This window comes from Bubalus bubalis, chromosome 10 (genome assembly GCF_019923935.1).
Source record: "Bubalus bubalis isolate 160015118507 breed Murrah chromosome 10, NDDB_SH_1, whole genome shotgun sequence".
NCBI lineage: Eukaryota > Metazoa > Chordata > Mammalia > Artiodactyla > Bovidae > Bubalus > Bubalus bubalis.
The window spans coordinates 54,281,962-54,354,050 of NC_059166.1; the positions used below are offsets into that span (position 1 = coordinate 54,281,962).

General features: G+C 40.9%; 1 protein-coding gene and 1 pseudogene across 1 annotated transcript; both read right to left on the reverse strand.

The window, feature by feature from the left end:
• Positions 1-13,879: 13,879 nt before the first annotated feature.
• Positions 13,880-41,685, reverse strand: MCHR2 (melanin concentrating hormone receptor 2). Its single transcript, XM_044924565.2, is given in 6 exon segments — positions 13,880-14,222; positions 17,049-17,168; positions 20,121-20,315; positions 25,255-25,465; positions 40,236-40,407; positions 41,674-41,685. Coding segments are annotated over 6 exon segments (1,053 nt in total).
• A 19,795-nt stretch (positions 41,686-61,480) lies between these two features.
• On the reverse strand, positions 61,481-64,336 carry LOC102410432 (annotated as a pseudogene).
• Between the last annotated feature and the right edge of the window lie 7,753 nt (positions 64,337-72,089).

Consider the following 72,089-nt stretch of genomic DNA (forward strand, 5'->3'; position numbering starts at 1 on the left):
TATCTGCCATGAAGTGATGGGACCGGATGCCATGATCTTCGTTTTCTGAATGTTGAACTTTAAGCCAACTTTTTTACTCTCCTCTTTTACTTTCATCAAGAGGCTCTTTAGTTCCTCTTCACTTTCTGCCATAGGGTGGTGTCATCTGCATATTTGAGGTTATTGATATTTCTCCCGGCAATCTTGATTCCAGCTTGTGCTTCTTCCAGCCCAGAGTTTCTCATGATTTACTCTGCATATAAGTTAAATAAGCAGGGTGACAAGATACAGCCTTGACGTACTCCTTTTCCTATTTGGAACCAGTCTGTTGTTCCATGTCCAGTTCTAACTGTTGCTTCCTGACCTGCATACAGGTTTCTCAAGAGGCAGGTCAGGTGGTGTGGTATGCCCATCTCTTTCAGAATTTTCCACAGTTTATTGTGATCCACACAGTCACAGACTTTGGCATAGTCAATAAAGCAGAAATAGATGTTTTTCTGGAACTCTCTTGCTTTTTCCATGATCCAGCAGATGCTGGCAATTTGATCTCTGGTTCCTCTGCCTTTTCTAAAAGCAGCTTGAACATCTGGAAGTTCACGGTTCACGTATTGCTGAAGCCTGGCTTGGAGAATTTTGAGCATTACTTTACTAGCATTACTACTTTCAAATAAAAAATTGTATTCTTGCTCCCTTTGTCTCTTCAGGTGTACTTCTTTCAGAATCTAATAGTAAACAACACCCAGAGTGCTTCACAGGACCTCATTTGCAATGACCTAGGAAACCCAACTTTGCTAATCAGCAAGAAATACCTCCTCAGGCTGGCAACTGGGTCAAAATGTTAATTACTCCTCAGTAGTCACATTTTTTTTTTTTCTTTTCTCACTTGCTCTTTCACCTTTTCAGAGACTTTAATGGAGTTTGAATTTTCCTTACTGCTGAAACTACTATGGTGTTAAAAATAAGTTAGCCCTTTGCCTGTCTCCTGGACACCTATGATCTCAGCCATCCTTGTCTTCTCTTTCCAAGTTAATTATATTCAGTGTGAGCTTGAATTTTCAAATCCATCTGTTTTCTTCATATCTGTAGACAATTTATTTATATCTACTCTTTTAAATAGAAAAGAGATGGAACAACAGTTTCCTCATACTTTCAACCTTTTGAGTTCTATGCAATAACCATTTCTTTTAGAATAAAATCAAGGGGAGAGAAATTATTTCACAGCTGCTCTGTGTCTAAGCACTAATGAAAAACTTCCCAATACAGCTAAGGTCTGTTTCTGTGATTCTCTTCTCTAGGCACCTATCACACTTTATAGTTAAGTACGTATTTATGTGTTAGCATTTTTAATGCCAGCTGGTTTATAAACATTGCAAAGGCAGGAAAATATTTTGTTTGTCAATCTATGTCTGAAACAATATATTACCTGGAATATGCTAGGTGCTCAATAAATATTTATAGAATGAAGGAAGAAAGGAAGGACTCAAGATTTATAATAAGTCTAACACTTCAGAGACTCACACTTGTTTTTATCACCAAGTACCATTTTAAACTCCAGTACTTTGGCCACCTCATGAGAAGAGTTGACTCAGTGGAAAAGACTCTGATGCTGGGAGGGATTGGGGGCAGGAGGAGAAGGGGACAACAGAGGACGAGATGGCTGGATGGCATCACTGACTCGATAGATGTGAGTTTGAGTGAACTCCAGGAGTTGGTGATGGACAGGGAGGCCTGGCGTGCTGCAATTCATGGGGTCGCAAAGAGTCGGACATGACTGAGTGACTGAACTGAACTGAACCATTTTATTAATTTTTACTTTCATGGATGCTGTTTCGGTTACCTATTGCTTCAGAACAAATTGCCCCAAAGCTAATGGTTTAAAATGTAAACAATTTGTTATTTTTCACTATTCTGTGGCTTGGCTGGGTGGTTCCTCTGTTGCCCTCTTCTGGGTCACTTACTGTAAATGCTGGACAGTCAGCTGGGCTGTCAGATCCAAGATGGTTTGGTTGTGTCTGGCAGTTGGTGTTAGCTACCAGCTGGGTTACCACAGTTCTGCTCCGGGTAGCCTCTCATCCTCCACTAGGCTAGACTGGCTCTTCTACACAGTGTCTTAGTTAATGCAGGATTCCAAGAGGGCAAATGTGGAAGCTTCAAGGCCTCTCGAGGTCTAGACTTTGGAAAACTTTTCCTCTAAGATTCAGTACAAGGATGCCCACTCTGGCCACTTCTGTTCGACTTAGTACTAAAAGTCTAATTAGGCAAGAAAAAAGAATAAAAGACACCAAATTAGAAAGGAAGAAGTAAATTTTTTTTCTCTTTGCAGATGACATGATTATATATGTATAAAATCCTAGACTCAACAAAAAACTATTAGAACTAATAAATGAATTCAGTAAAGTCTCAGGAACATACAAAATCAACACACAAAAATGAGTGAAATTTCAATGCGCTAACAACAAACTATCTGAAGAAATTAAGAAAACAATCCCATTTATAATACCAACTGAAAGAAAAAAAATAGGAATAATCTTAACCAAAGAGGTGAAAGGCTTGTATACTGTAAATTAAAAACATTGATGAAAGATATTAAATGAAACACCAATAGAAACATATCCTGGGTTCATGAATTGGAAACAGTAATATTGTTAAAATATCCATATCACCCAAAGTGATCTATACATTCAGTGCAATTCCTACCAAATCCCAATGACATTCTTTACAGAAATGGAAAAAACAACACTGAAATTCATATGGACATAGCAAAGACCCCAAATAGCTAAGGCACTCTTAAATAAGAGCAAAGCTGGTGGCATAACTACTGATTTCAAAATATATTAAAGGCTATAATATTCAAAACAATATGGTACTTGTACCAATGAAACAGAATAGAGAACCCAGAAATAAATCTATGCATTTATTGTCAACTGATTTTTGGCAAGGTGCCAAGAATACACAGTGGGAAAAGGAGGACCTCTTCAATAAATAGTATTGGAAAAGCTGGATACCTACATGCAGAAAAATGAAACTGGGCTCTTATCTCACACCATATACAAGTATCAACTCAAAATGGATTATATATTTAAATCTAATACCTGAAGCTGTAAAACTAGAAGAAGAAAACATATGGGAAAATTATCTTGACATTGGTCTTGGCATTGGTTTCATGGATATGACATCAAAAGCACAGGCAATTGATGTTTGATCAAATAAAACTGCTTCTGCAAAACAAATAAAACAAACAAAAAACCACCAAAAAAAAGCTATCAATAGAGTGAAGAAACAACCTATTAAATGAGAGAGAATATTTTCAAACCATGTATCTAATGGGAGGGTTAATGTCCAAAATATATAAGGAATTCAAATAACTCAAAACAACCTGATTAAAAAATGAACAATGACCTGAAGAGACATTTTTCCGAAGAAGACATACAAATAATTAACAGTAGAGGATAAATTGCTCAACATCATTAGTTACAGGGAAATCCAAATCAAAATGACAATGAGATATCACTTCACACCTGTTAAAATGGCTATTACCAAAAAGATAAACGATAAATGTTGGCAAGACTGTGGAGAAAAGGGAACCCTTATACACTGTTGGTGGAAATGTAAATTGGTCCAGCCATTATGGACAGTGGTATGGTGAGTCCTCAAAGTGAGATGGATGAACCTAGTGCCTCTTAATACAGAGTGAAAGAAGTCAGAAAAAGAAAAACAAGTATCATGTATTAATACATATATATGAAATCTATAAAAATGGTACTGATTAATGTAGTAGAAAGACGCTTACTCCTTGGAAGAAAAGTTATGACCAACCTAGACAGCATATTGAAAAGCAGAGACATTACTTTGCCAACAAAGGTCCGTCTAGTCAAGGCTATGGTTTTTCCTGTGGTCATGTATGGATGTGAGAGTTGGACTGTGAAGAAGGCTGAGTGCTGAAAAATTGATGTTTTTGAAGTGTGGTGTTGGAGAAGACTCTTGAGAGTCCCTTGGACTGCAAGGAGATCCAGCCAGTCCATTCTGAAGGAGATCAGCCCTGGGATTTCTTTGGAAGGAATGATGCTGAAGCTGAAACTCCAGTACTTTGGCCACCTCATGAGAAGAGTTGACTCATTGGAAAAGACTCTGATGCTGGGAGGGATTGGGGGTAGGAGGAGAAGGGGATGACAGAGGATGAGATGGCTGGATGGCATCATTGACTCGATGGACGTGTGTCTGAGTGAACTCCGGGAGTTGGTGATGGACAGGGAGGTCTGGCATGCTGCGATTCATGGGGTCGCAAAGAGTTGGACATGACTGAGCAACTGAACTGAACTGAATGTAGTAGAGAATGGACTTGTGGGCACTGTGGGGGAAGGTGAGGGCGGAATGAATTGAAAAAGTAGCATTGGCATATATACATGATCATGTGTAAAACAGATAGTGGGAAGTTGCTAAATTACACAAGGAGCCAACCTGTCACTCTGTGATGACCTAGAGGGGTGGGATGGGGAGAGGAGGGAGGCTCGGGAGGGAAGGGATATTTGTATATAATTATGGCTGATTCACATTGTATGGCAAAAACCAACACAAAATTGTAAAGCAATTTTCCACCAGTTAAAAAATAAACAAAATTTTAAAAAGAAATATAAAAAATAAAATTGTTATAAAGAAATAACAGAACTGCCACATGATCCATCAGTCCCACTTCTGAGTACATAACTGAAAAAAACGAAGTGCTCAGTATTAATTAAATTTATTTGCAAAAGATAGATACTTGCTTTGAAGTTTTTCAGGGAGGTAGCAAATGTACACAGTTTTATAAGTTAAGGAAAGCACCCCACTTTATTTAAGATGCTACAGAAGCAAATGTATTCTCAGTAGAAATCAGGCAGTATTTTAGAAAATATTTTTGCTTTTGATTAGGGGGTGACTTTATACTTTTAAATAGGATTTTGATAGAAGAGAATACCTTTAAAGCTGTATCCCAGAATTGCATTCCTAATAATAGTGTGATGAAACCCAGGGTAGCTTTTCATCCTCAAGAAACTCAAAGCTTTATTTTCAGGATGTAGTGTTAAGATTTTCAGTTGTTAAGGTAGCAAGTGCTTGTGGGTTTGTTGCTATAGAAATATAATTTATTTCAAAATTATTTACACTTTTTCCCTCAAACTTGTGCCTGAAAAAAGTAAAACATTTTATGAGGTGTTTAAATCAATTTTGATCATTTTATATGATTTATTTATGTGTTTGGATTGAGTATTTATTAGCAGTGAGGAAATCACTTGGTGGCGAATTCTTTCATTGAGTAATAGAGATGAGCACATGTAATCTGAGAAGAAAATGCATCAAATGTTGATTGTCAATCTTGTTTTTTTCCCTCAACTTTGTGATGTGCATTTCCCCATGTTAGTGTTTCTGATGGAGTGCAGTATACTAGTTATGTGAACATTTATTGTTGTATTTTGGTTTCCCAGAGGCACATCAATGGCACATTTTACAAACCCATTGAATTTTATCTCAATTTTGTTTGCTTATTTATCTACTCTTGGCTGTGCTAGGACTTCACTGCTGTGTGGGCTTTTCTCTAGCTGCAGCGAGTGGAGGTTACTCTCTAGTTGTGGTGCACATGGGTTTCAGTAGTTGTGGTGTGTGGGTTCAGTAGTTGCGGTTCCCAGTCTCTGGAGCACAGGTTCAAGAGTTGTAGCATACAGGCTCAGTTGCTCCACCACATGTGGGATTGTCCCGAACTAGGAATAGAGCCAGCGTCTCCTGTATTGTACTGTTCACCACTGAGCCACCGGGCATGCCCTTCCATGTAATTTAGAGTTGAGAAATTGCTGTAGATTGTTTTCTGGTTCACCCAAGAAGGTAGAGTTGATCTGCAGGAAACAGGAGACACTGGATATCCAGTCCTTGAGACTAGATGATGTCTTAGGCAATTAAAATTTTTTTCATTTCTTTGGAGCCCAGCATGGGGGTAAATTGTTCTGTAAATGTTGTTGTTGTTTAGTTGTCAGGTCTATTGCAACCCCATGGACTGTAGCCAACCAAATTCCTTTATACGTGAAATTTCCCAGGCAAGAATACTGGAGTGGGTTGCCATTTCCTTCTTCAGGGATCTTCCTGACCCAGGGATTGAACCTGCCTCTCCTGCATTGGCAGGAGGATTCTTTACCACTGAGCTGCTAGGGAAGCCCCTCTGTAAATGCATATGGAGTGATAAATTTGCAAACACCAGAAATCAAAATACCAATTTAGCCTACGTTTTACATGGACTATAGCTGTGTCTGAGCTAATAGCTGAAAGGGCAAATGAAACAATTTGCTGCTATCCCTTTTGGGTGAAGTCAGAAAGGAGTTATAGCTGTAGGCTTAACCTTAGGTGAGGGAGGAGGCTACCTATAGAAGGAACCAAATTCTTAGCACAGATAGGTGTCAACAAAAAATGGGATATTAAAAAAAGATATTGATTGTTAAATTTTATATTTTGCTCTGGGCTCATTCCATTGAGCTCTTTGAAGTAAATGGAAAATTAATATTTGCCTTCCTGACAAGAAGTCCAAAGCAATCAGGAAGACTTGGATATTTTTTAAAAAGTGTATAACTTCTAAAACATAATTCAATCCAGTCTTAATTTACTCACTGAAGCCTCAGCAATTTGTTAAGGCATTTGGTGTGGATTTTTTCTTACTAGTTCTAAGAAAATCTCAGGGCTGGTTTCTCTCTGCTCACATTAGGTACAGGTCTCTGGGCACACACTGCTGCTGCTGCTGCTAAGCCACTTCAGTCATGTCTGACTCTGTGCAACCCCATAGACGGCAGCCCACCAGGATCCCCCGTCCCTGGGATTCTCCAGGCAAGAACACCGGAGCGGGTTGCCATTTCCTTCTCCAATGCTTGAAAGGAAAAGTAAAAGTGAAGTCTCACAGTCATGTCCAACTCTTAGTGCCCCATGGACTGCAGCCTTCCAGGCACCTCCGTCTGTGTGATTTCCCAGGCAAGAGTACTGGAGTGCATTGGACTGTGTTAAAAATTATTTGATCTAACTAAGGTTCATTTGGTAGTCTCTAAAGTATCTTTCAGGTCCAAGGTTCCATGATCACTGTGACATCATACCTTTTAAAAGGTAGGATTACTATACAGTAATTCCTGGGACGGCAAATGTAATGCAAGTGCCTAGATTTCTGAGAATCTGGTGTGATGAATGCCTTCAGACAATTAGCCATATTCTATACAGTCAGCAAAAACAAGACCGGGAGCTGACTGTGGCTCAGATCATGAACTCCTTATTGCCAAATTCAGACTTAAATTGAAGAAAGTAGGGAAAACCACTAGACTATTCAGGTATGACCTAAATCAAATCCCTTATGATTATACAGTGGAAGTGAGAAATAGATTTAAAGGACTAGATATGATTGACAGAGTGCCTGATGAACTATGGATGGAGGTTCATGACATTGTACAGAAGACAGGGATCAAGACCATCTCCATGGAAAAGAAATGCAAAAAAGCAAGATGGCTGTCTGAGGAGGCCTTACAAATAGCTGTGAAAAGAAGAGAAGCGAAAAGCAAAGGAGAAAAGGAAAGATATAAGCATCTGAATGCAGAGTTCCAAAGAATAGCAAGAAGAGATAAGAAAGCCTTCCTCAGTGATCAATGCAAAGAAATAGAGGAAAACAACAGAATGGGAAAGACTAGAGATCTCAATAAAATTAGAGATACCAAGGGAACATTTCATGCAAAGATGGGCTCAATAAAGGACAGAAATGGTATGGACCTAACAGAAGCAGAAGATATTAAGAAGAGGTGGCAAGAATACACAGGAGAACTGTACAAAAAAGATCTTAACGACCCAGATAATCACGATGGTGTGATCACTGACCTAGAGCCAGACATCCTGGAATGTGAAGTCATTTGGGCCTTAGAAAGCATCACTACGAACATAGCCAGTGGAGGTGATGGAATTCCAGTTGAGCTATTTCAAATCCTGAAAGATGAGGGTGTGAAAGTGCTGCACTCAGTATGCCAGCAAATTTGGAAAACTCAGCAGTGGCCACAGGACTGGATAAGTTCAGTTTTCATTCCAATCACAAAGAAAGGCAATGCCAAAGAATGCTCAAACTACCACACAATTGTACTCATCTCACACGCTAGTAAAGTAATGCTCAAAATTCTCCAAGCCAGGCTTCAGCAATAGGTGAACGATGAACTTCCAGATGTTCAAGCTGGTTTTAGAAAAGTCAGAGGAACCAGAGATCAAATTGCCAACATCCGCTGGATCATGAAAAAAGCAAGAGAGTTCCAGAAAAACATCTATTTCTGCTTTATTGACTATGCCAAAGCCTTTGACTGTGTGGATCACAATAAACTGTGAAAGATTTTGAAAGAGAAGGGCATACCAGACCACCTGACTTGTCTCTTGAGAAATCTATATGTAGGTCAGGAAGCAATAGTTAGAACTGGACATGGAACAACAGACGGTTCCAAATAGGAAAAGGAGTACGTCAAGGCTGTATTTTGTCACCCTGCTTATTTAACTTATATGCAGAGTATATCATGAGAAACGCTGGACTGGAAGAAGCACAAGCTGGAATCAAGATTGCTGGGAGAAATATCAATAACCTCAAATATGCAGATGACACCACCCTTATGGCAGAAAGTGAAGAGGAACTCAAAAGCCTCTTGATGAAAGTGAAAGAGGAGAGTGAAAAAGTTGGCTTAAAGCTCAACATTCAGAAAACGAAGATCATGGCATCCAGTCCCATCACTTCATGGGAAATAGATGGCGAAACAGTGGAAACTGTGTTAGACTTTATTTTTGGGGGCTCCAAAATCACTGCAGATGGTGACTGCAGCCATGAAATTAAAAGATGCTTACTCCTTAGAAGAAAAGTTATGACCAACCTAGATAGCATATTCAAAAGCAGAGACATTACTTTGCCAACAAAGGTCCATCTAGTGAAGGCTATGGTTTTTCCAGTGGTCATGTATAGATATGAAAGTTGGACTGTGAAGAAAGCTGAGCGCTGAAGAATTGATGCTTTCGAAGTGTGGTGTTGGAGAAGACTCTTGAGAGTCCCTTGGACTGTGAGGAGGTCCAACCAGTCCATCCTAAAGGAGATCAGTCCTGGGTGTTCATTGGAAGGACTGATGCTAAAGCTGAAACTCGAATACTTTGGCCATCTGATACAAAGAGTTGACTCATTGGAAAAGACCCTGATGCAGGGAGGGATTGGGGGCAGGAGGAAAAGGGGTCGACAGAAGATGAGATGGCTGGATGATGGCATCACCGACTCGATGGACATGAGTCTGAGTGAACTCTGGGAGTTGGTGATGGACAGGGAGGCCTGGCATGCTGCAATTCACGGAGTCCCAAAGAGTTGGACACGACTGAGCGACTAAACTGAGCTGAACTGATAAAATATTTTACTAATTATTAAATCTTTACTAATTCTTCATTGTTCAGGAGAAACTATGTTAAGGAAATAAGAAATATTTTTACATAAGAAAATATTAAGTATAGAAGCGACAAACTACAAATAAATTAATATGTAAGCAATTTTTATTCACTGATTTGTATTAATCAAAATTTAAATGAGTCACCTAAAATTGAATAAGTATGGAGGAGGGACACAGTTATGAGTTTACATAATGACAAATACCTAAATATTAATTAGATAAATGAAACCAATCATTGATTTCTCTTACAAGTAAACATGTATACATATCATGAACACGAATACAAAATACACAGAAAAATCTCTGTCAGACCAACTCTGCCAATCTGCATGTATATGTTTATGCATAGAAAAACTATATAAAGGCAGAAAAATAAATTTAATTGTCACGCTTTTTCTTTTATACTTTGATTAAGTGCTAACTTTTTTTATATAACTCTTAATATATTAAATTAAAATAATTCACTGACCACTTTATATACTGGACTTATGTGAGGCATATTGGAAATATTATTAGAAAAATGTCTGTTGGTTTAAAGCCATTTACAGAATCATATATTTTCCATATTAAAAAGACAATGGAGGTAAACTCTTCCATTGCTTTTCAATTATCAAATAATAACTTCTTCTTAATTGAATAACTTATTCTTCTAATAGAATAACTTCTAATTATCAAATAATAATGGTGACAGACCCTGTTTATTTATAAGACCCATTGTGTTGGGTCTTCACATGTCAGGGTTATTCACTGAACCCTGATTGCTTAGAGAATCGAGAATGAAGGTTCCAGGAATTGTAGCCACAGCCCAGCTTTTGATGGGAACTATAAAAGAACACCCAGCCTCTGTGTGTGGCTCTCTGGATCTCAGTTACAGAACTGAAATATTTCAGATATGACCTGTCTCGTTTGTAGTTCTCACGCTGTTTATACAACCTTTCATCCAGATATGCATTTGGATATTATCTTGTTCCAAAATGGTCTCTAAAAGATCTAGAACCAAGTACAAAGTCATCTGTCTTGATAAGTGAGATATAAAAGTGGAGATCAGGTTATTAAAAATCTGGTTTCCATGACTCTTTTATATAAAGGTCTGATTATTATTAAAAATCAGCATCAGTTTTAAATGGCCATGGAGCAAGCAGTTTTAACTATTTAGACAAAGGAGGTGGGCTTACAGATTCGGTCCCAAATAAAATAAAATATTTACCTTTGTTGAGAGTGTTGGCTTTAAAAGCATTTTTTCTTACTATATCAAAGGGCATATTTTATACAAATCAGAAAAGGAAAATACAGACATAATGAACATCTATGAGATTAAAAGCTCATTACCTTCTGCAGTCTTGACCAAATATACACTCTAACCTAAAGAGAATGTGCCTGAGTGGGCTTCATATCCTGAAAAGTGAAAGTGAAAGTCACTCAGTTGTGACGGACTCTTTGCAATCCCATGGACTGTAGCCTGCCAGGCTCCTGTCTCCATGGAATTCTCCAGGCAAAAATACTGGAGTGGGCTGCCGTTCCTTTCTCCAGGGGATTTTCCTGACCTAGGAATCAAACTGGGGTCTCCTGCATTGCAGGAAGATTCTTTACTGTCTGAGCCGCTGCTGCTGCTAAGCCGCTTCAGTCGTGTCGGACTCTGTGCGACCCCATAGACGGCAGCCCACTAGGCTCCCCCATCCCTGGGATTCTCCAGGCAAGAATACTGGAGTGGGTTGCCATTTCCTTCTCCAATGCATGCAAGTGAAAAGTGAAAGTGAAGTCCTCAGTCATGCCCGACTCTTTGCGACCCCATGGACTGCAGCCCACCAGGCTCCTCTGTCCATGGGATTTTCCAGGCAAGAGTACTGGAGTGGGGTGCCATTGCCTTCTCCGTCTGAGCCACTACGGAAGCCCAAATATAATGCAGATGCTGGTTTCTATCACTTGTAGATAAGAGAACAGAGCTAAATGCAAAATAATATGCATAAACTTATTTCTTTAAGAATATGAACTCATTTCTTTCAGACTTAGTTCTTTTCCTGTAGGGGTGTAGGAGAAAGCAAAAAACCCAACAACAATAAAACCCAATTATTGGCTCTCTTCAAGATGATGGGTACAGGTTGCCAAGGGGTGCAGTAAGAAGAAACAGGTAGACCTGGATGTCAGTCTAGCTCTCATGTGCTGTGCAGTGTTACAGCCACTGCTTAACCTTTCTGAGCCTGAGTAAACTGAGGTAATACTTAACCTCCCAGGTGTGTCACATGTAATCTTACACGTTAGGGTTTCCTAGGTGGCACTAGTGGTAAAGACCCTTCCTGTCGATGCAGAAGATACAAGAGATGTGGGTTTGATCCCTGGGTTGGGAAGATTCCCTAGAGGAAGGGGCTGCAACCTGCCCCAGTATTCTTGCCTGGAGGATCCCATGGACAGAGGAGCTTGGCAGGCTATAGTTCACAGGGTCACAAAGAGTTGGATACAATTGAAGTGACTTAGCACAGATGTAATCTTACTTGTTATATGTGTTCATTACATGCTTATGGTCATGCTAACAGATAGGGCTAATTACTGAAGGCATTAGATTAGACCACATGAAATTGGCATTTTTATAGATTTAAAAAATGGCCAAATTTCAGGTTTCATTGTAAGGTGCTCCCCTCTTAGGAACCTCAAGGGCACTGTTACAGTGAGGCCATAGTGTACATGGCACGGTCAATTTCCTTGGTGAGTTTTCACCTGATGATCAGGGATGTCCATATCCATCAGTGACAAGTTTATAAGATACTGGAAATAACATTCACAGGCATGGAACTCTGGTCTCTTTGACTATCACACTTCCTAATGTCTACACAGACAATTATTTTATGTGTCACTAAGGTTAGTATATTAAACTCACTGCATTTGAGTCGTTACAGCACTGTTTCTGAGTCGCAGGGACACAAGAATCATGGACCGCAAGCACACTGTTTAACCTGCTCTTTCTAATAATACCAATAACATAGGCAAGCCTGTCTAGACTCAATTATGTAAAGTTTTAAAAAAAATAAAAAAAAATTTTAATTGGAGAATAATTGCTTTACAATATTGTGTTGGCTTCTGCCATACAACAACATGAATCAGCCACAAGTACACATATGTCCCTTCCCTCCTGAACCTCTCCTTCCACCCGCATCCCCATCCCACCCCTCTAGGTTGTCACAGAGCAGCAGGTTGAGCTCCCTGTGCCCATACAGCTGCTGCTGCTAAGTCACTTCAGTCGTGTCTGACTCTGAGCGACCCCATAGACGGCAACCCACCAGGCTCCCCTGTCCCTGGGATTCTCCAGGCAAGAATGCTGGAGTAGGTTGCCATTTCCTTCTCCAATGCATGAAAGTGAAAAGTGAAAGTGAAGTCACTCAGTCATGTCCAACTCTTTGCAAACCCACAGATTGCAGCCCACCAGGCTCCTCTGCCCATGGGATTTTCTAGGCAAGAGTACTGGAGTGGGGTGCCATTGCCTTCTCCATGCCCATACAGCAGCTTTCCACTAGCTAGCTATTTTACACACAGTAGTATACATATGTCAGTGCTACTCTCTCAATTCGTCCTACCCTCTCCTTCCCTGGCTGTATCCAAAGTCTGTATTTTACATCTGTGTCTCTACTCCTGCTGTGCAAATAGGTTCAACAGTACCTTAAAAAAAAACTAGGAATAAAACTACCATATGACCCAGCAATCTCACTACTGGGCATATGCCCTAAGAAAACCATAACTGAAACATGTGTCTTACATGTATGCCAGTGTTCATAAAGGTTTGTCTAGTCAAGGCTATGGTTTTTCCTGTGGTCATGTATGGATGTGAGAGTTGGACTGTGAAGAAGGCTGAGTGCTGAAGGATTGATGCCTTTGAACTGTGGTGTTGGAGAAGACTCTTGAGCGTCCCTTGGACTGCAAGGAGATCCAACCAGTCCATTCTAAAGGAGATCAGCCCTGGGATTTCTTTGGAAGGAATGATGCTAAAGCTGAAACTCCAGTACTTTGGCCACCTAATGCGAAGAGTTGACTCATTGGAAAAGACTCTGATGCTGGGAGGGATTGGGGGCAAGAGGAGAAGGGGATGACAGAGGATGAAATGGCTGGATGGCATCACTGACTTGATGGTCTTGAGTCTGAGTGAACTCCAGGAGTTGGTGATGGACAGGGAGGCCTGGCATGCTGCGATTCATGGGGTCGCAAAGAGTCGGACAGGACTGAGAGACTGATCTGGTCTGATCTGAGGACATAGAAGCAAGCGAGATGTTCATCAGCCGATGAATGGATAAAGAAGTTGTGGTACACAGATACAATGGAATATTACTCAGTCATAAAAATGATGCATTTGAGTCAGTTCTAGTGAGGTGGATGAAGCTGGAGTCTGTTATACAGAGTGAAGTAAGTCAGAAAGATAAAAGCAAGTTTTGTATATTAACACATATATACAGAATCTAAAAAAATGGTACTGTCTAGACTTTTATGATCCATGTCCTCTCCTCAAAGCTCTGTTTCAAAATGTTTTCCATATTGTTGATTTCCTTCTCAGTCACTCTCCTTTGCACTTGAGATAGGCGTTTCCGGAAATTTGCACTCAGCAAGAGGTAGAGAAAAGGATTGATGCTACTGCTGGCATAGCTGAGACAAATGGAGGGGTAATATCTCAGACAGAAAGCCAGTGAGGGCTGCTCCACCTGTTAAGGTCACCAGTTGCATCACGTGATGGGGGCAGCACTCAGGATAAAGATCGCCACCAGCACCAGCACCATCGTGGTCAGCTTCGTCACTCTCTGCCTTGGAACACTGGGATTGTAGCTGTAGAGGAAAAGTTTGGAAAGACAGAACATAACCATAGAAATTATGGGCAATGATTTCCCAGAACTCTTTGGCCAGTCCATAATAGCTCTGCAGTGAAATGCAAAGCTCATTTTTCTTCCTACTTATTCAGAATGCTGTAAAAATACCCTTTTTCATCCCATTAAAAATTTCCCTGATTTTCCAAAGCTGGAGAATTTTGAGAAACAAAATAAATAACATAGGATTTAATTATAATCCAAAGTATCAAATAAAGATGTATGAATCTACATTCATATAAATAATTGAATAATATGTGGGAGAAGAGACAAATCTTCTTTACAGAAAAATTCCAAATAATATATATAGATATTCCCCTTTCCAGGAGTTCAATGTTAATTCTCACCCTCCTTCTTTTCCCTTAGAGGGTAGACTATACTTAATGACTCATTTTCAAATAATAGAATAGAGGAAGAGATAAATACTAATTTTGTATCAGAGAAGCCTGGCAAATACTACCTTAACCAGGTGATCAAGATTAACATCAACAGAGCTGTCGTGTAGTTATCACATACCCCCTGACATGTTGTGAGGAGACTTCTAAAATACCTAACTAAAGTCTAATCGTGATACACTATCAGTCAAACCCAGATTGGGAGACATTCTACAGGATACCTACTCAAGTGCTTACTTAATATTATCAAGGTTATGAAAAACAAGGAAAGACCAGAGGAGACAACTAAATGCAGTGTGATCTCCTGGATTGAGTCTTAGAGCAGAAAGAGGACTTTAATGGTAAAACTGCTGCAGTTTAATACAGAGTAGAGTTTAGTTAATAATAACATACCAATGGGAGAAAGCAATGGCAACCCACTCCAGTACTCTTGCCTGGAAAATCCCATGGACGGAGGAGACTGGTAGGCTGCAGTCCATGGGGTCGCTAAGAGTTGGGCACGACTGAGCGACTTCACTTTCACTTTTCACTTTCATGCATTGGAGAAGAAAATGGCAACCCACTCCAGTGTTCTTGCCTGGAGAATCCCAGGGACGGGGGAGCCTGGTGGGCTGCTGTCTATGGGGTCGTACAGAGTCCGACACTACTGAAGTGACTTAGCAGCATCAGCAACATACCAAGGCAATTTTCTTTGTTTTGACAAATGAATCATGGTAAGATGTTAAAGGGGAAACTGGGTGAGGAATATATGGAAACTCTCTACTATTTTTGCAACTTGTCTGTAAATTTAACTTTATTCTAAAATTTAAAAATACTTGAAATTTCCAAATTTTGTCCTGTTCTGTCATATTTAGACATTTCATAGAGATTTCTCTGGGACATGACTGAAACAGATGAATAAGCCTGGAGAATATTATAAAATAAAAGTATGGTAGCTAAAAGTCATTCTAAGATAGTGATTCTTCTGCAGCTCATCAGAGTAGGCACCATTATTCCTCTAACTTATTGCATCTGAAGGATAACTGGACAGTATGAACTTTGTTTCATAAGATGCTCTTAACATTTCTGAGAAAAGTGTTAGGAGCAAAGTGATCTGATTTGGAGAACTGTTTTAAAAGAGCTTGAGTATCCTCTCCAGCTGTCAATGTCGTAATATTCCATATGCTTCCATTTCAACCTTTTCACCAACTCAGCTCCCCATGATATATTTAGAAACTATTTTTTTTCCCTGTAACTGTGGCTGCTTCCTGTTCCCATTCTAAATAGTCTACTTTTAAAATAATATAATATATCCAAAGAATTTAAAGAAGTCAATAAAAATGTCATGGGCCAATAGACCACCTAAACCTCTGGTACCAGGTTCTGCCACAAATTTTGACTAATGGTGGTAAAATTGTTCACATATTCTTTTTTTTTTCTTTTCACATATTCTTTTTTTTTAAAAAAAAAATCTTCACCATGTTATGTATCATGTATGGGGAAACCCAGCAACTTGTCTTTTCAAAAGAAATACAATGATATATTCTAAAGACAAATTTTAATAATGATCTTTAACCTAACATATAATCACTGACTCATTTGAACAACTTGATATATACAATTTCAGTGGAAAATAATTTAGATTTATTCATGTAGCTTTAGAGATAAGTTTATTTAAAGGTGGACTTCCCTAGTGGCTTAGTGGTAAAGAATTCACCTGCCAATTCAGGAGATGTGGGTTTGATTCCTGGGTTGGGACGGTCTCCTGGAGAAGGAAATGACAACCTACTCCAGTATTCTTGCCTGGAAAATTTCATGGACAGAAGGAGCCTGGTGGGCTATAGTCCATGGGGTCACAAAAGAGCCAGACACAACTTAGTTGCTAAATCACAAACAACAACAAATATTTAAAGATCCTTCCTAAGTTATTGTCTTTAGGTAAGTTTTTGGCTTTATTTAGTCCTAATTGACTTTATTCTAAGTATTCAAATATTAATGAAATCCTGCTTCTCTACACTAAAAACATCACAAAAATGAAAAGGCTATAAATTATACACAATATCTAGGATCTTTACATATGTACACAACTCTGTAAAATGTACAAATAAAACATTTAAATAACAGTGCTGATGACATACATTTTTATGAAACCATTACATCATTAATTTCAATATTTATCACTGAGAGACCCTCAAGTCTCAGAACATGACTTATTTTCATGACTGAAAATAAGTCTTCAGAATATGACTTATTTTCTGCTTCAGAACATGACTTATTTTCTGAAAATGCCTTATATAGACATTAATGCCCATATGTCTGAGCTTGGCATGTTTCAAGTGACTGTTGTTTAAGTTTCTTTTGTAGATATCTTAGATTTCTGAATTGTTCTTTTAGCAAATAAGACATACACTTACCATCTGGCATCCTTATTCTGTTGATATAGGTCCCAAGTATAGCATAAAATTAAAATATAGCATATCAAAACCAAGGGCAAAGGGAAAAAGAAACTTGTTATCATCAAATACAGAGTATACCTATAAAATGAGAGAGAGGACATGACTGTTACATTCACAATGCTAGAACTGACTTTCACAGTTTATGATTCTCTGATTTTTCAGGGCCCAGAATAACGGTGCTTGGAGCAAACGTTAAGGATCTCTGGGTCCTTTCACATCCAGAGGTGTGAAGTTATGCTTTTCATTATTCACAGACAACGACTCTTCCCTCGCCAGCCCTTCTCAGCAGCCAACGCTACTGAGTACAGAACAAGTGAGCGTGCTTATTATTGTTATTATATTTAGTGTTATTAACAACAAGAGGCCATAAGTGGCATTTGTTCTGTAGCAGGTGCTGTGCTGGGTGCTTTACTTATTTTAACCCACTGAATCTGTGCACCCCATGAATGCAATGCCAGTAACATCTTCATGTTGCAGAAGAGGAAACTAAGACACAGGTTACTAGCTGAGTAAATTAGGTGGCTTGCCTAAGGTTACTCACACAGTAAGTGGCAGAGGTGAGATTTGAACCCAGTGGTAACTGAGGCTCCAGATGGCCTCTCAATGTGCACTCAGGAGGTGGGTGTGCATGCTTATTTGCTCAGTCTTTCTTACTCTTGTGACAGCATGAACTGTAGCCGCCAGGCTCCTCTGTCCATGGGATTCTCCAGTCAAGATTACTGGAGTCGGGTACCATTCCCTTCTCCAGGGGAATCTTCTCTACCCAAGGATTGAACCCAGGTCTCCTGCAGATTCTTTATCTTCTGAGCCACCAGGGAAGCCCCAGGAGGACCTGTTGTCAAATCAGCTATTATTTCCCTATTCTCCACCAGGGAAAGCTCTTGCTTGCGCCACTCCGTTTCTGCATAGACACCAGGGGTCCTTCCTGGCAGAACTCTGGTGTCCTGTGCTGTATGCTGTGCTTGGTTGCTCACTCATGTCCAGCTCTTTGTGACCTCATGGATTGTAGCCCTCCAGGCTCCTCTGTCCATACTCCAGGCAAGAATACTGGAGTGGGTTGCCATGCCCTCCTCCAGGGGATCTTCACAACCCAGAGATCAAACTCAGGTCTCCCACATTACAGGCAGATTCTTTACCGTCTGAGCCACCAGGGAAGCCCAAGAACACTGGGAGTGGATAACCTATTCTTTCTCCAGGGGATCTTCCCGAGCCAGGAATTGAATCCTTCTGCATTGCAGGCGGATTCTTTACCAGCTGAGCTACCAGGGAGGCTCTGGAAGAAGGCAACCCGGATTGGGTGGGTGTGGACAGGGTGGCAGAGAAAGAGCTCTGGGACCACAGGGCTTCTGAACATAGCACACTAGTCCCAGCCTTTTGTTCATCTTGAGGACTTAATTCTGAGAGAAACAGTAGAGTCTGAAACCTCAGAATGTCCCTTACCATAACCAACATTAAGGAGCAGAAACAGCTGTAGGTGCAAAATAGTTAGTCTTTGTTTATTTGACACAGGCTGAAGTCTTGTAGTTGTATGGTGAGCTTCAGGTCTTGCCCTCCTTTTAGACAGGTGGGGCCCAGGTTAATCTCTCAGCCCACCATGATTAAACATCACTTTACCTTGAGATGGGCTGATGCTTCTGTCTGTGAGTGGAGCCAGTGCTGGTCTGAGAAATAGCAAATAAATAATCATGGTATTAATTTTACTGTTGCATTCCTCTAGAAATTTCTTGCTGCTGGATTCTTGGCCTTGTCAGGCCTCTGGCTCCATCCCTCTTGGGCTGTGTCTATGTGATGCAGAAATGATTTCTCTATTTGACAAGTGGTGGTATGGGAAAAAGGAATCTGCCAGACCGACTTGCCATAATGTATGTAAAAAGCACCAGCACAATACCTGGCTCTTGGCAGGAGATCGAAACATTTAATTAGGGATTACAAATGCTCTGTTGAAAGTTTCAACTAGAAAAATTTTGACCTGGGTTCGATCCCTGGTCCAGGGAAATCCCACATACTTTGAAGCAACTAAGCCTGCTAGCCTCAACTACTGAGCCCTTGTGCGTCTAGAGCCCATGCTCCTCAGTGAGAAACCACCGCAATGAGAAGCCTGTGCACCGCACCTAGAGAGTAGCCCCAACTCTCCAACTGAAGAAAGCCCGTGTGCAGCAATGAAGACCGAGCACAGCCAAAAATAAATACATGAATCAACAAAAAATTAAATCATAAGAAGTGCCTGTGTTGGTTGCTGTATTGGTTTCCTAGAACTTCCTGTAACAAATTACCACACACTGGATGGCTTAAAAGGACAGAAATTTGTCTCTCAGTTCTAGAAGCTGGAAGTCTTAAATCAAGGTGTTGGCAGAGTTGTTCCTTTTTGAGGTTTTGAGCATGTGATCTCCCAGCCTCCCTGGAGTTTTATGGTCATGCCTGGTGTTCCTTGCTTACAGACACATCACTCCGATCCCTTCCTCTGTCTTCACCTGCATGCTCTCTGTGTCTCTGTAAATCTTTCTCTCCTTATCAGGCCTCAGTCATTGTATTTAGGGCCCACCCTAATCCAGTAAGACGTCATCTCAAATTGATCATATCTGCAAAGACCCCATTTCTATGTAAGATCATATCCACAAGTGCTGAGAATTGGGACTCAGATAGATCTTTTCCAGGGACCCAACCAAACTCCAGCTGCACGTTGACAAGGATTGAATCTCAGAACTCTAGACCCTTTTGTGATGTCCACCTGTCCCTTGATTGCTATGTTCCCACTGAAACTGGCCTCCATGGATCTTTAAGATGCATATTTAAATATAGTTGCACCCATTGAGGTTACATGATTAAGTGCAAAATTTTTTTCTAAAGGTTACCCTATCCTTAAAAATCAAACTATCGACTTGATGGTGGGAAGCAGAGAACTTAAGTGGAGAGACGGGCCCGGAGAGGCTCCCTAAGGACACTCCGTGTGGCTGCTCACGTGTTCACAAGGAGGATGAAGCACTTCACAACTTAATTCAACTCTATTTTTCTTAAGTTTTAACAACCTACCAAAGTACATCATGAGGGGATGTTAAATCAAAAGCACAACTCTCAGCGCTGTCTTTAAATTTGATGACCTTCGAGTAGACCCAGACAGGCAACACCAGAATGAAGGAAGCTGCCCAGAGGCCCAGATTGATGCAGATTGTCTTGTACCTGGTTCTCCAGCTTGTCAGTTGAAATGGCTGGACGAGAGCCAAGAACCTGCAAAGCCAGTGGAGAAGGGTTTGGGAACAATCAATAAAAGCACTGAGCTCCAAGGATGAAAGGTTCATGACAAGAGTAAATTATTAGTATTATGATCCTCCCTGAAGCACACCTCTATCAGGGTGAAAGTTATATTTTTAAAGAGCTGGCTGGTACTTGTAGAGAAAACAATTCTTGACCCTGTAAGTCTGAATAAACCACTCACTGATACACAGCAGTCACTTCCATAAAGACCCTGAAAATGGTACACTGCTGTGCAAATTTTTTAGGTTTGCTGACCCTTTTATATTTATATATTTATTTGGCTGTGCTGGGTTTTAGTTGTGGTTTTAGTTGTGACACATGGGATGTGGCATGCAAGATCTTTCATTGCAGCATCCAAAATGCAGCATGTGGGGTCTAGTTCCCTGACTGGGGATCGAACCCTGGCCCCCCTGTGTTGGGAGCATGGAGTCTCAGCCACTGGGACCACCAGGGAAGTCCCACAACCTTTTTATTTACAAAGGTGCTTCCCTTGTGCAGGAGGCTCTGGAAAACTGTATCTGAATGAGGGTAGGGAGATTCCCTCCAGATGGGAATGGCCTACTTCCCAGGAGGGTGTACGGATATAGGACAGGAAGGAGGCTGGTGGGAGGATCCCCAGCAGCATGAGGTTTGGGCACCCAGGACAGACATCCTGCTTAGATGGTGTTAGAGTCAGGGCCAAAGGCTCTTAGAGGTTCAGGTCACAGAACTAACAGAGTAATCAAACATGACTAGCACAGACAATGCAAATTCCTCAGAGAACTGAGGCTTGAGGCTGATAGGGGTGTAGAAATGGACTAATTTCATGGGGAAAGGGTTCTATTTTTCTTTTTTCCCCCCATTTTGATCCAGAAGAAAGATAATCGTTAATTAGACTTGAAAATCCTGATAGAGCAAGCATGTTTGGTCTCCAGTAAATCCAAAAATAATTTTTCAGAGACAAGCTAAAGCATGAAAAAGAGAGCTCAGATTCAGAGGAGGGGATTTGAGGAGGCACGGTTTTGAGGGGGCTGGGGGCTGTAGGAAAGCAGGATTAGTGGACGTTCAATAAATGTGAAATATGGTCTATGGTCCATTAATTTTCTCCAGGATTTTGTAGAGCTTCTTAAAGAAGATTTATGAAAATGGAAAAGTCTCTGTCTCCTCGCTTTTCAATTTTGCACTCAGTTAAGGGAGCCCTTGGCATGCAGGGACAGGCTTGTGGCCCCAGGTACCTCAGCCACCCCTCCTTCCCTACCCTGCATCTGCGTTACCAGTCACCTGTCGCTAAGGAGACGAAGTCCCCTTCCCTCCCTGCTGAGGAAGGGAATAGGTAGTGATTGTACAGCAGCCCCACCATCTTTCTGTCTGGGATTAAAGACAATGGAGTCATGGCATTGATGGGTTAGGGAATCGTCTCTGATGACCTTCCCAGCTGAAAACCCTTCAGTGACTTTTCTTTATCTTTCAGATAAAATTCAGAATTCTCCCCATGACCCTTGAGGTCTTTTTCTACCTGGCCTTCCTGTCACTCAGGCTGAAGTTTGTGCCCATCTCTGGCCTTCCCTCAAGTTCTGTGTCTTTCAGTGCCAGGTACCTGCTATTCAGCCCATCTGGCAGGACCTGCCTCTAGTTCCTCCTTCCCTCTGATCCCCATTAGGTCTCCCTCTTGGAGAAGCTTCCCCTGACCACTCACTCTATACGAGGGCCCATGACTATAAATCTGGATATTAGGGGACTCTACTTTTCCTTCCTAGGATGTATCATTATGTGGAAATAATAATACACATTTATCCATGTGACTTTTCACAGAATGTCTGTCTACACCTGTGGAATGGAAGCACCATGAAGGCAGGAGCCTTGGCTATTAGTTTAATGCTGCTGTATCTCATGTGTCTTGCATGGTTCCTGGCATATGGTCCATGCTCAATAAATATTTGTTAAATGAATGAATAGGGAATTTTGGCTTCTATTTACTGACTTGGTTGTTGTTCCAGAAAATTTAATTAAAAAAGTAACCACTAACAAAAGTCTAGGTAGCTTTCACCTGGAGGCAAATATTTATAATATTTTGGGTGTCTAAAATTTTTTTCATATGGCTTTAAAGGTAGGAACCCACTATTAAAATATTTCACATACTTGCAATTATTAACTAATCAGAGAAAGGAAAATGAAAGAGTTTGGGGAAACACTTGATATTTATGGTCTACTAAATCGGAGATCAAGCCAGTCAACCCTAAAGGAAGTCAACTGTGAATATCCATTGGAAGGACTGATGCTGAAGCTGAAGCTCCAACACTTTGGCCACCTCATGCAAAGAGCTGACTCATTGGAAAAGACACTGATGCTTGGGAAAAATTGAGGGCAGGAGGAGAAGAGTAGAGAGGATAAGATGGTTGGATAGCATCACTGACTCAATGGATATGAGTTTAGTCAAACTCCAGGAGATGGTTAAGGACAGGCAAGCCTGGCATGCTGCACTCCATAGGGTCACAAAGAGTCGGACATGGACTTAGGGACTGAACAAATTGAAAATTAAAATAAATGTATAAATAATATCACATACTGATGCACTGACAGTTTTGGAATTACAGATAAAACTTCATTTCTGCTTTACAAAATTACACATTTTCTTGAATTTTTATGAATTTAGTAGAGTTAGAACTACGAGAAATTCCAGAGGCTGGGAAAAAAGTTCAGTGTTAAAAAATCTTCATTTGTCTGTGGCTATGTGATCCTCTGGGAGAAAGATAAAGGCCTGAGTGTCTTTATTTGAAAGTAAAATTTTAGCATTTTGTGGCCACAAGGTTAAAAAAAAATACATGCTATTCAATTGTGTAAGATACACATGCACACATATACACACTCAGAAAAATCCTGTGATGATTAGGAAATATTCTGTGGTCTGCTCTAAGGCAGACAATATGATTTCACTTTATTTGCAGTAAGAGGTTTACAGAAGAGGTTCAGTTCCCCCTCTTAAAAGAAAAAGCCGATACTCTTCTGCCTTCATGGTACGTACGTGGTATGAAGAAGCTTTTATTCTGCTGAGAACGGATCACAACAGTGAGGCTCGTATTTTAAGTTGCTTCTCTGCAGTGGGTTCCAGCCCTGCACAGGGCCCTGGCCCTGGTGTTGGAACCCTAAACTTACCAGGCTTTATTCCACACTCTGTGAGCTTTGGTGGCATCAGCTGAACTAACCAGATATACCTACCTAGCATGTAGATTAAAAAATGTGATGTTAATTATAAGTTGAGAAGTATACTCTACATATTCTGAGAATTCTTTTGTAGAAAAGCAGCAGGATTAAAAAAATGTATTAAACATTACCATCATTATTCATGCTTGAATAATAATGATCCAGCAAATTAGATTTATATGAACGCTGCTATTCCTTTGTTCAGCCATCTGATGAACTGCTCACCACTTCCCAACCCTAAAAGGCCCTGTTGGAAGGGTAAAAGAGGCAGAGCTCAAGAAAGAGTCCTCCATGGACTCAGAGAAATTTAAGACTAGCATTCATTCATTCATAATAGCGTTTACGTGCCCATATGCCAGGCACTGTTACACAGACACTCAGAATGTACTAGTGATCAAAGATCCTGCTTTTGTGTAATTCACATTCGATGTATGGGGGAAGCTAGACAATAAACAACACACACTTATCTCTATATACCAAAGAAATTAAAGTCTGTAATATGTTTAAAGCAAGAGAGAAAGAAAAGTAGATCAGAGCAAGAGGGACTAAGTGTGCTGGGTTGGGATTGGGGTGGGAAGAAGGTGGATGGAGATTTTACATGGGTTTTTCTCTGAGTGGGCATATTACTGTTGTGTTTTTACTGTTGTCTTCAGGATTTGTTTCTGTTTGGGGCATGCTGCTAAGACCTGGTGTGAAAGTCCATACCATCTAGATGCCACAGGGAACATCCTAACATCCTAGCTCACAGGCTTCCTAAAAGAAGCCAGATGGTGAGGTAGTTGCCAGCTACCTGCCCTCTCTAGAGTTGGACAGCCTGGCTCTGAACTGGGCTTCAGCACTCACTGGCTCCACAAACATCTCACCATCACCATCATCTCCTTGAGTAACATTAGCTTACGAGCTTGGTAAACATGGCTATGACATGTTCTGGGATTGTTGTTCAGTTGCTAAGTCAGGTCCAACTCTTGGCAGCCCCATGGACTGCAGCAGTCCAGGCTTCCCTGTTCTTCACTATCTCCCCAAGTTTGCTCAAATTCATATCCATTGAGCTGGCGATACAATCTAATCATCTCATCCTCTGTTGTTCCTTTCTCCTTTTGCCTTCAATCAATGTTCCGGGATATGTCTGGTAATGTAAAATGGCAGCATTTGCATTAATTGATCCTAACAGTGAGTGCAAAGGATGGTCTTCTTGTAACTCTGACTTCTCTTCATAGCTGTAAAGGAGCCCTCTACTTCATGTATTCTCTAAAGCTGCTAGGTGTGTGAGATGTGAAACTTACCAGAAAGAACCCTGAAGGGAGTGAGGAGAACCACTTCAGTTCTCAGCTCTGCCACTGACTCTGTGTGTCTTTAGCCATTTCCTTTACTTCTCAGGACTTTGGTTTCCTTTTTGCAATAATGATGGGCAGGGGTTGGGGGAGTGAATTCATTCTGGTTTCTGGTATTTCATGATTTTGTGGGCTTTTTTCTTGCAGTCAATTGTAAATAAAACTGAGTTGGAAAGAATGATTGGGGAAGAGGAAATGTTCAGTGTTTTAAGTTTTCCATTAAAAATGGACCTCTGTGAAAGTTGGAAAATATTAACTGGTTTGTCCTACAATGAAACAGATGAATGGAGAGGAGCTTTGCTATTACAAACCAGCACTGATGTTGCTGAAATTGGGATGACCTCGAAGAAGTACAGGAACCTCTAAATTAGGTTGAGATATTTCAGAATCTCTTCACTTACCTGTCCACATTCATTAAAGTCATGATGGCAGTACAGGCAAACTGGTTGCAGCTATCCAGGGATGTGATGGTCCTGCAGAGAGGCCCCCCAAACACCCACTGTCCTCCTTGGGCCCACTGGTGAATAAGAAATGGCATTCCAATGATGTGGACCAGACCAGCCACAGCCAGGCTGCAGATAAAAATGTCAGGAATCGTTTTTTTCCTGGACCCAAAAGACATGGAGGGAAAGCTGAGGATTGACATTGAGAGGGCACGCCTTTAGTTTATGCCATCTGTTAACAGATTTTCAACTGTTAAACTTAAGTTTAAAAGTTAAAAGGAAACCACCACATATGCACATATGAATGCCTTGTCTTGTGTATATTCAAACGTTTTAAACTATTTGTTTGATAACTGCCTGCCGTAGTTTAAAAATATGTCTACAAATCAAATTCTTTCATTGTTTTCAGGAGGGCATGGCCTAATTCCCTCCCTTTGAGTGTGGGTTGAACTTAATAACTCACTTTTAGTGAACAGGATGTGGTGGAATGGACAGTATGGCATTCGGAATTTGGACATAAAGGCATGGAGGGGTATTCTTCTTGCTATCTCTTGGATTGCTTTCTGTGGGGGAAGCCAGCTGCCATCTTGTGAGATAATTCATGTATCACTATAAAGAGGTCCACGTGGAAAGGAACTGAGGCCTCCTGCCAACAACCAGCACCAGCTTGCCAGATCTGTAAGGGAGCTACCTGGGAATGGATGCTCCAGTCGCAGCCAAGCCTTTGGATAGTCATCTAAAGATGCACAGCTCGACTGCAACAGCAAGATAGACCTTGAGCCAGAGTCACCCAGCCAGGCTGTTCTTGACCCTCAAAACTGTGTGAGATAACAAATGTTGATTGTTTTAAGTCACTGTTTTTTTTTTTTTTTAATATAACCATGTTTATTTAAGAATGCATTCCAATATCAAATGGCAAAGTTCAACAATGCAAAATTGAAATTATTTTTGCACCAACCTAATAATGTTCAGTTCAGTTCAGTTCAGTCACTCAGTTGTGTCCGACTCTTTGCGACCCCATGAATTGCAGCACGCCAGGCCTCCCTGTCCATGGTAATACATATGTTTCAGTGCTACTCTCTCAGTTCTTCCCACCCTCTCCTTCCCCCACTGTATCCATTAGTCCATTCTCTATGTCTACATCTCCACTGCTGCCTCGAAGATAGGTTCATCAGTACCATCTTCCTAAATTCCATATACAATATTTGTCTTTCTCTTTCTGATTTACTTCACTCCATATAATATGCTCTAAGTTCATCCAGCTCATTAGAACTGACTCAAATGTATTACTTTTTATGGCTGTGATATTCCATTGTGTATATATATGTATACACACCACCACCTCTTTATTTATTAATCTGTCAATGGACATCTAGATTGCTTCCATGTCTTAGCTATTGTAAATAGTGCTGCAATGAACATTGGAGTACATGTGTCTTTTTCAGTTATGGTTTCTTCACGGTATATGCCCTGTAGTGGGATTGTTGTCATATGGTAGTTTTATTTCTAGTTTTTTAAGGAGTCTCCATACTGTTCTCCATAGTAAGCCACTAAGTTTTGAAGTAATTTCTACACAGCATCAAATTATACCAACTCTAAACTCACTCATGCAATAGACTGTCTTTACCTGTCCCTAGCATCAAATAAGAGTCGGCACGACTGAGTGACTTCACTTTGACTTTTCACTTTCATGCATTGGAGAAAGAAATGGCAACCCACTTCAGTATTCTTGCCTGGAGAATCCCAGGGACGGGGGAGCCTGGTGGGCTGCCGTCTCTGGGGTCGCACAGAGTCGGACACGACTGAAGCGACAGCAGCAGCAGCAGCAGCATCAAATACAGCTAAACAGGAAAAATAAATGTTTCCACTGTGCAATGTGATTTTTCCCCCTCCACTGAAGCTGTTAAGTTCAAATCTGAACTGAAGCCATTGTTAAAAAATTTTCAACCATGACTTAGAAATATTCCAATAAAATCTAACTCAAAGAAAAGCCTATTAATTAAGACCTTGAAATGCAGACAGTGTAGAGAAGACATATGAAATGACTGAACTGGTGGAGAGCACTGAGAGAGATCTCCTCTCTCCTGTTTGGGGAAATGAAGGCAAAAGAATTTTCTGAGAGCAGAAATTTTAATGTAAAATTCACTTGATCCCTATCATCAGAGTTGGGACATTCAGTAATAAATACATATCTTTATCTGGGAGATATTATTCATTAATTCAACAAATATTTTATTGAACATGAGTTATTTTTCAGGCATAATATTGTGCTTTGGGCTGCAAAGCTAAATAACCTATAAACCCTAATATCAAGAAGCTTATAGTCTAGACATAGGTAAATAAATGATAACTTTACAATGTTATGAAAGAAAGCTAGAAAAAGCACAAGGAGCACATAAAAATAGTCTCTCCTCTCTCCTCTGGGGGTGGTCAAGGCATATTTCTTGGAAGAAGTGGCATATGTACTGAGAACATATAAAGATTTAAATAGCACATAAGAATTGGCCTTAAGATTATACCACAATTACTAGTTCACTCTGGATCTGGTGCTATTGCTCTGTTGTTTGAAAGCTAGTGGTTATCTTCGTTATTCAGGGACTGTAAATTCTACAGCCTGTGAACTTTATGTCTAAGCCATCAAAGCCTCATGTGAGGCATCAGTCAGGGCCAGGATATTTTACCCAGGCCCTGGTCCCACACACCATGTGAAGAAGTTTCTGCCATCAAATCCTTACTCAGCAACACACTCTGGGCATTGTTGAGTGACTCATATCAGAAAAACCAAGAAGAAGAGTGTTGAGGAAAAGATCATGTCAACCAAAAGAGCTGCTAAGTGGCTGTTCTTGGTCTCTACTCCTTTGTCCTCTCCAGGTCTTCCTCCAGAAGAAGTGTCAGTGAGGAGGAACTGACACTAGAGGTCAGCTGGAAAAAAAAAAAAAAAGCAGAAACACAATAATATAAAATCCTATAAATCTTAGTCTGTTAAATAGATGTTATTTCCATTTGAATTGGGATATAACCCATAAGTGGTTGCATAGGTCCTAATTGCAGCAATTAGACTTGTTACCCTTACTCTCCTTCAGACAGGTGCTCAGCATTGACTGATTAGGAGTTATGGTAATTCCCTTGTTGAGGACGGTGCAGGTCATTACCTGGCAATTCAAAAGAATTAAACTGTTTCTAGATGACACTGTATACAGCAAAAGAGAATTCTGAAGCAAGTGATATATTTATCTGGTCATAGATACTAGGGCAACAAGTATAACATATTCTATTATTGCTTTTTGTTTTTTACTGAAAGTAATAACATACAAATTAAAAGTAATTAAATAGGAATGGTAAATTTTCTAAGTATTTAACTTGTATTTTCTTTTTAGGTCTAATTAATTTTCAGATTTCCTGTTGCCAGACTTCATTAGATTTCTGTTTCTTACGAACCAAACATTAAAAATAAAAAGATGTAAACCAATGATCATTTCAGCTAACACATTTTCCAAATGGTTAACATGACTGTGTCTAAATATGATGATAAACAAAGGTATACCACAATACCATGCAATAAATGATATTGTTGTTGTTGTTCAGTTGCTCAGTCATGCCTGACTCTTGCCACCCCATGGCCTGCAGCACCCCAGGCTTCCCTCTCCTTCACTGTCTCCCAGAGTTTGCTCAAACTCACGTAATGGATCCCATCCAACCATCTCATCCTCTGTCACCCTCTTCTCCTGCCTTTAATCTTTTACAGCATCAGGGCCATTTCCCGTGAGTCGGTTCTTCACATCAGTTGGCCAAAGGATTGGAGCTTCAGCTTCAGCATCAGTCCTTTCAATGAATATTCAGGGTTGATTTCCTTTAAGATTGACTGGTTTGATCTCCTTGCAGTCCAAGGGACTCTCAAAAGTCTTCTCCAGTACCACAATTTGAAAGAATCACTTCTTTGGTGCTCAGCCTTCTTTATTGTCCAGCTCTCACATCCATACTTGATTACTGGAAAAACCATACCTTTGACTATATGGACCTTTGTTGGCAAAGTAATATCTCTGCTTTTTAATACACTGTCTAGGTTTATCATAGCTTTTCTTCCAAGGAGCACATATCTTTTAATTTCATGACTGCAGTCATGATATAGTTGTTACAAATCATACTTTGGAAGAATATTTAATCAAATGGGAAAATCAAAGTGAAAATGTTAGTTGTTCAGACATGTCTGACTGTTTGCGACCCAACGGACTATAGCTTGCTAGGCTCCGCTGTCCTTGGGACTTCCCAGACAGGAATATTGGAGTGGATTGCCATTCCCTCCTCCACGGATCTTCCCAACTCAGAGATCTAACCTGGGTCTTCTGCACTGCAGGCAGATTCTTTACTGTCTGAGCCACAGGGAAGCCCAAATGGGAAAATACTTACTGAGTTAAAAAAAAACATCAACTATGTAACTAGTTAGGACCCCAAACTTATTTAAATATTAATTTAAAAGTACACTGAAATAGTATGTCTGAGTACTCACAGTAATTATCTGTTTGGTAGTAGTTGTATGATTGATTTTTTACTTATTTATATGTTTAATGTATAAGAGAAATTCTGTTAAAGACATGTTTTCTTTTTTCAGCCAGAAATAACCATATATCAGTTCAGTTCAGTTGCTCAGTCATATCCGACTCTGTGACACCATGGACTACAGCATGGAGGCCTCCCTGTCCATCACCAACTGCCGGAGTTTACTCAAACTCATGTCCATTGAGTCGGTGATGCCATCCAACCATCTCATCCTCTGTCATCCCCTTCTCTTCCTACCCTCAATCTTTCCCAGCATCAGGGTCTTTTCAAATGAGTTAGTTCTTTGCATCAGGTGGCCAAAGTATTGGAGTTCCAGCTTCAGCATCAGTCCTTCCAATGAATATTCAGGACTGATACTGGTTGGATCTCCTTGCTGTCCGAGGGACTCTCAAGAGTCTTCTCCAACACCATGGTTGAAAAGAATCAGTGCTCCAGCACTCAGCTTTCTTTATAGTCCAACTCTCACATCCATACATGGTACTAGAAAAACCATAGCTTTGAATATATGGACCTTTGTTGGGAAAGTAATGTCTCTGCTTTTTAATATGCTGTCTAGGTTGGTCATAACTTTTCTTAGAAGGAGCAAGTGTCTTTTAATTTCATGGCTACAGTCACCATCTGCAGTGATTTTGGAGCCCCCCAAAATAAAGTCTGTCACTGTTTCCACTGTTTTCCCATCTATTTGCCATGAAGTGATGGGACCAGATGCCATGATCTTAGTTTTCTGAATGTTGAGTCTTAAGCCAACTTTTTCACTCTCCTCTTTCACTTTCATCAAGAGGCTCTTTACTTCCTCTTTGCTTTCTGCCATAAGGGTGGTGTCATATCTGAGGTTATTGATATTCCTCCCAGAAATCTTGATTCCAGCTTGTGCTTCATCCAATCCAGCATTTCTCATGATGTACCCTGCATATAAGTTAATTAGCAGGGTGACAATATACAGCCTTGATGTACTCGTTTCCCGATTTGGAACCAGTCTGTTGTTCAATGTCTAGTTCTAACTGTTGGTTCTTGACCTGCATACAGATTTCTCAGGAGGTAAGGTGGTCTGGTATTCCCATCTCTTGAAGAATTTTCCACAATTTGTTGTGATGCACAGGGTCAAAGGCTTTGGCATAGTCAATAAAGCAGAAGTTAATGTTTTTCTGGAACTCTCTTGCTTTTTCAATGATCCAGTGGATATTGACAATTTGATTTCTGGTTCCTCTGCCTTTTCTAAACTTGGACATCTGGAAGTTCACGGTTCATGTACTGTTGAAGCCTGGCTTGGAGAATTTTGAGCATTACTTTACTAGCGTGTGAGATGAGTATGATTGTGTGGTAGTTTGAACATCCTTTGGCCTTGTCTTTCTTTGGGATTGGAATGAAAACTGACCTTTTCCGGTCCTGTGGCCACTGCTGAGTTTTCCAAATTTGCTGGCATATTGAGTGGAGCACTTTCAAAGCATCATCTTTTAGGATTTGAAATTGCTCAACTGGAATTCCATCACCTCCACTGGCTTTATTTGTAGCGATGCTTTGTAAGGCCCACTTGACTTCACATTCCAGGATGTCTGATTCTAGATGAGTGATCACACCATCATGATTATCTGGGTCATGAAGATCTTTTTTGTATAGTTCTTCTGTGTATTCTTGCCACCTCTTCTTAATATCTTCTGCTTCTGTTAAGTCCACACCGTTTCTGTCCTTTGTTGTGCCCATCTTTGCATGAAATGTTCCCTTGGTATCTCTAATTTTCTTGAAGAGATCTCTAGTCTTTCCCATTCTGTTGTTTTCCTCTATTTCTTTGTATTGATTGCTGAGGAGGGCTTTCTTATCTCTCCTTGCTATTCTTTGGAACTCAAATGGGTATATCTTGCCTTTTCTCCTTTGTCTTTCATTTCTCTTCTTTTCTCAGCTATTTGTAAGGCCTTCTCAGACAACCATTCTGCCTTTTTGCATTTCTTTTTCTTGGGGATGTTCTTGATCACTGCCTCCTGTACAGTGTCATGAACCTCCATCCATAGTTATTCAAGAGATCTCTCTCTCAGATCTAATACCTTGAATCTATTTGTTACTTCCACTGTATAAATGTAAGGGATTTGATTTAGGTCATACCTGAATGGTCTAGTGGTTTTCCCTACTTTCTTCAATTTAAGTATGAATTTGGCAATAATGAGTTCATGATCTGAGCACATATATGCAATAGGTTAAATAAAACCAAAAAATCATGTAACACCACATATGTAGGATGATGCTTTGCTGATCAGCTTATTCTGCCCTTTATTTCTAGGTCTCCTTCAGTTCAGTTCAGTTCAGTCACTCAGTTGTATCCGACTCTTTGCGACCCCATGAATCGCAGCACGCCAGGCCTCCCTGTCCATCACCAGCTCCCGGAGTTCACTCAGACTCACATCCATCGAGTCAGTGATGCCATCCAGCCATCTCATCCTCTGTCGTCCCCTTCTCCTCCTGCCCCCAATCCCTCCCAGCATCAGAGTCTTTTCCAATGAGTCAACTCTTCGCATGAGGTGGCCAAAGTACTGGAGTTTCAGCATTAGCATCATTCCTTTCAAAGAAATCCCAGGGCTGATCTCCTTCAGAATGGACTGGTTGGATCTCCTTGCAGTCCAAGGGACTCTCAAGAGTCTTCTCCAACACCACACTTCAAAAGCATCAATTCTTTGGCGCTCAGCTTTCTTCACAGTCCAACTCTCACATCCATACATGACCACAGGAAAAACCATAGCCTTGACTAGACGGACCTTTGTTGGCAAAGTAATGTCTCTACTTTTCAATATGCTATCTAGGTTGGTCATAACTTTTCTTCTAAGGAGTAAGCATCTTTTAATTTAATGGCTGCAGTCACCATCTGCAGTGATTTTGGAGCCCCAAAAAATAAAGTCTGACACTGTTTCCACTGTTTTGCCATCTATTTCCCATGAAGTGATGGGACCAGATGCCATGACCTTTGTTTTCTGAACGTTGAGCTTTAAGCCAACTTTTTCACTGTCCTCTTTCACTTTCATCAAGAGGCTTTTGAGTTCCTCTTCACTTTCTGCCATAAGGGTGGTGTCATCTGCATATCTGAGGTTATTGATATTTCTCCCTGCAGTCTTGATTCCAGCTTGTGTTTCTTCCAGCCCAGCATTTCTCATGATGTGCTCTGCATATAAGTTAAATAAGCAGGGTGACAATATACAGCCTTGATGTACTCCTTTTCCTATTTGGAACCAGTCTGTTGTTCCATGTCCAGTTCTAACTGTTGCTTCCAGACCTGCATATAGGTTTCTCAAGAGGCAGGTCAGGTGCTCTGGTATTCCTATCTCTTTCAGAATTTTCCACAGTTTATTGTGATCCACACAGTCAAAGGCTTTGGCATAGTCAATAAAGCAGAAATAGATGTTTTTCTGGAACTCTCTTGCTTTTTTGATGATCCAGTGGTTGATGGCAATTTGATCTCTGGTTCCTCTGACTTTTCTAGAAGCAGCTTGAACATCTGGAAGTTCACGGTTCACATATTGCTGAATCCTGGCTTGGAGAATTTTGAGCATTACTTTACTAGCGTGTGAGATGAGTGCAATTGTGCGGTAGTTTGAGCATTCTTTGGCATTGCCTTTCTTTGGGATTGGAATGAAAACTGACCTTTTCCAGTCCTGTGGCCACTGCTGAGTTTTCCAAATTTGCTGGCATATTGAGTGCAGCACTTTCACAGCATCATCTTTCAGGATTTGGAATACCTCAACTGGAATTCCATCACCTCCACTAGCTTTGTTCGTAGTGATGCTTTCTAAGGCCCACTTGACTTCACATTCCAGGATGTCTGGCTCTAGGTCAGTGATCACACCATCGTGATTATCTGGGTCGTGAAGATCTTTTTTGTACAGTTCTTCTGTGTATTCTTGCCACCTCTTCTTAATATCTTCTGCTTCTGCTAGGTCTCCTTGCTAACTGGCATTTGGTTTATTTGGCCAATAGGAAGCACTGTTGGAGGGAAATTGGAGGGTGAGAAGAGAGGATAGGCAGGGTATTTCCTTCCCCTTTGTGTTGTTGGCATCTGTGGCAGTGGCTGCCTCCCTCCCATGGCTCCACCTCCTCCGCTCCAGGCTCTGTTCCTTGGGCCCAGATCCCACTGTGGTTGCAGCCCCCATTTCCAGGATTTGTTAAGCCACTTTTTTTCCCCCTCCATCCAGCCTAGGGTCAGGAAAGGGGTGGTGGCCTTTGGGTAGCTTTCTAATTTTGTTTATCTCTGAGTTGCCTCACCGGTCCCTGTTTGGCATTTAACTCTCATTGAATTAAATTCCTACTGTTAGTGTAAAAATGAATAAACTGAAACCTCAATTAAAATTGAGTCAGAGGGCCAGAAGGGGATGCTATCATGCTCTGCAGTAGCAGAGCTTGAAGAGAAGAAAGACTTCCTCTTCTTGCCTGGCAAAAGCTTAGCTAATGAGAGACTGTTCTTCCCCTGTTAGATGGGTCTTGCCCATGGCTTGCCATAGCTGCAGATCCCAAATTGCTGTACTTTGATGAGCCCGAGTAAACTCCACTTTTGCTGGAGAAATAACTGGCTATCCATTTGTTTTGAGGTCAGCATGAGCCAACTCCAATGGATTAGCAGTGATTTCATAAAGAGCTGAGCTGGAAAAGAATTTTGAGTCATCACACAGGCACTAGGAAAGGACAGACCTGTGTGATTAGAGATGACTGCCAAGGATGGGAGACTTTAGAGCAGAGTGACATATTTGCTAACTCTGCATAAAGATAACCTAATTGGAAATTCTAGTTTCATTTCTGTGCCATTTATTATGTCCTTGGGGGAAGACATTTAACCCCTTTAAGTTCCAGAGTTGTCTTGATGCACTGGACCATAGCAACGAGGGTCTCCAACCATCTTTCCAGTTCATTTAAACAGATGTGGCTGTGAGGTTCATAGCATCTAAACATATCATTACGTGTGCAGCATGGGTGGGGGTCAACCCCAACAACAGCTTACATATGGCTGATACTCGGAGAGCAGTAGAGGGCTGGGTCAGAGGGGCTTTAGTTATTATTTCAGCTGAGTGGGGAAAAGGAGGAGGCTTGTTTTAAGCATTTCCCATCTTTGTCTTAACAACTGGAATTCCATCACTGGGCCATTAGTATTCCTTCAGGAACACTCACTATCCTTCTTGCAACCTCTGTGTAAAATGTAGACATCACTGTGGGGAGGTGGTTAAAAAGTAAGATGTTTCAGTAATTCATGATTAAGTGTAAATTAGTTGACTTGACAGCCAGTCGAGGGCAGGGGATGACAGAATGGGAACATTTTATTTATAAGGAGACAAAGCATTCTTGAGAGAGTCTCTGCCCACTGGGTAATAGTCTGTCAGTAGACAGGAGAAGGATGTGTTCAGGACATTGAGGGTGGTGGGGGAGGACCATAGAGAAAAATGGCATCTCCTTTATTGAAGTAGTTCCCCAGGACCCACTGTGGCTATGGAGAATAGTTGAGTAATGGGGCTGAGTTCATAAGTCCCTCTCCCAAGAATAAAAGGGGAAAGTCTTATGTTATAATTGGCCCAATTTTCCTCCTACATATTTTAATCTGGCTCCCTTTTGACCTGCTATGAATTTAAAATATGACAGACCAATAGTGATCTGGTCTTATTACTTTATACTTACACTCCTAAAGCACAAATCAATTAGTTTTTAAGAAAGCCACATTAGATATCTTATTCCAGAAGCTCCATCTTCTTTAAATCTATTATTTTCATACACGTTTGTAGTCTTCCATTGGCAAAGTAGAAGTTAGGTTATTTCTTGCTTCCTAGTGTCACTAATGATCTGACTATTCTACTCATTCTCTTCTGATACAATATTTACCATAATTGAGAAAGTCCTAAATCTTCTTTAAGTGTATCCATTTCTCCTTATTTTTAGTGTAGTGCTACTAATATTTAGTGTGGTCTTTAATTGAGCTATTTTCTGTTAAGAAGGTAGCAAGTAAAACATCATGGCAAAGCAGGATTAAAAACATTAATGCAAATTGCCTTAAAATTTTGGATATTAATTAACAAAAACTGTTAAATTTTAAGCCAAAAATATTAAAACTAATTTACTTTCAAATGACTTTGGACTGATTAATAAATTTTTGGAGAAAAGTTTACAAAGAAAAATATCAACAATTTAGCAATAAAAATAAAAACTAAGTTGCCTTCAAATGATTTTTGAACAAGTAAAAGATTTATCTTAAAAGCTCTATTAATATATATCTTCTCACATGTTATTTATAAAATGATGATATGAAGAAGTTATAGATTTTTCACAGTCATTGCAAACAGTTTGTAAGGATGACAGCTCAGGTTTTCCTTCTTTCCTTTTTTTTTTTTTTTTTTTTTCAGTTTAATGGCAGTTGACTTACTGAGAATCTGTTTCTAGGAACTACAGCTCAATATTGACTTTAAGAAGAGTTCACATTCCAAATTTCTTCTTTTTGCCAGGTTGGTCTCCATGTGAGTGGATGGAATCAGGTCCATTGTCTATTGGTGTAATTTGAGAGGGACTAAGAAATTTCTCTGGATCCATATTTCTTGAATTGCTTGTCATGGGGCCTGAATTTCACTCGAGTCTTTGCAAATAAAAGTTATCTGTAAAAATGCAACCATTTCTGGAGGACTGTGAAGAAGGCTGAGCGCTGAAGAATTGGTGCTTTTGAAGTGTGGTGTTGGAGAAGACTCTTGAGAGTCCCTTGGACTGCAAGGAGATCCAACCAGTCCATTCTGAAGGAGATCAGCCCTGGGATTTCTTTGGAAGGAATGATGCTAAAGCTGAAACTCCAGTACTTTGGCCAGCTCATGCGAAGAGGTGACTCATTGGAAAAGACTCTGATGCTGGGAGGGATTGGGGGCAGGAGGAGAAGGGGACAACAGAGGATGAGATGGCTGGATGGCATCACTGACTCGATGGACATGAGTCTGGGTGAACTCTGGGAGTTGGTGATGGACAGGGAGGCCTGGCGTGCTGCGATACATGGGGTCGCAAAGAGTTGGACACGACTGAGTGACTGAACTGAACTGAACTGAACTGAACACCTTATAAGAATTTGGTTTCTCAACTGTGGGACCAAGGCTCCAGAGGCATGATGCACGGAATTTGTATCCTTAGGAGTGAGTGAAAGTTGCTCAGTCATGTCTGACTCTGTGATACTCATGGACTATTCAGTCCATAGAATTCTCCAGACCAGAACAGAGGAGTAGGTAGCCTTTCCCTTCTCCAAGGGATCTTTCCAAACCCGGGGATTGAACCTAGGTCTCCCGCATTGCAGGTGGATTCTTTACCAGCAGAGCAACTAGGGAAGCCTAAGAATACTGGAGTGGGTATCCTATCCCTTTTCCAGAGGATCTTCCCAATGCAGGATTTGAACTGGGGTCTCCCTCATTGCAGGTGGATTCTTTACCAGATGAGCTACCAGGAGATCTTTAGGACAGGATGGCAGAAATTCTGAGGGGCATGAGGAAAGATGGAAGGAGAAGTGATCAGGAGCAATAGGCAAACAGAGTGAGCTGGAAACCACACCTCCCACCCCAGGTCTCTATTAGCTTTCTTTCATTTAAAAATTTTTATTTATTTACTTATTTTTGGCTGTGCTGGGTCTCTGTTGCTTTGCCCAGATTTTCTCTAGTTGCAGGGAGTTGGGGCTACTGTTCATTGTGGTGCTCAGGCTACTCAGTGGCTTCTCCTGTTGCAGAGCGTGGGCTCTAGGGCTCCTGAGCTTCAGTAGTTGTGGTGCACCGGCTTGGTGGTTGGAGCTCGTGGGCTCTAGAGTGTGGTGCAGTAGTTGTGGTACATGGGCTTAGTAGCCCTGAGCCAGGTGGAATCTTCCTGGACCAGGGATCAAACCCATGTCCCCTGCTTTGGCAGGCAGATTCTTATCCACTGTTCCACCAGGAAAGTCCTCTGACTATTAACTTTCTACTCCATGCTATTGCCTCCTTAAAGTTTTCTGAGACTATTTGATTACTTTCTTTTCCCTTCCTGGAACTTATTATTTGAACCATCTTTCCCCCTCCCATTTGATTGTTCTTAATACCTTGTATTATTTTTCAAATGGGTTCATGTATTTGCATCTTATCTCCTCCACTAAATCGTGACCTTTTAGAGACAGATGCTGCCATATTTCTTTGGTATTTACATAACACTTATAAAAGTGCTGGGCATGCAGCAGGTATTTAGTAATACATATTGAGTTGAACTGCTTCCAGAACTTAAGAAATAATTTTAAATGCTTGATATTCACAAATGGTTTTACAGGACACAATAAGGAATGTTTGAATTTACTAGAAGTAGAATTCCAGTATACCAAATAAGCCTTCAATTATGGATGGTATAAAAATACCATTGATATACAATATTTAACTACAGAGAATAATGAGAATAAAATTTGAAAGTGGCCTGGCTGATAAGAAGCCGAATGGGGAAAGTGACTAGTGATGGGCTTTCTTAGGGATAGTGTCATTCGTATTACCATCCCCAGGGCTGCTCTTGTTTTCAGTTGGTCCTGTGAGGATTCTTCCATGCATATGGGAAATCCAACCATCTTTGTTGTTTTAATGAGAGTTTTGATGATTTGTTTCATGTGCACTGCCTGCGTACTATGTCCCTTCACTTGTGCCTGACTCTTTGCGACCCTATAGACTGTAACTCTCCAGGCTCCTTTGTTCACGGGATTCTTCAGGCAAGAATACTGGAGTGCGGTTGCCATTTCCTTCTCCAGTTTGTAGTCGCAAGACAAGGGCTCAGTCTTTGTGGTTCCCGGGCTCTAGAGCACAGGCTCGATAGTTGTGACACATGGGCTTAGTTGCTCCACAGCATGTGTGATCTTCTCGAACCAGGGTTGGAACCCATGTCTCCTGCATTGGCAGGCAGATTCTTTACCACTGAGGCACAAGGGAAGCCCTAAAATTGTTTTATAATATATAAATAAGGACAAAAAGATCGAAGGCAGGAGGAGAAGGGGACGACAGAGGATGCGATGGTTGGATGCCATCACCGACTCAATGGACATGATCGTGAGTAAACTCCGGGAGTTGGTGATGGACAGGGAGGCCTGGCGTGCGGCAGTTCAGGGGGTCACAAAGAGTCGGACATGACTGAGTGACTGAACTGAACTGAGGACAAAAATCTTTTAAAATGGTGGCTATAAGCATGATCATAGACCAGGACAAAAAAGTTTTAACATCTTGTATGTATTAAAACAAGTAAAACTTAAATGTGAAAATAATCAGTAGAGCAAAGATAATCATGTAATAATGTGGCATGTGTATACAAACTCTAAATCCATTTTCTGAAGCTGGTAGAGAACAAGTACAGTGGTCCCTCTATATCCACAAGGGATCATTTCTAGGACAGCCACCGCCCTGACCCCCCATACCAACATCCGAAGATGCTCAAGTCCCTCACATAAAATGGTGCCGTGTTCTTTATAACCAACACACATTCTCCCTAATACATTGAATCATCTCTAGATTACTTATAGTACCTAATGCTATGAAAATACTATGTAAACAGTATTAAATACAATGTAAATGCTATGGAAATAGCTGCCAGAGCATGGTCAATTCATGTTTTGCTTTTTTTGAACTTCCTGGAATTTTTTTCAAGATATTTTTGAAATTGCTTGAATCTGCAGGTGTGGGACCTGCAGATACTGAGCCCATGGATACTGGGGGCCAACTGTAACTTGTTATTCATGCTCCAAGTTAAACCTTATGCTGTAGGTTTGAGAGGAAGCAGGAAATTAGCTGAATTAGGTGGGGATTGTGACAGAAAGGCAGGAGGTGATAGGGAGCAGATGCCTCTCAGCTTGACCCACACGGGTGGTCTGTATTGTAGGGAATAGCCCACCATGCATGACTGCTTGAATGTTTGGGTGATTGGGATAGAGTCTCTCTCTTGCCCAAATGAGTGCAGAAGAGTCTCTTTTACCAGCCAAACCAGATCAGCCTCTTAGGAAAACTCATATTGCCAGAAAATAAAATAGTTGCCTTGAAACAGTTTCAATCCTTGCCTGGGCTCTGCTGCCTGAGATTCAGGGTTAATTTGTTTGGGGGAAAAACTGTGTGTTAGGATTTTTAAAAGCTCCGTCATGGTTCTAATGTATGGCTAAGAATAAGAATTGCTGCTCTAAAAACTGACTGACTCAGCAGTCAGCATTGGCCTAGGTTTCTTCATTTTGGTATTTGTGACTCAGCATTTACTTGATGAAAATATTTACATGATGAAAATATCTATAGATCCTCTTTAAGTATCTTAAACAAATGTTTCCAAAATCTGATTTCATTAGGAAAAATTCTACAAGGGAGAAAGGATTCATTTAGGAAGTATAGAACGAAGTTAATGATGGAAAAGAAAAAGAAGCCCTTAGCTTATTATAGTGAATACAATGAGGATGTTGCCAACCAGCCCTGTTGAACAGAGAATCCCAACCATGGAAGGAAGGATGACAGTAACCACCATGCTGAGGGTTTGATAAGCAAACTCTCCATTCCATGGTTTGTTAAAAAGTTCAGCAGAGGTGTTACAACAGGATGTAACATCCTGTTACAACAGGATGAGTGAAGTAAATTCATTGTCCATGAACCTCCTGTAGTTAAAGCTGTGAAGCAATAGGATGTGATTTACTTAATGAAATTTTGAGGTAATTCCTTCCATATAAGTTTTTGTTAATTCCACAAATATTTATTGGGGCTTTCTTTTCACCAAGAACTCATGCAACATAAGATTCCAGGGTGAGTATGATTGCTTCCTGTCCATATGATGTGATGAATTACCAGAGAAGATATGGAAACAGTAAATTATTGAACAGTGTACCAGGATAGTGTGCACGTGTTCTCCACCTGATTGTAGTACACGCTTCAATCACAGCTAATATTTACTCAGGACACACTGGTGCTGGTTGTTTACAGCTGGCATCTGTTCTTATTGACTTGCACATCAGTCGTATTGGCTCGAAACCCCACAGTGCATAGGTTGTTAAGTATATCTTCTCTATCTGATAAAAATGAATGGGAGACTCCAACTCTGATTGCTTAGAAAAGCAGTGGGATAAGACTTCCCAAGATGATTCCTGGCCTGTCTTGAGGGATGAGGAAGAGTTAAATCAGTAAAGGACAGTGTGGTAAGGGAAGTGTTGTAGCAACTCAGGGGACCATGTTCAAAGCAGAATTACGGCACAGGAAAAAATGTCCAGCAACCAACCTGAAAATAAAAAGTAAATAAACAAAACCAATGGAGCCGGGAAATTACTTGCTTGGTCAACCATCTTGATAAAAGACATTAAAAAAATGCCATCTAAGTGTTTCTGGTAATAGTAAACTGAGTAACTCAGATTAACCCTCTCACTGAAAGCAATAAAATATTATGACTTTAATTTTTTTAATGGCTGAGTAATACTCCATTGTGTATATGTACAGCTTTCTTATCCATTCATAAAAAAAAATTAAAGTGAAAAAAAATATTATGGGCAAAATGTATATATGGGTGTGTGTGTGTACACACAGCAATTTAAAAATATTCAAGATCTGAAAAATTAGTGGGCCCTCCTTGGCTAGTTTTTAGATGAGATCCAGTAACTACAAGGTAAGAGGAATACTGAATCATCAAGGCTATCTTTCTCCAGAAGGCGCTTAATGCCACAACAATTTGAGCTCTGGTTGAATGTCTGTATTTTGTCCAGAGGAATTGTCAAGGCTCTCAGCCTATTGAAGGTGGGGAAGTTTGCAGAAGAACCCTTCTTCTGAGCTGGAACCCCAGGGGCAACATTCTTAGCTATGAATGAACCTTATTTACATTTTCCTTTCTTACCTCCACAACCATTGAGAACTCTGAGAGAGCTGCCTTGGTGACTTTGGAATGGAGAGGAGAGAGAGAAGGAAAAGAAAAGCAGATTTTCACTGGGAAGCTCCAGAAGAATCCTTGCAGATTTAGACCATGAGTAGGCAGGCCATGGACTCTCAAGGCCTGAAATTAATCTTACGTGGTCCAGGTCTGCAAAGCCCCCTAGATGCCGGGTAGATAGAAATGCAAATCCTTTTTAAAGGGAAAAACAGCTATCCTAAGGTATCAGAAAATCATCAAAATATTTTTGAGGGCAATGACCAGCAAGCATGCAAAGACACATTTATTGCTTATATGCTGATTTAAATGCATTCAAGACTTAAATGTAAGACCATACACTATAAAACTAAAAGAAGAAAACACAGGGAAAATGTCCATTGACACTTGTCTTGGCAATGAATTTTTTGGACATGACATCAAAATGAAGGAACAAATGCAAAAATAAACAAATGGGGCTATATCAAAGTAAAAAGAGTCTGTACAACAAAAGAAATAACCAGCAAAATCAAAAGATAACCTACTGAATGGGAGAAAATATTTTCAAACCAGCCATCTGATAAGTGATTTATATCCAAAATACATATGGAACTTATACAACTCACTAGCAAAATACAAGCAATCTAGTTGGCTCGGATGGTAAAGAATCTGCCTCCAATGTGGGAGACCTGGGTTTGATCCCTGGGTTGGGAAGATCCCCTGGAGGAGGGCATGGCAAACCACTCCAGTATTCTTCCGTGGAGAATCCCCATGGACAGGGGAGCCTGATGCACTACAGTCCATGGGGTCGCAAAGAGTCAGACACGACTGAGCGACTAAGCACAAAGGAGTTGAATAGACATTTTTTTCCGAAGGAGACAGACAAATGGCCAACAGGTATATGACAAGATGTCAACAAAACTGTCAGGGAAATGCAAATCAAACTACAATGAGTTATTTTCTCATATCTGTTTGGATGGCTATTATAAAAAAAGAAAAGAACAAGGGTCAAAGATGTGGAGAAAAGTGAATCATTTTGTACTATTGGTAGGAATGTAAATTAGTGCAACCACTATGGAAATCAGAATGAACTTTCCTCAAAAAATTAAAAACTAGAACTACTAGTTTTAATGTACCACTCCTGGGTATACATCTGAAAGAAATGAATCAGTTCAGTCAGTTAGTTCAGTCACTCAGTCGTGTCCGACTCTTTGCGACCCCGTGAATCGCAGCACGCCAGGCCTCCCTGTCCATCACCAACTCCCGGAGTTTACCCACACTCATGTCCATTGAGTTGGTGATGCCATCCAGCCATCTCATCCTCTGTGGTCCCCTTCTCCTCCTTCCCCCAATCCCTCCCAGCATCAGGGTCTGAATACATCAGTATCATAAGATACGTGTACTCCTATGTTCATTGTAGCATTATTTACATTTGCCAAGACATAGAGATAGTCTCAGTGTGCACTGATGGGAAAAAGAAAATGTGATACACAAACACACAGGAATAATATTGAGTCATAAAAAAGAGTGAAATCTTGTCTTTTGTGATAACATGGATGAGCCTCAAGGGCATTGTGCTAAGTGAAATATGATGGGAAGCACAAATACTGTATGTTCTCATCTACAAGTGGAATCTAAAAATGCTGATCTTATAGAAACAGAGAGTAAAATGATGGTTACCAGAAGTGATAAATTGACATAATGAAATATTGTACAGCACTAGAAGGGAACTGATACAATATATAACAGATACAATATATACAGACACAATATTTAGGTAGAATTTTAAAACACAGGCAAAACTAATCTATATTGTTCAGTTCCATTCAGTCGCTCAGTCATGTCCAACTCTTTGTGACTCCATGAACTGCAGCACAGCAGGCCTCCCTGTCCATCACCAACTCCTGGAGTCCACCCAAACCCATGTCCATTGAGTCGGTGATGCCATCCAACCATCTCATCCTCTGTCGTCCCCTTCTCCTCCTGCCCTCAATCTTTCCCAGCATCAGGGTCTTTTCAAATGAGTCAGCTCTTGGCATCAGGTGGCCAAAGTATTGGAGTTTCAGCTTCAACATCAGTCCCTCCAATGAACACCCAGGACTGATCTCCTTTAGGATGAATTGGTTGGATCTCCTTGCAGTCCCAGGGACTCTCAAGAGTCTTCTCCAACACCACAGTTCAAAAGCATCAATTCTTCTGTGCTCAGCTTTCTGTATAGTATTTTTAGGGATACATATTTGTTGTTGTTCAGTTGCTCAGTCATGTCCAACTCTTTGTGACCCCATAGATTGCAGCACGCCAGGCCTCCCTGTCCTTTGCCATCTGCGGAAGCTTGTTCAAACCCATATCCAGAGAGTCGGTGATGCCATCCAACCATCTTGTCCTCTGTTGTCCCCTTCTCCTCCTGCCTTCAATCTTTCCCAACATCAGAGTCTTTTTCAATGAGTTGGCTCTTCATATCAGGTGGCCAAACTATTGGAGCTTCAGCTTCAGCATCACTCCTTCCAATGAAAGTTCAGGACTGATTTCCTTTAGGATGGACTGGTTGGATCTCCTTGCAGTCCAAGGGACTCTCACGAGTCTTCTCTAACACCACAGTTCAAAAACATCAATTCTTTGGTACTCAGCCTTCTTTATGGCCCAACTTTCGCATCCTTACATGACTACTGGAAAAACCTTAGCTTTGACTATATGGACTTTTGTTGGCAAAGTGTTGTCTCTGCTTTTTAATATGCTGTCTAGGTTGGTCATAGCTTTTCTTCCAAGGAGCAGGCGACTTATAATTTCGTGGCTATAGTTGCTATTTGCTGTGGTTTTGGAGCCCAAAAAAATAAAGTCTGTCACTGTTTCCACTGTTTCCCCATCTATTCACCATGAAATGATGCAACAGGATGCCATGATCTTAGTTTTCTGAATGTTGAGTTTTAAGCCAGCTTTTTAAGCCAGCTTTTTAAAGCCAGTTTTAAGCCAGCCACTCTCCTCTTTCACCTTTGTCAAGAGGCTTTTCAATTCCTCTTTGGTTTCTGCCATTAAGGGTGGTGTCATTTGCATATCTGAGGTTATTGATATTTCTCCCAGCAGTCTTGATTCCAGCTTGTGCTTCATCCAGCCCAGCATTTCTCATGATGTACTCTGCATATAAGTTAAATAAGCAGGATGACCACATACAGCCTTGATGTACTCCTTTCCTGATTTGGAACCAGTCTGTTGTTCCATGTCCAGTTCTAACTGTTGCGTCTTGACCAGCATACAGGTTTCTTAGGAGGCAGGTCAGGTGGTCTGGTATTCCCATCTCTTTAATAATTTTCCACAGATACATATAATAACAGTAAAAATATAAAGAAAAGCAAAGAAGTGATAACTGGAAAAGTCAGATTGATGGTCACCGCTAAAGAGAGAGTTTTATATATGGCTCTGCAGGTAATATTGATAGTAAAAATAGTTTTTACAAGGCAGTCTGACATCGACCATGTAGTTTCAAGGCAATAACCTAAATTAACGTTCATTCTTCTTTTTTAATGTTAGTACCTATTTTCATCTTAATGTTCCCACTTTTCTATTCAGTTACTTCAAACTTTAAAAATCAGCTAATATAAATGTTAACTTTGTGCTTTTGTTATGCTGAAATTTGATGCCTAAATATATGCAAAAACTTAGCAAAAGAAGTATTTTCAGGCAAAACAGTTATATATGACTGACTGAACTCTGAAAATATCATGCAGAAAAACAGTCACACTCAGTGACCTCATGTTGTCTTTAAAACAACAAACGTGGCTATTTGAAAAGATCTAGATGATTAGTTTATTTCAGTTTTCATTCTGTTATTAGGTCATGAAAAAATATGATGTTTAAGAGTGATTTGAGGAGATACACAGAAATCTAGCGTTCAAGATAAGAGGTGAAAATTTAACTTTTATGACAACTTCTTTTTAGCATTTTCACAAAGTTAAAAAAGAAAATATGGATTATATATTCAAATTAATAGGCTTGGCAAACATATGTACTTTTGGAAACAGTGATTTAAGTTTAAGACATATGCAAACTTTTTCCAATGAATTATGTATAGCATATCCATCATCTCCCAAATCATTTATGTATTTCAATATCTCTCCTCCAAATAGAATCTACAGGAATGTAACTCCCCAAGTTTTAGCCAACATTCACACTGTGTGTTTCCAAGACTAACAGTCTCACATCTAAAATTTGGGAGTGTAATGTATATGGCTATACATTAATTTTTTAAAACATTTAACAAATGTTAAACATGTTAGTGACAACTCCTGGGCTATTTAAATCTCAACACAAATCTCTTCATCTTCACCCTTCTATCTCTCTGTACCTCTTGCTTTATTTTATCTCCCAGCTCTCAACTTCTCTGAGGAAGATGGGGACTTCAGAGAGTGGGGAAGGAAGTTATCTATGAAATAATACTATGTGTAGAAAGAGCTCTGAAAATAAACTGCAAGCTTTCATCTAAAATTTTCACTCATATCAGTAAGAATCTGACAGAGTAAAAGCCCTGTATCTTGGCTGTGACTGTTTTCCTGTTGTCAATCAAAACCAAATACTTAGCATCTGCTGTAAATGTTAGAATTCTAAGTAAAGGCAAATTGATGCATCTGTGAAAATTCTAAGTAAAATTTTGTGAATCCGTCATATTTTTAAGAAATTTCTTACTTGATCAATTCACTTAATTTCAAACTTCAGAAATGCATCAATTGAATAATAAATTCATGTCAAGGAAAATAATCTCCTTGTTCTTCATCTTGTCTTGTTAGCTATTGCAGGTGGTGGCCTGCTTGCCCTGCAGGTATATGACTGCCAAACATGAAAAGTTAGTGTCCAGTAATATTTAGTGTTTCACAAGGTTCACAAAGTAACATATACTTATATTCCTGTCCTTAATAGACTCACTAGTTAAATATATAGGAAGAAAATATGAATTCACTGATGGCTGGTAAATATTAGCTGTTGAAAACTTTTAAGCATTATTTTTAAATTGTTCATATTTTAAATATTATTAATATTTACTCAGGAGGTTATTTTAAGAACTTTTTATATAAACAGTGTCTCAATTGTTAAATATGATTTCATTATATCTAAGGGCCATTTTTATCCAGGTCAGCTCCCTCTAACATTACAACAAAAGCCAATGCTTAAGGAATTCCCCAGCAGTCCAGTGGCTAAGACTCCATGTTTCCACCGCAAGGGACTTGGGCCCTATCCCGGGTCCGGGAACTAAGATTCTGCATGCTACATGGTGCAACCAAAAAAAAAAAAAAAAAAAAGTCAATGCTTAATTAAGACTAACTTAATAAAAACTATCTTGCAGGAAACACCCTGCACTATCCCTGTTTTTCTTCACGTGGTACCTCTGGAGTGACTCCATCCACCCAGGTAATCAATACTTTCCCTTGAAACTTTTCTGGGTAGAAAACTTTCTCATTTATTAAATTGCAAGTTTTTATACTGACTTGGAATATAACCCCAGAAAACTGGTCTTAAGTAGTTGAGAATGTCATTTTGTAAGAAGATTTTTTTTTTTCTTAAAAAAAAAAGGAAATTTATGCTTGTGAGGTTGGTGTTGAAAGAAGACTGACAGTGTCAGTTTAATGTATTCTGATACACATCGTTCATCTATATACACTGACACCTTCATACATACACAATTTATTCATGATGACTAGGACAAGCAAAAGGAGGAATGAGTTTCAAGGAAATTAGACTTTTTTAAAGAAAAAAGAAAGTGTTAAGAAGTCTGAAAAGTGATAAGAATATGTACATGGCAAAGAGGAGCATGATGTGGAGAATAAATCAAAAGAACAGATGATGAATTTATTTACATCTGAATGACAGTTTCACACAATTTTGATTATTTTTAGAAATAAATCCTGAAATAATAATCCTCAACTATTTTTCAGTAACCATAGTCATGAATCTAATGAACCAAGTTTATGGCTACCTGTTACTATTTTCAAGTTAAATATCAGAAAAAAATTATCTGGGGAAAAAAATCTGCTGCTAACAAGTCATAAAGTCATTAAGAATGCTTCAATAGCCACAAAGCACAAAATAAAACAATTGTATATACCTGCCTCCACCCCGTCCATATACACATGCACACATACCTATGAGGTCCAGTGTGTAGATTTTCTCTCTAAGTTGTGGCCCAACTAACTGGGAGATCTCATTATTTTTCACCTGATTCACTCATCTCCTCCCATTCTACTGAACCTGTCTTTGGGCAATCTCTATTTTAATGATTAGGTATGCTCAACTGTAAGTCATCCATTCACTCATTACATTACAGTGTCTATAGCAAAGAACAAAACCAATAAGATTTCTACTTCCTGGAGTTACATCCTAATGTTTAAGGGTTTATGGTTATATAAATTGTACTGCATTCTGCCACTTGCAATGTGTAACTTTGGTTGAGGAATCTAAGTCTCAGTTCCCCCCTTGGTAAAAGAGTAATAAGAACAGTACCTATCTCAAAGTATGGGGGAAACTGAGACTTAGATAATTTTCTGACAGATGGGAGTGAAGTGACTTGGGGAAGGAGAGAGTCTCTAATTTGGAGAAAGGTACATGTAGGCTAATAGTCCTGGACCCCCTAGGATTCCTAGCTCAAAAGACTTCCTACATATTGCCTTCATTGAGGACAGGAGTCATGTTTTGTTGTAGTGTTGTAGTGTTAGTTTCTCAGCCATGTCTGACTCTTTGTGACCCCATGGAGTGTAGCCCACCAGGCTCCTTTGTTCATGGAATACTCCAGGCAAGAATACTGGAGTGGATTGCCATTTCCTCCTCCAGGGGATCTTCCCAATCCAGTGATTAAACCCAGGTCTCCGGCACGGCAGGTGATTCTATGCTGTCTGAGCTACCAGGGAAGCCCTACATCGAGGGGAGGGTGTTTCATTTACTTTGTAGGCATCATAGGTTTATATATTTATAAAAACATTTTTTGACTGGTGGTAGTAGAGTATCTTATTTTAATAGAACCAGCTTATTATATTTATTTTCTGACAGATGAGAGTGAAGTGACTTGGGGAAGGAGAGAGTCTCTAATTTGGAGAAAGGTACATATAGGCTAATAGTCCTTGACCCCCTAGGAAGATTCCTAGTTCAAAAGACTTCCTACACATTGCCTTCATTGAAGACAGGAATCATGTTTTAATCATCATTTTTCCCTATCACCTAATATAGTAGCACAGTATGTATGTGAAATTGACCTTTCCCTAGGACCTCAGCAGCCACTAGCTACATGTGGCTTATTGAACACATGAAAAATGGCTTGTCTGAATTGAGATGGACTGTAAATATAGAATGTACACAACATTTTGAATTTGACTAAATATAAAAAAATAAATCAGTGCCTTAATTACAAGTTTAAGTTGATTGCATATGGAAATGATCATTTTTATATAATGATTAAATAAAATATATTATTAAAATTAATCTTACCTGTTCCTTTTGGCTTTCTAAATGTGGCTACTAGAAAATTTATAATTACATATGTGGTTTGCCTTGGTTGCTCATTTTTCTGTTGGACAGAGCTGCCTTAGAATGCTGATTAGAGAAAATGTCCTTGATAACATACAATAATTATTTATATTGCTATTAATTTAAAATTTCATTAGTATAATTCTAACCCATCTCATATCCTTTTTAGCTTGCCTCAGTTTATCTCTTATTTCATATGCTTTTAAAGGATTATATGGGATATAATCCTAAATAAGATTAAAGAAGAAAATTTCTGAAAAATTTATATTCCTTCTTGGCAAAAACAATTAAATTAAAAAATATATATATTTTTTAATCACTTGACTCTTTGCCTACCTAATCTATAAGCTTTTTATTTTAAGAAGAGAGTCCGTTGCTGAAAATCTGCTAGCGTTAAATAGTCTCATATGAATATAGTGGCTATGTTTGGTACATATTTTGATTAATTTGATAATTTCAATTTATATACTGATTATTATGTTTTATTGTTTGTCTGTAAATTAATGAGAAAGTAAGCATTCTAAAAGCACACTGGCAAGCTTTATTCAATCAACTGTGGAGCTTTGTTAAATACTAGTGTCCAGGTGTATGAGTTTCCTCAGAACCACAAACTCTCCCACACGGATGAGTGAGATGGACCAAAGGAAGGTCAGTATACTCCATCATCCTCTACTAAATCTGAACCGTTCTTATGCTAAGGAGAGGTCACCTTACCTGGGAACATCTGATTGTCAGGGCTGGGCAGGGCACACTGAAACAGGTTGCTTTTGTATGGAAGTGCGTGGGTATATTTGTATGTATGTTTGTGTGTGTGTTTATTGCAATCAGTAATCATGCCAAATACTTGGATCTGTGATCCAGCTATTTCACTTGAATATACATAAAGAGTTAAGAGTTTTATTAATTAAATAAGATGTACCCAAGTTATTCTGAAATTTAATGAAATACAGCTGTTACTGTGATGCATGGTAATTAGCTCTAAGTCACAGGAAATTTGCAAAAGACTGTCATTGTGTCAACATTAAGTTTTACACAATTGAATCTAATTTTTAAAAACTTCTCTATAAAGTCTTCCCTGCATCAGAATCATTCTCTCTCTCCCTCTCCATCTCCTCCCTTTCCATTTCCTTCTGCCCTTTCCAAAGAGAGAGACCCCCGAGTCTGCCTAAGTGTCTCCAGTCATCTACCCTCTCAGGCTTCCCACCCTAGGCAGGGGAATCCCTACACTCTGCAGACTTTGAAGACACACTTAGTTTGGGCCTTAGATGTGCATCTGCTGCTATATTTCAAGGGATCTTTTTTTTTTTTTTTTTAATTTTTATTGGGCTTTAGAGGATGGGATAGGGAATACCTCCGTAAGTTATGCCCCACTAGGAAGATGTCCATTCTAACTTTCCTGGGATAACTTTCAGAGCTTTTTCTTTTTCTTGGAGCTGCTGCTCTTGGGGGCAGTAGCCTCTTCAGGTCCACTGTTGAGTGGCTCCTCCTTGGAAGACACTTTCTGCTTTTCCTTGGGGACCTTTTGTTTTCTGACTCATTAGGGTCACTAACTAGTTCTTCTTTGGGAAAAGATTTCTTCCTCTTGGAAAGACTTCCAGTGCCAGCTGTCTCTTCAAGATCACTACTAACTAGCTCTTCCTTGGAAAAAGATTTCTTTTTCTTGGGTTTGGAAAAAGAGACAGATGGGTCTTTCATTCCATTCTCCTGAGGAGCCTCCTGGGGCTTTTGCTCATTCTTCTTTTTGGGTCTTTCACTTGTCTTCTCACTCTCCTCTGGGGCACTAATATTTTCTGAAGAAGCCAGGGCAATTGCAGCCAGCCTTTTCGAACTTCTTCAGGCATTTCTTCTCCTGTTTCTCAAGCTTCCTAGTAATCTCAGCAGCCGCTTCCTCTGTCTGAACCATTGCCTCCTTCATGACATCTAGATTCTTTCGGGAAATCTCTCCAGTATCAGAAGGACAGCCGCTCCTCAACTTGTTCTCGAAGCTTCTCTCCAAAAACACTGGTGGGCACCTCAGAGAAGCAATTGATTCATGAGACAATACTGCATTTGTTTGCCAGGTATTGGGAGATGTGGCCTTTGTTCTTGGCAGCTGCTCAGCCAATGAAGGTAGAGTGGAAAAATGAGTCCATATTTTGGGGTGTTAGCCCTTGTCTTCAAGGCTCTGGAAACTTGGTCTCTTTGCTGGACCCAGGAAATCACTCAGACACCAGGACTGGTCAAGGGATCTTTATAACATCCCCGATTCCGTTAGCATGGGATAGAAAGAAGAAACCCAGGTATGGTGTGAAAAGGTGGTACCCAGGGAGAGAAAGGATACCTGTCAGTGGTTCTGGAACCCTAGCATTTGGGGTTCCCCAGCATTTGACCCCTAGTTTGGGGCCAGAGGAATGAGAGAGTGTAGATATGGAGACAGAGGATGGGGAGAGAAGGGGAGCAGACCATCTGTGAGGCCCAGCACTTCTGTAAGAGACTCAGGTATCTCTTTATATCCCTGGGGCACAGCTTTTGATCATTTTATTCCAAGTTCCCCCTCTTCAGGGTAGCCAGGAGCTAGACGCACAGAGAGGACAGAGGCACGCGGGCTTTCCTCCTCCACCCTCACAGGTCAAGCATGCTACCTTCCTGGAGGAATCTGACAATTTAGGGCCTAATCCGAACCCTGTCACTTTCTAGCTGTGTGACTTCAAGTAGTCACCAACTTCTCTGAGCCTCATTTTTCCCATCGTGGCTTCCCCATTGGTGAAGTGGGAGAATGATACTCTCTATCATCGCACTCGGGGAGGGGGGGAGGTTAATACAATGAAGCACCCAAACATTGCTTAAAGCAGAGTAGGCTCTTGACAAAAGTTCTTTCTTTTCCTCAGGCCTGAGGCATGAACAAGTCTTCCTCCCTCTTTCCCCATTTCCTGCTCTCTCCAATTTCCCCCACCTGTATTTATTTCATTTCACTTCTGAGGATCAGAATGTTAAAAATAAATGCAGAGGGGATTGGGGGTGGGTGAGTGTGGGACGCGAGGTAAGTGAAAGCCTTGCTTCCTTCCAGGTGGCATGCAGGAGGGAGTGTCATGGTAACAGGTAGAAGAGTCCCAGTGTCTTTGGGGCATGTCCTTTCGTTTGTCCTTTGTGGATTGGGAGCTGTGACTCTCCTTCCCAGGGCACCTAGGGCCTCTGACCAGACACTGCCCTGACCACTGGATCTAGTGGGCTTTCAAAGGTTCTGTAGAGGGAACCCCCATATTATACTCTGGGGCCAATCTAGTTAACTGGGAAATTTGATGTCTGGTGGAACAATTGCTGCACCTTACACATTTAGCCCATCACTTGTGTTAAGAGGTACAGGCTCAACTCTAATAGATGCTAGACTTATCACTAGATTGCAGTAATCCTCTCCCCGAATCCACTTCTGGGGGCTTTGAGGAAAGCAGGCTGACACTAAGCATGGAATTTGTTCCCTCGTAGCATCTTGGACTCATGGGACTGTACCAGGTTCCTCTTTAAAGTGCCTGATGGTTTTCCTACTCAATCTCAATTTCTGTTTAGCAATCAACATTAACATTTCTGGTGGGTGGGCTGCACACTGATGGTTCTTTATTCCCCAAGCTCTTTTATTGGAATATATTACTCTGTGCAGTTTAACAAGCTGTGCTAGGATAGGAGTCAAGCAATCCTGACCTTGTAACTATCTTGTCATAGCCACGAGGCAATAGATGAGGGCATGTCTGCTCTGCAAAAGGCCAATTCAACGGTGACATAAAACAGAGGTGGTTGAAACTGGAGCTGATTATACAGAGTAAAGTAAGCCAGAAAGAAAAACACCAATACAGTATACTAACACATATATATGGAATTTAGAAAGATGGTAATGATAACCCTGTATGCGAGACAGCAAAAGAGACACAGATGTACAGAACAGTCTTTTGGACTCTGTGGGAGAGGGAGGAAGGGGATGATTTGGGAGAATGGCATTGTAACATGTATAATATCATATAAGAAATGAATCACCAGTCCAGGTTTGATGCAGGATACAGGATGCTTGGGGCTGGTGCACTGGGATGACCCAGAGGGATGGTATGGGAAGGCAGGTGGGAGGGGAGGTTCAGGATTGGGAACACGTGTACACCCGTGGTGGATTCATGTTGATGTATGGCAAAACCAATACAATATTGTAAAGTAATTAGCCTCTAATTAAAATAAATTAAAAAAAAACAGATGTCATGATCCAAATGAAAAACAAATAGTGGGCTCCCCATCCTGTCATGCCAGTCAGGTGGTACCCCCTTTCCACATCTCTACCCACAAATTATATTAGGAAACAGGTTAAATAGAAAATGCAACTTTAGAAAAATTAGAAAACATTCATTGAAAACACCTGGCCCCCACATTTGCACTGAGCTAAGTTCTGTGAAATTTCTGTGCATACAGGAAATAAAGACAATTGCACGTTTATGCCTGTTTCTTTTAGTAGTAGCTTCAGGGGCCTTTTAATAAGATTCCACTACAAATAAAGATATAAAACTTTGGGGCAAAATCTTACTAAGAAGCTTAAGAGAGTGCGTTTCTCTCTCATTGCTAAAGAAAGAACTTTTAGAAAGAATTTCTCAAGGACTCTGAGAAGCTCTGGGCTGATGTGCAAAAGCCCACATTCCCTTCTCCCCGCTGTGGTTCCCTGACAGCTACTAACTTCCTAAAGGCATGGGCAGAGTTCTGACAACCTTGCACGCGCCATGTGACAGATGAGTAATGCAAGGTTAACCAAGAGACCAGAGGTGCGAACACGGTATGGGCTGAGGGGCCGAGGGCATCAACTTGGGTGAGGAACTCTGGCTTTTTTAGTTTAAAAAAGGCATCCTGCACCCCTGATTAGGGAAGCATAACCCAGCGATGCATGCCTCGCCTTCGCGGTTCTGATTCAGCATTTTTCCTCTCGGAAATACGCCGGATGCGTGAGCTCTGCGCGCTCCAGCTTTCTGAGCTGCGGCTGCTGCTTCTCTGAAAGCCATTCTGCCTTTCTTTTCCCATCTGTGTATCCATTTCCTTTCGTGTGTATGAAACCCACTGGCCACCCGCCCTTCGCTCAGTCCCGCCGGCGCCTCCGCAGAAGCCCATTCTATACCTTGAGGGTGGAGAGAAAATGCTCAGTGCGATGCGACACCTGTCGGTCAACCCGCCCCTGGGAGGAGCGGCGGGTGGAGCCCGGCCTTTCGGTCCCCCTCGCGGGCCCCGAGCCCCCCGGCCGGCCCAGTGCTGCCGCCCCGGCTGTGGAGCTCCGGCCCTGCGGAAACCTGAGTGCTCTCTGCCCTCCCCTCGAACGCCCTTCTTCTCCGCGAGACTGGAGTCTTACCAGACAAGCTCTAGTGGCCAGACCGCGCGCAGCTGCTTCCAGCTGCGGAGAGGTGGGGAGGAGAGGGAGGTTCTGGAACCCAGAGCATGGTCTAAAACAGGTAGGGAGCCCACCCCGTCTCCATTTCTAAAGGGAGTGTCAGGATCAAGAAGCGGGCCGGAGTCCCAGAGGACCGGCTCACACTTGCCACTTAAAGTTGGCTTCATCCAATCAGAGCATCTTTATTGAGCGCCTGCTGTGTGCTTGGCGCCCCTCTGGGAGCTTGGGAGGCTGTAGCGAATACAGTATTAAAACATCTCTGCTCTCGCGGAGCTTGTGTTGTTATCAGTCACTCTGATAGTCACACAAGTTCCTGTGAACATTTCTGGATGTTTTCAGCTAAAGTGTGAAGGAACAGAAATCCGAGATTGTTTTTATTTCTACAAATGTTTGCTGATGTCCCAAGGGATTAAAGAGCAGGAAGGAGGGAGGGGAGGAGGAAAGAAGAAATTTACAATGTCTCCAAGGAGTTAGTCCCTTTTTAGGAACTTTGGCTTAACCAGTTTAAATCTCCAAAAAAGAGCCAAACAAAAACACCAAACCACCACCACCAACAAAAACAAAAACCAACAACAAAGCAAACAAATCCAAACCACAAAAAGAACCCCTATTAACTCAACTCAGGAAAACTGCTTGGGCTTCATGTTTTCTCTTTGATCAAATCTACTGACCTCAGTTGCTACTTAGAAAAGAAGCTGGCTTTTATAAAGCTGAGGCTGGACCATTTCTTGCCCAAGAGAGCCTCATGGGGTTCTGAAGACAGGCAGCCCCAAATCCATTCCAGTGTTGTCATTTACTATTAGGCATATATCCTTGGGCAGGTTCCTTAATGTCTCTAATCCTCAACTGCTCCTTCTGTAAAATGAGGGTTCTGTCAATAATAGTTCCCTCCGCTGGATGCTGGAAGGCTTCATGGGGATGACATGTGCAAAAGCATTTAAACCAGACCTGGCTTGTAGTAAGTACTCCATAAGTGATATGATGGGAATTACAGCACCTTTTACAATCTTTCCTCCTTCTGTAATCTGAGTGGTCAGAATGATGTGATGAAATGTCATGTGTCTACACATTAAATTAGAAAAATCAGAAAAACTTGAAAGATTAAAGAAACTCAGAAATTCAACAGATCAGACTTTTAAAAAACACGTGTGGTGTCACTGATTATATTCCAGTTCTATTATTTTAGAACTGGAAGTGACCTTAGAGTTAGTGCTGTATGCAAAAAAAAAAAAAAAAAAGTTTTGCCTTTAAATGAGTACATGCCCTAAAATCTCTCACAGAAAACCAAAGGAATGAAAATGAGAAAAAGAATTTAAAGAGAACTTTAAGAGAATTTAAAGTGGGAGACATAATGGCCAAGATTTTAGAAGGATGTGAGGATTGTTAGTAAGTATGATAAACAAGATTTCATCACAACATCTTTGAGAAGAAAGAAAAGAAACCAACCACCTGATCTATCTCTTAGGTTGGTTCTTACCTGTTATCAAAATGTCTATGGCAATACCCTTGTTGACAAGCATATTCTATTTCTCTGATAATATAAAAATGTAGTCCACTATGAGTTTGTAAACCTTACATTTTCTCCAAGTTAAATTCTTGAAGTTTATTTCTCTGTTCAACTTTTCTATTCCTGACAAGATTTTGAGTCTTTTCCATGTAAACTCAAGGGTAGCTTGTCTTATAGTTCTTTCCTGGAAGCATCTCTCTTAAAAAAACAGGGGCCTCTGCAATAATATTTGCCACTCCAATTCTTTGTTTCCAGTGATTGATAATGATGATGACAATCAAATTCTCTGATTGTGTACTCTAAATGAGGGATGAAGAAATCTTTTTGTTGTTGCCATATTGTAAAAGTGAAGAAACCATAGCCCAATATGTTGCATTGTGTTTTACTTGGCATTGGTAGCTAAAAGGGCTGTGTGAGAGACCACTATTCAGGAAAACATCACCATATGATATTTAATCACACCTTTGTTTATGTTTGACAGTTCGGTAGATGTTGATGGTGGATATGTGACCTTATCTAACATTATGGTGGCACTTTTATATGTACTTTGAAAAGTGTCATTACATATATTATTTATTTTTGTAACAATGCTGGAAGGTGCACAGAATAAGTGTTACCCATTTTGCTAATAAAGTGAGCTTAAAGTTAAATAGACAATAAGCAGTGAAGTAGAATAGAATCCCATGGGGTTGTTACCCCAAACTGTGAGTTCTTTTGATGGTATTACTTCCTTTAAAGAGCAGGAGGGGAGCTGGGATTCAGAGTTAAAACCTGGCCCCTGGATATTACTGCCTTTTTTTTCTAAGCTGGAAACTGAACTGGTGTTTAGTGTAGGAGCTGCTGCTGACCTGATTTTGTGCCACTGTTTTTTGTCCCAGAAGGACACAAACTTCTGACTATGCTTATCATCTGGTTCAGAAATTTTTGGTGTGGTCTATTGATTCTGGTCTTGTAAAAATAATAAAAGAAATGAATAAGATGATAGACCGTACATGTTGATGCAAATGAGGTTCAATTTACTCCACACGTGTATGCATGGATTGCAAGGGCACACATGGGATCCTGGGGTCTCTTCCTCCACATTAAGGGACTATTCATAGACCTAGTGTGGTTTTCTTCTGAGGACCCTGGCCTGGGCTGGGATGTCTCTTCTCTCCTAGATCCACCTGCTGTTAACTTGGTCTTTGACTTTACACTTATTTGAGCACAGCTTCTGAGAAGTGAGTCGTAATCATCCACTTCTATAGAAGGATCTGCCTCCCGCCAAAGCCTTGACAGTGTTCTGGATGGTGCTATCGAGGAGTGCTGTCTCCCAGCTGAACGTATTGTGTTCGTGTTCACTCTTGGGGTTGAGTTCCTAGTGAGTTGTGACAGTAGGAGGGATTTTAAAGTCCCATTAGATGGAAGAATTCTTTCCTGTTAGGAATCTAACAGATGCCCATTTAGACTGTGAGATTCAAAAACATTTCTCAGATGGCTGCGTCTCAGGATGTTGCTGTTTTTGTTCCCACTAACAGGAACATTGCACAAACACCAATGAGATATCGCAGTGTTTCTGAAAGTGTGTTCTGTAGAACTCTACTGCCGTGAGATGATCTATAAACAAAGGATTCTATGATTACGAGAGGTTGGTTGGTTGGTTTCAGATCTTTTACTTCTCTTTAGAACCACTTCCTTGCAATGATGTCATCATGGACAGAGCATATTTTATCACCTCTTGATTTGGGGCTTGGTTGTGTGAACTTGCTTTGTCCCGTTGAATGTAGATTAGAGAGATACTGTGATGATCCTCAGACTGGGACTTAAGAGATACTTTATCACTATGTCATTTGAACCTCTGCTATTGCCTGAGGAGAAGGCTGCTGGGCTGAGGAGAGCAAGAGGAGTATGGAATACCAGCTCCATAGATCTGCAACTTGAATCAGAGCTGTTTCAGTCAAACTGCTGGTCTGTGAGCACAAACAATGGTTGTTTTAAGCCACTGAGTTTAGAAAGGCTCATCCAGAATTATTGTGGAAATAGATAACTGTTATATTGGTCAAAAGAGTTTGAGGCACATTGTATGTTATGTAATTCCCTCACTCCTTCTTTCAGAGTCATAATCCACAGTGATAGATTAAAGGCTCTGAGAAGGACTGCATTAACTCATGTCTTCCCAAACTCATTTTATTTTTGTATAAATAAATAAAATGGCTTCCCAGGGGGTGCAGTGGTAAAAAATTCACCTGCCAGTGCAGAAGACACAAAGGATGCGGGTTTGGTGCCTGGATTGGGACGATCCCATGGAGGAGGGCATGGCAACCCTCTCCAGGATTCTTGCCTGGGAAATTCCACAGACAGAGCAGCTTGTTGGGCTACAGTCATGGGGTTGCAAAGAGTTGGACATGACTGAGCACAAAGGAGAGTCCTAATTAATATCCTATACAACAGTTGTCCCCAACCTTTTTGGCACCAAGGGCTGGTTTTGTGGAAAACAAGTTTTCCATGGACCAGGGCAGGGGGATGGTTTCGGGATGATTCAAGTGCATTACATTTATTGTGTACTTTATTTCTGTCATAATTACATCAGCTCCACCTCAGATCATCAGGCATTAGATCCTGGAGGTTGGGGATCCCTGCTATAGTACGTACACTTTGGAATTCTTTTGTTATTCAGGGCAGTTTGTGTAAATCCTAGACTTGCTATAAACCTGAAATGAACTCTTAGAACAGTTGACAATGACTTTTAAGCCCTACCAACCAATTGGACTCTTTCAAACTTTGCTTACTTATTTATTTTTATGTATTATTTTTGTGTGTGTGTAAATGAGAGTTGACTGACAAAGACAAAGCCAAGCTTCCCCTCCTCACCCCCCTCCCCCAGAACAGATCCTAACAACAAAAGAATGATAAGTATTTTTAGGGCAACACTTAGCCCCCTCCTCCTTCTCTCCAGTCCCAAGGTTCGCAACGCAGACACACGAAAAAGCTCGGGCGAGGACAGACACTCAGCGAATCTCTACCAGCAAGAGTTCTGGGTTGGGTGTGTGCGTTTCCCGTGCCCTTTGTGAAACACCGGCTGACATTACAGAGACAGGCTGCGGTGGCGAATAGAGGACTTCAGGGCAACTTTTACTCATCCCCCAGTTCGGCCAAGCTCGAAATGGGCCCCCAGGGACACTGCGGTGCAGGCAACAGGCTCTGTCTCTTCAGGAGAGAGGTCCTTTTGGTGGAGCAGAATCCCTCCCCAGCTGCTCAGAGGCAAACCGGGAGGGAGCCTCTCCAAAGAGCGAAGGGCTGGCAGACCAGCTCTGTCAGGTCAGCTGAATACTCCAGCTGTTGCCCATGACTGCCGGGGAGGCTGAGAGACGCTGGGTTTCAGAGGCGGAGGGACACGTCTTGGTACCACACTGTCTGCTTACCCTGCCACAAGCTCTGCTGCCTGGAACTGCGGTTTGCTTTGAGGCGAGAACACTGCGTTTGGAATGGGGACCTTCTTCGCTGCTTGTATCCCACTGACTCCACGAGCAATCTCCCAGCCGTGGAGCTTCACCCACCTGCTTTTCTACCCTGCCTGTCACTAACCTACCCACCTCCCACCCACCATCCTGTGCCACTTCGTGTTCTCCACGTGCCTGAGGGGTTCCTGTCCTGCATCCCAGGAATTCTTCTCGTGGAGTCGCAAGGCTTAAGAGACTGCTTTGGGGGACCTGCTCCCCTTAGCTTTGTAAGTGGTATGAGGCAGGGTTATTTCACTTGCAACACGGTTGCGGGGTAGTTTCTGCTGTTTTCTAAGATTCCTCCTCTTGGACTCACTTTCAGGTCCGAGTCTTGCATGAGGCCTTGGACCCGGCCGCCTATGATGAGAGCAGGGGCATCTGAGAAGCAATCTCGGTCATGGACCCTGAATCCCCGGTGCCGGGCAGCAGCAGTAACCACAGGTGAAACTGCGAACACTGCTGAACAGACTGGTGTTCCAGGCACGAAGCGCTCTTCGACAGACCACACCCAATGTGCCTAGCGGGGGAAGGGGTTCTCACATTTCCTGATCTTTTGAGAGATGAAAAGGATGGCTTGGCCCTCTGAAGTGATCTCAACTGCCATGGAGCCTAAGCAACACAAGTATCTAGCGGATCAGAGAGCTGAAGAATGACTGTGGCCCCGGAAGCTCACTTCATCCCCGCATCCACCCTGCTGCCCTCCAGCACTGAGGCTCCGGGAGCAAATTTGCTACTCCTTCATTCTGGCATCAGGGTTTACCTTCAAGTCCCTGGACAGAGGCTCTGATGCCACCGGATGCCAGTGAATGGAGCGCCAGAATCTGCGTGGAGTGTGAGGAGAGCCATAAGGAAGCAGGACCGGAAAGGTAAGAGAAAGGCATTGAGAAAAGAAAGTCAATGAGAGGGTCCTGCCGTGAGAACAACGTTGACTGGGATTTGGAGACCCAGCCCCCCACCTCTGCTACCGAATAGTCAACAGTCCTCAGGCAGTAACATCATGTTTGTCTTTTATCTTTTTCTTTTTTAGAAAAATAAGGTAGGATGAGTTATTATGTGAAGTACATCGGTTTCAACTCTAACACCAAGATTTTAGATGTGAATTGGACCTGAGATTAAACTAAATCCAGAGTGGGAGATGTAGGGAGGGCGTTTTGATTCCTGTTTCCCGTCTCTACTGAAATTCTTTCATCAGTGTTACTCAAGGATTCGATCTGTGGAAAGGAATGTGGTTAAGTTCTCATTCCTCGCAGCCTCCGGACTGTCAAGACCCATTCCCTACACCCTCCAGCACCATTCAAGGAAGACCAGTATTCCTAGCTGCAGAGCATCAAAGGAGATGAGAATACGGGGCAGGAGGGATCACAGGAAAAGGAGTTCAGAGAGGAAAAAAGTGATCAGGAACAAGGCTACTACAGGGTGGCAAGAAACTGCATCTCTTCCCTCCAGACTGTGCGGTTGCTTTAACACTTCTCTCAATTACACACTATTCCCTCAATTTCTCACATGTACAAAAATATAAAACAATAAAGTGCAGTTTCATTTCAGTGACACTTTTCCTTGCTTTAGTATTTTTTTTTTGTCTTTTTCTGCTTTTGAAATGAACTCTTGATTACAGAATATCAAAGTACACTCAAAACTGCCAGCCACTGTAAGCACAGCATGGAGAAGCCCACAAGTAAGGACAGATAGCAGCAGGTGGCACGAGGTGGGAAATGATTGAAGCAGTGCTTACAGACGTTCACAGGAAGCTAAAACTATCCAACAGGCAGTGCTCTAACGTTAGCACAGGTTAAACTAGTCACTACCTTGGCGGGTGGCCTCAGTGTGTTCAGGTTCAGATTCTACATGGCAATAACAATTTATTCCAGTTAAGAGTTCTTGGCCTGCACCGATCATAGGGTAGCCGGAGGGCACCAGACCAGTCTATTAGTTTTTCAAAATGCTGTTGTAGACCTGATAGATGTACTGGGAGACCTCGGGAGGTCTCCACTTCAGCAACACTGTGTAATTGGGTTTTCCTGGCTGGATACGTAGCTCGGCCAAAATCCAAATGCCATTAGTGAGCTTCAGGGATTGGTACAACATGTCCTGCCCTTCTACATTCCTCTTGGCAATAGTATAAACGTTGTTTCACAACTTGCTGGGAACAGTGTCAATATTTAAATGACATTCCTTAATCTGAACCTGAAGTTTATTTTCAATGGAAATATCCTTCCATGTTGCAAGGAAGACCTGGAGCTCCATTTTGCCATCTTGTGCAAAAAGCACGTTGAGTGGGATGAGGCAGCTGAAGTAGATGACATCAGTATTGTTTTTCACAGCCACCTGCCAGTTGTTCAAAGGCTCCATCTTCATGACTGGGCCCAAGGTGTTGAGAGGCAGGGAGACATCAATGCTCTGGTTTGGTGTCAGTGGTGTATGGATGGCCAGAGGAGTGCTGGGGATGACACCAAAGCTATTCTCGTTAAACTGAATTGCAGAGTCTGTCATGTGCTGCAGAGCTTTGTTGGTGAAGTTCATTTCCTTATAGATGTGTCCTTGGGGGTGAGTAAATGTTCCTGAAATCTCCAGGCCTTTAGCCTTTACCACAGGCAGCCACACAGCCTTAGAAGCCACATATCCACCAAGTGCCATGCCTATCCCTGTGGAAAGTTCAAATAGGTCATTCAGACCACTGCTGACCACAGCAGGAATAGGAAAAGGAGCACAGGTTGCAGGCACTGATGATGGGATGAAGGACTGTCCCACCAGACTATCTAGTCCTCCCCCCAAGAGATCCACTGCTCCCATCTGCATAGAAGATACCTGTGGCACATTGACTGGGGGACCAAGGTCAAGGTTTAAAAGATCCCCCCGAGGGTCACCCTGGGAGGGGATAACCTGAGGCTGTCCCAGGTTGGTGGCAGTGGTGCCAACAGGGCTGTCACCTGCATCAGTGCTCCCGTGATGCATTGCCATGTTTGAGATGGATTCCATGACTTCCTTCCACAAAAGCATTGGGTGGCTTATGGTACACTGAGGCCAAAGAACCAATGTGGCAGATTAGCTCATCCAATAGAGTTGGCTCAATAAGATCTGTCTCCTTAGAAATCAATGACTTTTCAGACAAGACTACTTCTTTAGCTGTGACAGGATCAGTTGAGAGAAGGCTCCAATAAATATAGCCCTGGTCTCGAAGGTCAGGATTATCAGAATCCTGTGTTGCCAAATTCAAGACCTGCTTACTAGCTCCTGTGTTTCTGATGGTTTTTTGAGAAACAGCTTCACTATGGCAGTGAGCAGACTGAGCTGCACTTGGGTGCTTTCATCATGAAAACCCTCCAGGAAGCTCTCTAGTAACTCATCTGCATTGTCAATTCTTTCAGCACATTCTCCCACAATCCAAATCATAGCTTCTCAAGCGTCTGGCTCATCCAGTGACTCTAAGTTCTCACACAGGGTGGCAGTGATACTTTCATATTTGTTGGGGTATTTGCAGAAGATGTCCCTGATGACGAGAGTCGCCTCTTGGACCACATAATCTACTTTGGTTTGGATGAGATCAAGCAACGTGCTCACACAGCGCTCTGCAGATTGCTCCACCTTGAGGGGCACACCACCCAATGGCTCGCACAGTTTTGCACACAAAATCAACATCCACCTCTGTGGCATATTTTATCAGTTCAGCCAGAACCTGAGCAATGTTGGCTTGGGATGCCAAACGAATCACGATGTCCAATTTCTCTAGTTTCACATAGATGGGATCATTGTACTTCACAAAGAAAACTTTTATTTCCTGCTTCAAGATTTCAGGCCTTTTCTGGACAATTAGGTTGATGTTCCTCAGGCGTATTGCACCTCTGGCTCCCCAGACAGCCAAGTGACAAGTGGAGGGGCCAACTTCTTCAGCAGCGTATTGTAGTAGTCAGAGTCCTTGGGTAGAAACTCTAGAAATTTCATTAGGACTTTTACTGCTCAAGCACCACTGCTGAGTTGGCATGAGATAAACATGGAGTTACCCACTCACAGATGTTCTGAGCCTCCCAGTCATCTTTAGGATTGTAATTAAATAGGCAGTCCAGGGTGAAAATCTGGCCCCATTCAGTGCACTCATTCAGGGCTGTCAGTAGCTTATTAATGTTCTGTGGATATAGATCGAGTAAGTTGATGTTGGGGTGAGATTCACTGATTTCAGATAATGCTGCTACAGCATTTGCTACCATCATTGGATTTGAATCTGCTATGTGATCCCACAGAGAATCCAGAAATTCCTGATCTTCCATCATCTGGGCATTGATGTCATGGAGTTTTGCCACACAGACTGCTGCTGTCTTCTGGATGTAGGGATCATCATCCTTTAAGCACTTGCGGAGGGGCTCACAGAGATATTCTGTAATCTTGTCCACCCGGATGCACTGCATGGTTCTGACGGCCAAGGCTTGAGTCAGAGGATTGGGATCTTCACAGTCCTTCACAAAGCTGTTGACAGCCATGATGGCCATGTCTGGCTGACTCTTGGCATAGTTCATCACGTAGAGATACACAAGCTTCTTCAGTTCCAGGTTGTCTGTCTGCATATAGTTCACTACATCTGGAAAGAGAGCGCTAACATCTTTCCCCACAGTCATAGCAGCAATCACTTTCTTCACAGCCCCCTTCCTCTTTTCTTTCTTTTCATTGTTGAGTTCAGCCTTTAATTCAAAGATTTCTCCCTTTTTATTGGTTGTGAAGTACTTGGAGTCAGTTATGGTTTTGGATCTTTGGTGTGTACCGTAGGCAAGGGCGGGGGTGGCAGCAGCGGCCAGAGAGCACAGCCCGAGCGGTGTTATAATGGTTTCCTGCACGTCACGACTCCTCCAGGTCTAAGCCCCTAAACTTTGCTTATTAATCCGTCCCCATTTGCCTTCTCATGGCTGCAGAATTTCACCTCAGTGACTTGTATTATATGGCTCCCAATTTCTAAATGATTAAAAATTATTCTCCACTGCTGATGCCAGCCCTATTTCAGAATGATTTTACAATCAGTATAAGAACATTTATTTTAAAATAAATGACCAATGAATTAAATTGATCAATTTTAATTACTTTTATGGGTTTCTCCCCCCAAACATCAGATATCTAATATTTGGTATTAAAATTACTATTAAGTTCATTCAGAAACCATGTTGGTGCCAAAACCAAAAATGAACAACCAGAAATACTCATTACTTTCTCCTCAGTTTTGAGAAAGGTGGATGGAACACACAGTAGAGCTGTTTCCCAAGCTTTGTCACAATGCCGAGCACCAAAGAAGACACAGTGGTTCCAGGAAACAACTCCCTTTATTTTGGGTGACTATGAGTTGTTGATATCTTTTATATTCTTTAAGGGGCCTTGGCATATACATTCATTTCAAACACTCACAGGTGCTTATGTCAAAAACTAACCATTAGCAATGAGGTCAGTGTAACAATTTATATTTTTTTCCCCCAAGTTTTTGAAGAATAATCATAGATTATCATGTATGCTGTCTTAGCAACAGTGAATCATTATGCTCTAGAATGTCTTAACATGAAAAATCAGTTGATTTTCCTTTCCTTAGGTGAACTTCCTTACATTATATTTGCACATAGCTGGTTAGTCTATGATGTTTTTTATTTTTTTATTTTTTAAATTTACAATATTTTATTGGTTTTGCCATATATCAAATTGAATCCGCCACAGGTATACATGTGTTACCCATCCTGAAGCCTCCTCCCTCCTCCCTCTGCATACCATCCCTCTGGGTCGTCCCAGTGCATCAGCCCCAAGCATCCAGTATCCTGCTTCGAACCTGGACTGGTGACTCGTTTCATATATGATATTATACATGTTTCAATGCCATTCTCCCAAATCATCCCCTCCCTCCCTCTCCCACAGAGTCCAAAAGACTGTTCTATACATCTGTGTCTCTTTTGCTGTCTCCCATACAGGGTTATCATTACCCTCTTTCTAAATTCCATATATATGCGTTAGTATACTGTATTGGTGTTTGTCTTTCTGGCTTACTTCACTCTGTATAATAGGCTCCAGTTTCATCCACCTCATTAGAACTGATTCAAATGTATTCTTTTTAATGGCTGAGTAATACTCCATTGTGTATATGTACCACCGCTTTCTTATCCATTCATCTGCTGATGGACATCTAGGTTGCTTCCATGTCCTGGCTATTATAAACAGTGGGGTACACGTGTCTTTTTCAATTCTGGTTTCCTTAGTGTGAATGCCCAGCATACACACTGGGTCATAAGGCAGTTCTATTTCCAGTTTTTTAAGGAATCTCCACACTGCTGTCCATAGTGGCTGTACTAGTTTCCATTCCCACCAACAGTGTAAGAGGGTTCCCTTTTCTCCACACCCTCTCCAGCATTTATTGCTTGTAGACTTTTGGTTTGCAGCCATTCTGACTGGCGTGAAGTGGTACCTCATTGAGGTTTTGATTTGCATTTCTCTGATAATGAGTGATGTTGAGCATCTTTTCTTGTGTTTGTTAGCCACCTGTATGTCTTCTTTGGAGAAATGTCTATTTAGTTCTTTGGCCCATTTTTTGATTGGATCATTTATTTTTCTGGAATTGAGCTGTAGGAGTTGCTTGTATATTTTTGAGATTAGTTGTTTGTCAGTTGCTTCATTTGCTATTATTTTCTCCCATTCTGAAGGCTGTCTTTTCACCTTGCTTATAGTTTCCTTTGTTGTGCAGAAGCTCTTAAGTTTAATTAGGTCCCATTTGTTTATTTTTGCTTTTATTTCCAATATTATGGGAGGTGGGTCATAGAGGATCCTGCTGTGATGTATGTCGGAGAGTGTTTTGCCTATGTTCTCCTCTAGGAGTTTTATAGTTTCTGGTCTTACGTTTAGCTCTTTAATCCATTTTGAGTTTATTTTTGTGTATGGTGTTAGAAAGTGTTCTAGTTTCATTCTTTTACAAGTGGTTGACCAGATTTCCCAGCACCACTTGTTAAAGAGATTGTCTTTAATCCATTGTATATTCTTGCCTCCTTTGTCAAAGATAAGGTGTCCATATGTGCGTGGATTTATCTCTGGGCTTTCTATTTTGTTCCATTGATCTATATTTCTGTCTTTGTGCCAGTACCATACTGTCTTGATGACTGTGGCTTTGTAGTAGAGCCTGAAGTCAGGCAGGTTGATTCCTCCAGTTCCATTTTTCTTTCTCAAGATTGCTTTGGCTATTCGAGGTTTTTTGTATTTCCATAATAAATTTTTAGCTGTTAAAGTGTTAGTAAAGCTTTTTTTCAGTGGCATTTAAATGGTATTTTTAGGAGCATGTTTAAAGACATCCATTTATATTTGACAAAGTGCTCAGAGACTTGAAGAAAGTAATGAGGGTAGAAAGACAGGTGACGAACTTGACAGTATTGGCAATATTCTGCTCAATAATCTCTCAATCATGTTTTGAGTGCAGTTGCCAAGCCTTGACAAATACTTTTGAAGATAGCATATGGTAAAATTGTAATTTTTCACCTTGAAGAAGTTATAGTTTTGTGCTTAAAGAGGGTTGTAATGAGCTAATTAATTTTCTTTTCTTGGGAAACCAGTCAAACTAGCTAAACAACTAACTTGAAAATTAACCAAGCAGTCAGTCAACCAACCAAAAAGTGAACCCACCTGCTACACACCAGTAATTATTCCAGGCATTGGGGGAACAAAGATGGACAAGATGTCATCCTGTCAATGAGGTGAGATATTTGCAATATTGTGGAGAAAATAAATAAATAATTGCAATATAGCATGAAATGGAGGTACGATAAATGTATTTCCAGATAGAAATAAAACATGTAAGTTCAGTATTCTTGAAGGAAGTCTACTTCAATGGATATGTTCCTTTGAAGGACCAGGATTTTGACAGGTTAGTAAGGCAGAGAACACTCAGCCTAACTTTCATTCTTTGAAAAACCAAAAGGTGCTTTTGTTTGGATTTTAAGAATGACAACCACAATGACTCACTGTGGACCACCACCTTTAATTTTCAGAATGAGAACTACATACTGTGTACTAACCAGTTATCCTGAGCATAATTGTACATAATAATCCATGTATAAGTTAGAAGAAGATAGATGTTAATATCCAACTCTATCCTCAAGAACTTGTGAAAAACTTTGATGTAGCAAATTTAAGTAAATTGACTGGTTTAATCCAGTTGATATTTCTCCTGTTGCCTCAGGTTCAGTAACCCTCTGATATGTCTTCAGTGCCTCTGAGATAGAAATGCTAGGACCTTGTTTTCAGTTTCAGCTAACTCACTTGCTGAAGTTTTACTGAATTCAGTGTTTGTAGGGATAAAAGCCTTCTAAAATGCTCTGAGAAGTACATGGTGCTTACAACTCAGGTGACTATATATCTTAGTTTGCCTGGGACAGTTTCATTGATGACTTTGTCTCAGTGTGATTATTAATAGTGTCTAATGCCAGCTTTGTGAGCCCCTGGGGCAGCCACCCATGTGTCCTACTTATTCTTTGGGGAAGGAATGGGAGTGTTATGGTTGATTCCCTTTGTCTTCAAAATTAGGTATAAACTGGAAATAAAGCAGACATGTGGGTACCATGATACTTCCTATGGGGCACCATTACTACCTTCCTTGGGAGCAGTAGCTCAGAATTCTAAGGTTTTATCATTTATCATTTCATTTCCCCCTCAAATGAGCTTCATGAACACACACACACACACACACACACACTCTTTGAGAGCACAGAAGAAAGCATGGCAAACCTTGAGGGAGGACTCTGATTAGACTTGGCAGTGGTGGTTAGTGGATTTGGAGGGTGAGTGGAGAAGAGGGTAGGGAAAAACTATCTCATGTATGCAAGGCAATCATTTGGGTGTGTCTTCTTAACACAAGTCATAACGTAAATGTTACTGCTATGAATCATAAATGTGCAAACTTACAGCTAGTCAAATAAAAATATACTAGCAGACATGCGCTCAATGGTAGTTAGCAGTCTGCATACCCAAAAGAATTCTTTGCAAAGGGATCCAGGCCCAGTAAGTCCATCAGCAGCAGGAACAACTCTCTCCCTCCAGACTTTGGGAGACAACTGGAGCTATCATTTTGCATGTACTCCACTGAGTAGAACCTCCCCAATCTCAGGTTTTTCATGAATCTGTTCTTAGGAAAAACAGAATTCTCAATTTCATTGCAGTAAGCTATAATGAGCTCATTTTAAAGAGAATTTATGAAATATTTAAAGATCACATTTTTATATTTCCAACTTATTATTTTAGTAATTTATAAATGCCCTTCAATTTGGAATGTTTTTGTTGTTCAGTTGCTAAGTCGTGTCCTACTCATTGCGACCCCATGATACAGATACTCAAAAAGTGGTTTAATTTATTCCACTTTTAGTAAAGAGTCACTTGAAAGCCAAAGGAGAGACTGAAGAAAACTCACTGGTTTACCATCTTCTCAATCCTGGAAGATTTCATCTCTTCTTATTTCAAAGGTACACTGTATCCTTGTGTACTGAGCAAAAATAACTTTACTGTACAGTAAAAATGTCATAAGGCACTTGACAATTTCCAGATTACAAAACATGTTTATGGAAGAATTGATATTAAAGTTTAGAGGAGCATCTAAAACCAGTCTTAATAAATATAATCTTCAAAAAAAATTACAGGAGCAGCGTGATAAGGAAGGCAGTTCTAAACGTGAATCTAGGTATGAATTGGAATCAAGTCTAAGGATGTTTTTTTACAAGTTGTGTGCTTTGTGGAAAGTCATTTAATGTTTCTGAGTCTCAACCTCATTGTGGATAAAATGGGGACAATAAAACTTGCCCTGCCCACTCTACAAGGTAAACAAATATGATTAAATATAAGAAAGTGTTTTATCAAGTGGAAATACTTCACTTCTTTCAGTCTATTTCGAGGCATTATACTCCTGGTAGAAATAAAATACATCTACTTTCAAGGCTGAGCTTCTTAGTCTGTCTCTCTTTCCTTTAACAACTTCATTCCCTCTTTGCAGACTAAAGCCAAATAAGTTCAGGTCAACAAGAATTTATCAAGAATCTGTTGGAATATAGCAATGAAGGTGAGGTGGCCAGGGCTTCTAGTCAATGGACACTTCAAAAATGCTGGTCTTTGTCAATTCTACACCACTGGTTCTTGCTCTTACCAGTGGCTGGAGTTGTTGGACACAGATAAGTAAGACATTGCTCCTGCCATAAAGAGCTCACAACCCAGTGAAGGGGACAGACACACACCTAGACTAGTTTGAATATATTGCAGTAAAGAGACAGTCACGGAGGAAAATGGAGGCTCTGAGCTAAGTCTGACTCTCATTAGGTAAGTTTAAACAGATACTTTAAGTGCGAAGGATATCACATGTGTCAGAAAGCCTCTGTAACCATCATTATGGCAGATTTTGCAGGATTTACAGTTGGGACAGAAATTACAACTCCTTGTTTGTAGTGTAAAAATAACAAGAGCAAGTTTTGTTGTAGGACAGATTTGTGCCTAAAATGCGTGATGTCAATTACTTGTTATATTTCTGGGTTTCATTTTCTTTACCTATGATCCACGGGTAATAATATCTACTTCAGACCACTGGAATGTAATCTCTATGAGGGAAGGAATTTGAGCCTCTTTTGTTCATTACTGAATCTCCATCACTCAGAAAATGGTAAGCCCTTACCTGGCCCATAGTGAAGGCTCAATAAATAATTTTTGAAGTTGTTGAATAAATGAAGGAAGCTATTTGGCTTCCAGTGTTTACTTTTTAGCTAGTTTTATTTGAAAAGACACAATAAAGTCAAGATGTTGGAGAGGACCAGTGCTTTACTGTATGCTTTTCAATTCTAATTTCACCTGTCTTCCAAACGGGTATTTCAAAGGTACACAATATCCTTATGTGTGGAGTAAAAATAGCTTCATTGTATAGGAAAAAGGAGAAAGTTATGTGAGCAGACTATGCTCCTAATGTTTCACCCATGTATATCCGTGCCATCTGCCATGTTTCAATGTCCATAGTGAGAAGTTTGCAAGGATTTGAGCACTTAGGTCTGTGTATGAAGATGGTATTATCCAATATTCTTTTTCTGCTTTTCAGTGTTTTGGAGTTTCTTTTTTCATGGGTATACCATTATTCTGAAAACTACTTTTTCCATTTTAAATTGTCCAAGAGAAAAATGTGAATGTGCTTGAAAAGATCACCTATCAGGCTGCCCCTTTTATATAATTTCTCACTTGATGGATTGATGCATTGCACATTTCACTGGGAAGCTGTCACACAAATTTTATCTTAGAGAGTTGATGGACCTCCCCAGATAGAAGGTTATGTCTTGGAAAGGCAAATGCCTCGCTGACACTTGAGTCTAGAACCAGAGGCAGTTCTCAGCACTGGCCACTTGGTGGCAGCGGCAACTAAGTGCCAACTGAAGAAGTCAGGGTACACAGAAATGTGGGATCCCTAAATCTCTATGCGTCCAAACTTTAGGACCTGCAAGAGGTCAACCCCAAGGGTTAGAAGAAACTTTGCTAATTGAAAAAGAGGCTATAGTAAAATTTTAAATTTCTAACTCTAGTTTATGACATTGATATAGACCTATAGTTAGATGACACCCGGAAAGGTCAATAATGAATATTTCCACAGTGCCCTTCAATAAGCTTTACCTTCATTCCACACTGGTCACACGCTTTCTGGGCCTTATCCCAGAACTTGTTATCACCCTGAAGTCTGCACTTCTGAAATCTGAAACATGCTATTTTTCACTTTTCATTGTTAGTGCAAAGGCTGTATTCTCTCCAAGACCACAGACTCTTGAGTTCTTCTCTTTACTCCTTGATTCAGCCCAGGCTCCAGGGTCCATCCTGCAACCCCTTCCTACAGTAACCTCTTTGTCCTTCTTTGATCCCCTTGTGAGAATGCAGACCCACTCCCGCCCCTCGCCCCCAATCCCTCTCCTCTTCTATATTCTCTAGCATCCCATGGCAAAGGCGGCCAGAGGACTAAGTTCTCACCAGTGAATGTGAGTGAAGGGATGTCTGCAGATGTCACCTTTTTAAAAAGAAAATTCTTGCTCTAGACTTCCTCTCCTCCCTTTCCGATGAGTTAGAATACTGATGATCCAGGTAACTGACTTAGACTGCATAGATGAGGACAGGATGGGGGGAACCTATGCCCAAGCTAAACTCATGGGCCAGAGCCTCCTGGACCTGTGATTATGAGGTATGTCACACTAAAGGTTGACATTTGCCACCTACCTCTAGAAGCAGTAAGTCATAAGCTGCTGCCATTGCTGACCTTGAACACATCCTGAAAGGAATTCAGAGTGGAGATCAGGAGTGAGGCATTCTGTGTTCTGGGAAAAACTGGCAGAACAGGCCTTCAGACTGTTAGATATTTTCAGGGGAAGATTTTATGAGTCCAATTTTTGCATCTCCTCCTATCTAGAAAAGCACGAAAATCTTTCATGTGATGTTTGCTCTTGGTGACTAGCAGCAACCTTCATGAGACTAGCAATTATCTTCTGAAAGAACGTGTTCTTGATTGCGTGTACTCCCCCTTCACCACAATCTCATA